The following is a 70,649-nucleotide window of genomic DNA, read 5'->3' as shown; positions in this document are numbered from 1 at the left end:
GTTAACCAAGATTTTTCATGTGATATATTCCAAGAGTAAAAAGTCCTTTGATTTTCATGATCAAGTAATTAACATTTTTATCTAGTTAGTGATTTCTTTCATCCAAACAGTAGGACACCAGATATCAAAGGGCAACGTAGGCTATAGTTCAAGGGTCAATTAATGAAATTATTATGGGAATCATCAAAATTTTCTAAAACCTAGAATCTCATTTTTATTCAACTGGATTTTCAGTTTTGGATCTAATGATTTATTTTATTAACATGTGATTTCAATAATTATTGGTTTAAAGTCTAAGAACACCAAATGCGAAAAAAAGTTCCTAAATTAGGACCCCACTTAGAACGCGCTCCACGCGCTGGAAGCCTAGAGAACGCCATCGTTTGCCGCTATCCCTGTCCGGCTGCACATTGGCCCTAGTGATGGCCTCTGGCCTTGCCGGCGCTCCATGGGTGCGGTCGGACGGGTGTTCTGTTTGATGGGTAGATCTCGATCTAGGGAGCAAGGTTCAGGAGGGGGCTTTTTCAGTCGTTTTTGGTCGAAGGGCGTGGCTGTTTTGTGGCTGTGTGCTGGGATCGGAGCGGGATCTGAACTGGAATGGGTCGGAGAGGCTTTTGGCGGCTATCGGTGGTCGGCAAGCTGGGTGCGATGGCTGGCTGGAGGAGATCGAAGGCTGGTTCAAATCGGCCGTTTGACGGCGACGCTTGAGGCTGGATGCAGCGCTTACGGTTTTTCTTTGATACCAGGTGGGGATCGAGGTGTCGCAGACCTCCGGTGGCCGGACTACAATGGTGAGGCGGTTGTGGCCCGACGCTAGTAGAGGGAATGCATGATTGGTAGCGTGACGAGGCAACAAATGCTTTGGGCCGGGAGGATTGAAATCGGCCCTCTTGCTGGCTTGGTTTCTTGGGTTAGGAATCTACCTTTGTGCCCCTACTGGTGGGCTGCTGTTTCTAGTTGTTTAATTTATGTTTGTTCTTTTTTCACAATGGTTGTTTTCTTGAAAATTAGTTCCTACAGTAGTGGTGTAGGGCTAGTCGGCCTTAGTGTCGGGTTGTGCACTTTTTGTGCCCTGTCTGCTCTATGTAGGTGGCGAGTTCCTTGCATTTGCAAATGGTCGCAACCTCATAGTGGCAGTAACTTGTCTGCTCTGGTAGGTGGCGAGTTCCTTGTTTGGTCAAATGGTCGCCGTCTCCTACTAGCAAGATGAAACTAAGTGTCACTGGATGTATTTTCCAGTGGCATCATGATGGGAAAGCTGTGCGTAGGGTAATTATGTTTTGTTGTAATCGGGTTGCAGATCAAGTTATCTTTCCGTCGTGTTACCGCTACTTTCAAGTAGTTAAAGCAAATAGAGTCGCCAGTAGTGCGCTCTTTGCTAGTTGGTGCTTTGTTAAGTACGAGTTTTTAGTAGAGACTCATGATAGTATTTCAGGATGTTCTCTAGCTACTTTTTGTAATCAGGGGTTCAGGCTCAATGTCCCCTCCCCCCCCTTGTATTCGACAGTTTCTTTAATCAAGGCTATCAGGGCTTAAGGGCTGCCCCACCTCCCTTTATTCAAAAAAAAAAAAAAACACCAAATGCAGAAATTCATATATCTAGAAGACAAATTGAAGCAGAAAATTAAGAGAAGTTACCTGCAACAGAGGAAAGTATCCAGGAATGGTTTGACAATCTTTGGTGTGATGTCAGTTGTGTTGCAGGTTCTGAAAAGAGAGCTGAAATTCGATATTTCTGCTGGCCAATAATAAATCATTAGCTTATTCAACTCAGAATCAGGTTATATTTGTTATTGATTTCTGGTATTGACATGTTATTAGCTAGGTTTGAATAAGGTTTCATGAAAGGGGAAAGCTAACCTGCATATTACTCACAGCCATCAGAGCTTGATACAGCAGGAAAAAAATAAAAAATCAAAGTAGGGCAAAACCGTCATTTCACTGTCCTATGAACAGTACCCAAGTGAATAGCCTACAGAAAAAGGAGGACAGAACTGTCACTTTACTGTCCTATGAACATTACCCTTGTGAACAGTGAACTCATCTTTGGTATATAGTAAATAGTAAGCCATAGGAAACAGTGATTGAATGATTCAAAATATTGGTATAAAAATATACATGTACCTATGCTATACAATAAAAAGGGAAAAAATGGGACTAGAAAATCAAAGATATAATTAGTAGATTACAACTCTGGTGGTATCCTAAAATTAAAAAATAAATAAAGTTCAATTTCAATCATCAAAAAATTAAAAAAAAAGTTTAAGGGTTTCAATTTTTAGAGCGCCGTCCATGGCCAAGAGTCTCTGCACCTGCCTCCATCTTCGATGGAGGAAAATTCCGGCCCTTCCCATGGGGTCGCAGATATCGAGCACGGCTCAGTCCGTCCCACTTGTCTCTTTGTTTCTCTCATTAACGTCGAGATCGGGGGCTCTTTCTCCTTCTGTATTTGGTTCGCTTCGAGGTTTGAGGCCGAACTCCGTTCGGCTGCTAACTGAACTGGTGGCTGTTGGTGGTTGGAAGATTTGGGATCCAGGGCAGTTCACGGATTCGACTGAGCCAGGATTGGATCGGGTTCGGCTGGAGTTCATCCCCCACGGATAGCGGCGAGGGCGCTTTCAAATGGACCAGGTTGTTGGGACGGCGCTGAGGTGGTTGGGCGAGGAACTCGTGTTCGCCCATCGTGGTGGCGTGGATCTGCTGGCATGGGGCTGGTCGGGTTCAGGCTTGGCTAGTCAGAGCCCCTTCGATCTGAGAGGGAGTTGGGTATGGCGGCGCATCTCCACAATCCTGCTTCAAAACAAGATTAAGGCCATGGAGGGCAGGTGTTTGGCGTCGTGGTGACGAGGGTGGGATCGGCCTTCTCTGGTGGATTTCGGGTGGGGATATCGAAGCTGCCCCTCAGATCAGTGGTGTTTGGGTGCGGAGGCTCTCGGGTGCCCGGAGAGGAGCTGTTGCTAGGGTGCCCATGTGCTTGGGTGCCCTTATCAGATTCACATGGGCTTGGGCCTTTGTCAATGGTGCTTTGGCAGACTTGACTTTGGGCTCGGGCCGGATTTGGATCCGTATTTGGGATCATGGTCGCTTACAAATCCGGATCTTGGATCTGAGACAGTTGCTCATATTGATATGGTATTGGTTCTGGTTTTTAGGAGTTCGTTTGCTAATTTTTGAGTTTCTGACACCCTCGGTTACTTTTGTACTCCTGGTGGGCGAATCACCTCTTCTAGGTGATCATATCATCGGTTACGTTTACTATTACATTTACACTGCTTTTGTGACATGTGCAGTGCAGCGATGTCGTTCAACATCAAGTCACATCCTAGTTACCTTTCACTCTAGATGCGTCTGTGCATCTTATTATCATTTATTGTTTTTTCTTTATTATAGATGCGTCTGTGCATCTCGTTTTTCTTTATTGTTTTATTTCGATGCTTTTGCATCGCTCCATGTAACCTTCTGTTATAATTTAATATAGTCTGTCGTCTTTCCTTAAAAAAAAAAAACTCCAGTTTTATTTGACCTCTTTCTGAATATGACTTCAAAAAAATCTAGAAATAAATATATACTATAAAGAATATAACAATGAGTAGCTTGGCATGAATATATGCACGGAAATTCTAATAGAACTAGAACGTGCATACGTACTACATACTTAGGAAACATGACCTTCGATTTTGATAGAAGCTCTCGTCCATACAGAGTGAAGCACTCCAAAAGTATCACGATTCATGACTAAGGTCTGTGCGTTACTCCTTTGGTTTCACCACACCCCATTATAGATGAAGGCAAGTTTCCCAACCTGTTTATTCCTTCTGCAAACACCACACCCATTCCCATATAGAAATGAGACTCTATATGGCAATGGAAAGCCCACACACCTGGATTATCTGCCCTGAACCTCAAAGCTGTCCAACCGTATGGATGAACAGGCACAGTGTTCTTCATGATAGGATTCACCAAATTGTACTTCTTTGGGTCATTGTTGATGTCAAACTTTCCTTTCCCATATCCGAGTACCCAAAAATCGTGACCATGCAAATGCCACGGATGCGTCTCGCTGTTGTTCGGAGTCATGGTGTTTGCATTTTGCAGGATTATGTCCACTGTTGTGTTGAACTGGAGCCTATAAATCCCATCACTTGTTGTAGCATTGCTGTTGTTTGCCTTTTTGTAGATGTCATAGTTCACAAAGTCATACCCTTCCGGCGGAGGTGTTTGATCAAATGCATCAGTGAGGTTTTGTTGAAGTGCAATGAGGTAAGGTGTGTGAGGAAGAGTGAATGAGACATTATTCACCGACCAGCGAGTATTGCCATTTATCTTGTTTTGGGTGTTAAGGAAAACAATGACTCTGTCTGGGCTTTGGGGAGGGGTGTGAATGAAATCTCGGTGTGCCTTAATGGCGAGGCTTTGATTTAGTCGGGGCTGAACATCATTCCAAGCCGGCCCTGCTGGTGGTACTGTAGGAGGAGATCTTCGAGGATGGTTAGGATAGTAATTCAGAAAGGCTAAACCAGGTGCGGTGGTGGTGGTGACATTAAGGGTGTTGGTGGTGGTGGCATTTCGGCTAACAATGTTGGTTGTCATCCAATAATTTCTTGAAGGGTCTTGGTCTGCTTTTATTAGAACCGAATATGTCTCACCGGAATATATGAACAGGTTCTTTACAACAAATGGCTCTACATAATGCCCATCTGCTTCAACCACTGTCAAATTATGACCCTGCATCATAGAGTTTCAATGTTTATTGTATGCTTCTGGTAAACAATTTGCAAACAGAAAATTTTCTACAATATCGTGTTATGTTATGTTGTCAAATTGTACATGTTGTTAATAAGTCCTTTTATATAAACTTCGTATCTATATTGATAATGTGACAGCATAACAAATTAGCATTAGCGGATCAACTTATACCGCATAATATGTATGGTTGGAAATACATGAACATATATGATTTACCTCTATTTGGAAACTGAGGGCTGATAGAGCAGTCAAACTAGCAATCCTTAGTCGATAAGTTTTGCCAGGGACTACAGTCACTGCATAAGGAGAGCAGTCAGGACTAGTTGTGTTACAAACAGCAGGTTCTAAGGTTGGAGTGGCGATGCTAGAGCAGTTGAATCTTCCTTTGCCTTGTATCAAAAGTGACTGAAATTTACAAGAAAGGAAAACTGATTAGCAACCAGAGTTACAATGGGAAATAGTGGTTAAATTTATTACCAAAACTGTTGATGGAAGTTACCTGAGGTTCCCCAACCCAGACAAAAGGATTGGAAGATAGTCCGACCGCATGTTCATAAGTGCTTTTGTGGTACCAATCATTGAGTATGATGCTTCGATCATAATCGTAGAGGAAGGGCTCGGATTCTCCTTCAGGAAGCGCTACTCGAATTGATCCATATAAGCCAGCTTCTCTTTGCATTCCATAGTGAGCATGGTACAGATAAGTTCCAGGCTATAAAAAGGTAAATCATATAAAGATCAGTATAACTTGAACTTGATTTATGAATAGAGTGCTTAATTTTGATAGTTTCAAAAAGGGTCATCGACTCAAAGCACTAAAATGAGCAAAAATTATCCCTCACTTACTCCAACAATAGATTTTTGGGGAAATGATCATTTACCCGATTTTAGGCTAAAAATTGCCCACTTGCTCCACCAACTGTTTTTTACCCAAAACATTATAAGGGATTATTTCCCCTTTACCCAATTAATTCTTTTTTATTTTTTTTTAGACTTTTTTGCCCTCTCCTTCTTTTTCACTTAGAGGGAGAAGTCATCCTCCACCTTGCCGGCCTCCGGTGACCAGTGGCAGGGCGCCGGCGACAGGTGACCGGAATCCGGCGAACGGTGACCGGAATCCGACGACCGGTGACTGGAATCCGGCGACCGGTCCCTAATAATATCCAGTAACCATATTATTGCCCCCCAGTAATCATATTATTGCCTCCCAAAAATCATATTATTGCCGTCCAGTGAATTGTATGAACTCCCAAAACCAAAATAAATACACTACAGGCACAATTGATCAATTTATAATCATATTATTGGCTCCCAATAATCATATTATTGCGCCCCAATACAAAGTCCAATGTTTCTACTGTCTCCCAATAGACCACCAAAAATGCACCTTTTTGTAGGATTCACAGATAATTTGACTTTAATACACAGAAAACAACAGGTAACTTATCAAAACACCACACTATAGTGATCCCTGTCCCTCATATCAAAGTCTACTGGGGACCAATAATGTGTCTACTGCCCCCAGTAGACCATCAAACAAACCCCACAGTTACATTGCAATTCCTTCCTCATTCTCAGGGTTCACAGTGTACAAAAAAAAAAAAAAGTGCTATGGACACCCAAAAATTGCTCTGGGCACCCAAGAGTGTGAAGCCGGCCCCTCCTCCTCCTCTGCCGGACGATGACGACGAGCGCGCCAAGAAGAAGCACAAGCTCATCCTCGGAATCAAACACCAACAACAAAATCGCAAACCTGGGATTGAGGATCTTAGGTTGGCTCCCTTTCAAGGTGGTCTCGGCGTCTCGGGCTGTCTAATCGGATTTGGAATTGGGTCAAGGTCGGGCTTTCGTGTTTGAGGTCGACGTTGATCTCCAGATTTGTGGTTTGTCTTAGTGATTGGCACGGTGGTCCGGTGCTGCTTCTGATGGGGACAGGAATGGTTGCCTGTGCTCGATGATGGAGTAGCCAGCGGTGATGGCCGAGATGCCGCAAAGGAGGCTGTTGCCAGATCGACGACGGTGGTCTGGGTGAGGAGTCGGATGAGAGAGAGAGAGAGAGAGAGAGAGAGAGAGAGAGAGAGAGAGAGATATATATATATATATATATATATATATATATCGTTGACAGTGGTCTGGGTGAGGAGGGGATGAGAGAGCGAGAGAGAGAGAGAGAGAGGGGGGGAGTGTAATTTATGAATTAAAATAAGGGCGAAATTGTCAATAGCTGTTAGATTGGGTAAATGGGGTTAAAAAACTCTTAGTGGAGTAAGTGGGCAATTTTAAAGCTGAAATTGGATAAGTGGTCACAACCCCTAGATTTTTATTCTTACTAACCCAATTTAAATTGAAATGACAGTTTTGCCTTCAATCTAATTAATAAACTACAACCACACCTCACTCTCATCTCTATCTCTCATCCCGAACTCTCTCCTCTCTCTCGCTCTCTTCCGTGCGCGCCGTTGAGGCTCGGTGCTGACTCTCTCTGCCCTCTGCGCCATTATAGAGGCTCCACGCCGTCTCTGTCTCTCTCCTATCTCTCTCCTCCGCGCCGTTGTCGAGGCTCCACGCGGCGCCGTCTCTCTAGAGTACTGCGTTACTAGTAACTCACGAATCAAGAAGACAGATAGCAAAGTTGGATAGGCCTTCATCATTTTGGTACTAAGATTCAGTTTTGAGCGGGGCAGCGGGCGATGATCAGATCAGAACTTATTGCCGGTTTTATAGCCAATACGTATTCGGTTTTCTCTTCTATTCAATCCAATGTTCTAGAGCTTTAGTATAATTAATTATAGATGGTACCATGTTTGTTGACTTGTTCGGCGCCGATGCATAAAGTCCAGCTTTGCATTGTTAACTTATACCAAAAAAAAAAAAAAAAAGGCCAGCTTTGGATTAACAACTTTCCTTTTGTTTTTTGTATCAACAAAAACTTTCCTTTTATTTTAAAATCTAGAGCCTCTAATAAAAATAAATAAATTAAAAAAACTGAAATGATTCTTTGCTAGTTGGAAAAAAAAAAACAAAAAAACACCATGTCCTTGCTCTTTCTTTTATTTTCTTTTTGATAAAATAGGGCAGAAGGCCCATAAGGAAAGGGAAAAAAAGAAGAAAAAAAAGTTTTATTGGGTGCAATAGACATTTTGAATTAATGTAATTTTCTCGTTTTTTTTAATCAAATTTTTATTTATCTAAATTTATTAAGATTAGTTCATATTCCGACAACTGAAAATTCTATTGAGGGGCAATAGAGGTTCAATATTGCCCCTCTATTGCCCCCAATAGACTTCTATTGGAGGCAATAAACATTTCTGGTGGGCAGTGACCGAATTCTGGCGAAAGTTGGCCGGAATTCGGCGAAGTCTCTTATGGTTTCTCTCTCTCTCTCTCTCTCTCTCTCTCTCTCTCTCTCTCTTTAAGTAACAAAGGGGTGAGGGTAAAAAAAAAAAAAATTTAATGGGGTATTGGGGAAGACTTCCTTAGAGTGTTTTAGGTAAAGGGAAATTAAAAAAACTTAAGGGAGTTTCTATCCATACCTCCAAGATTGGTATTTGGACCTCTCTCTTTTTCCAAGTAATAGTTGACTTTGTCAACTCATATCAAATTACCAACAAGGACACAAGAGATGGGAGAAAAAAAAAATAATAAGAAGAACAACTTGGACAAAACTTTCTCCTCCAACATAAACCCTAAAATCATTAGCAACAGTTATTCTTTATCTCTCAAACGTCAATCTTGGTGGTGGGATTCTACTCCCCGACTCAGTGGTGAGATAGAATCTATCAAGCTTGATACCTAGTTAGAAAGTTATACCTAGTTTTAGCTTCTTTTCTGTCAGTTTTTTACTTAGAAATTTATACCTAGTTATCTAATAGAAATTTGAATATTTATGTTTGACCATTGAACAATCATATAATTTTCTACTTAGAAATTTATGCCTAGTTATCTAGTAGAAATTTGAATATTTTTGTTGACCTTTGAACAATCATATGATGATTATGCACATTCATATGTTCTACAGTACCTAGCTAACTTTTGAACTTTTGATATAACTCGTCAACGTCACATGCACAAGTTCATGGAAGAAACACTAAAATACATATGGAATTAAAGAAATAAAATAGTAGCGACAAAATTACGTGAGAGAGAGAGAGAGAGGCTACCAACTGGAGAATTTTTTTAATTTTTTTTAAGGTAAAATAGGATTGTGAATTGTTCAAAAATTGAAGGAGGTCCATTTACTGATTTTGGAGGTATGAATAGAATCTCAAAAAAAAAAAAAGACTTTTATTGATTTTATTGGGCAATGGGCATTTTGAGAAAATTAGGGAGGTGTAGATAGCATATTGGTTATTTTTAAAAGTAAGTTGGAGGTCTATTAAATGGAGAGGTCCAAATACCAATTTTGGAGCTATAAATAGAAGCTCCCAAAACTTAATGGGGTAAGTGGGAAAAAAAAAATCCCTACAAATGAGGTAAATGGACAAATACCCTTTCAAAAAAGTAGTCTCTATATATATATTTGTTCTGCTTATGTACCCATAAGGAAAAATGTGTTTTTGAGAACCACTTTAAATTGCTTATTGGAGAAGAAGCACCTGATTTCTAATGAATCTCTTCAATGTAAGTGTACATACTACTAGATCGTTCACTAGGTTTAGCAGTCAATTGGGGCCAGTAGGAAAGACCCAGGTACAAGACCACGGGCCGGGTTCGCATCCCATCGGGATGGTTCGCGTCAGGGAAGGCACCCTGGGCACAGAGGGGTCCGGACCTGATCAACGCAGTCTATCTAAATATACACCAAAAGGCTGATATAGCTGCAAGGGGACAACATGCGTCCCACATCGAAGATAGGACAAACCCATTTCCCTTGCTTGAGTATTAAAGCATCAGCACAACCATCTTTTACGGGTAATAACTCCTTCATCCACTATTTGTATAGTTCAATATATATATTAGTATCTTACTCAGGCATCGGAGGGATATAAACCGTCAGGTACGGTTTATCCCTCTAACGCTGTGTTCCTGGTACATGATCAAAGAGTTGGATCGGTACCCCACGCTGTATAGCATTCTGAGTGAGGTACCCAGAAAAAGCCACCAGAAACAGTAAGGGGTCTATTTGAGAATTCCTTTTCAGAATTGCTTTCGTTAAAAGCCAAAAAAAGAAAAGAAAATAAATAGAAATGCTTTAGAGGAAGGGCTACAAGCTTTTCTGTCCACAGTCCCTATCAAGCAGTTTTAACGTAAATAACTCATAAACAGAGCTCCTAAAGTTCATTGCAGAAAGTTCCAAACTTACCCTCTCAACAACAAACTGATATTTGAAAGTGTCTCCAGGCAATATTGGACATTGAGTCACTCCTTCGGTTCCATCACTCCATGGAGTTCCAATCTGCAACATGTAACAAAAACAAATTAGATACAAAACACTGGTTCGAAACACGAAATACTCGAGGTAATCAAATATAATGATAGAAATTTGGAGTATTGACGTACCTGTCTGATACCATGCCAATGTATGGCTACATTTTCTGTTAACAAACTATTCTTTAGCTCGACGACGACAGTGTCTCCCCGCTGAGCAAGTATGGTTGGTCCCGGAGTTTTGCCGTTGGTGGTGATAACAAGTTTCTTAAAGCAATCAGGGGACTTGTACTCATACTTCACCTCCCATTTGTAATGCCTAATCCTAGCCTCCACTGCTGGAATCTCAACCAGACAGCAGAAGAGTAAACACAAACCCAATAACTTAAAAATACAGCTATTTCTCTGTAAAAGCGCAACCATTTCTTAAAACTTTGGAGGACACTGATATTATATTTTGATGAAAGGGCTTTGGAGCTGCGCGCCATTTATAGTAGTCTTGGTCAATTTTGGTGGCTAAGCAACTTTGTCTTTTTTGTTCTTTTGCATGTGTAATAATTTGATGGAAATTCCTTTTGGATAAAGACGTCTTTGTTGTTTTTCCAAGTCAGACAGAAAATTTTTCTGTTCATAGCCAACTCTTGGCTGTTGAACAATTGGGTCCTTGACCCAAACCACTAAAATAAGTAAAAATTATCTCATCTATCCTAGCAAGAGATTTTTATTCTCACTTACCAATTTTAAAATAAAATGAATTTTGCCCTTCATATAATTAAAAAATTGCATCTATGCCACTCTTCTCTCTCTCTCTCTCTCTCTCTCTCTCTCTCTCTCTCCGATCTGCAATCTCCACGCCTGACGACGACGAAGAAACTCCGGTCGGAGCTACCTCGCCGGAGTCAAACTGCATCGAGAATGCAGAACTCAAACTCTGATCGAAGCTATCTCGTCAGAGTCCTCGAAGCCGTCCGATTGATCTGATCACCAATCCCGAGGGCCTTCTCCTCCTCTCGAAGTAGCGACGAACAATCTCAGCCGGTGCTCTCTCTCTCTCTCTCTCTCTCTCTCTCTGAGTTCAACGACTACGTCGGCGGCGTGCTTCGGCTTCCTTGCGATGTGCTCTCTCTCTCTCTCTCTATCTCTCTCTCTCTCTCTCTCTCTCTCTCTCTCTCTCTCTCTCTCTCTCTCTCTCTCTCTCTCTCTCTTTCCACGTCTCCGACTTCAAACTTGGTGACAAATTTCGATCCAGAAAGGATTGGCAAAGGTGAGGACCAAGGAGTTGGGGCCGACGTCGTTGTTGGATGGCTTCTTGGGTGCCCAAATCAAGTTTTTTTTTTTTTAATTTTTTTAAGTAATGGGGTAGAAGGAAAGAAAAAATATATTTTGAATGTCTATTGGAGGGAAATAGACGTTTTGAATTGATATAGTCTCTTCATTATTTTCTTTAATCAAAGTTTATTTGTCAAATTTTAAGAAGATTAGTTCTCATTCCAGCTATCGAAAATTCTATTGGGGGGCAATAGATGTCTATTGCCCCTCTATTGGGGGGTAATAGACGCCTATTATGGGGCAATAGACGTCTATTAGGGCAATAAACCTTTCTGACGACCTCTTTAGGGACCTCCGGAGAGGTTTTCAGAAAAGTTTAGTGGGCGGCGGCCGGATTCCGGCGAAAGTTGGCTGAATCTGGCGGTCTGTGACTGGGCTCCGACAAAGTCTCCTATGGTTTCTCTCTCTCTCTCTCTCTCTCTCTCTCTCTCTCTCTCTCTCTCTCTCTCTCTCTCTCTCTCTCTCTCTCTCTCTCTAAGTAACAAAGGGGTGAGGGTAAAATAGTCTTAAAAATAAACAAAAAACGAAAAAAAAAACTTAATGGGATATTAGGGAAGACTTCCTTAAAGTGTTTTGGGTAAGGAGGAATTAAAAAAAATTAATAGGGTAAGTGGGAAAAAAACCCCTAGAAATGGGGTAAATGGGCAAAAACACTAAATAATTTCTAGAAAAATAAAAGGCTCATAAACCTAGACACAAAAAAAAAAAAAAATCTTCACAGACAACTTCAAACTCGGTTTAAGATTCTCAAAATTAATAAACGTTGAGTCTTAAAACCCTAATTAATTTCATAAAGTAATAAAAGTTGTTCCAGGTAGGAATCAAAGATTGAGCCTTAGCTGAGCATAGTAACAGATATATGACATGTTAGTCTCTGGGTTATATGTTAAACAACGTTCTTACATTAATTCAAAGAAAAGAAAAGACTCATGTTAAAAATTAATTGACTTGACTTAAGCCTGGAGGGTCTCTTATTTATGGTCTTTTCAGTCAATGATCTACGTTTAATAAAAATATATAAACATATAGTTCTAAAAAGTTATGAGTGTTCAAGTAAATCCAGAATATGTGTCTGACCCAAACTCTACGTTACTTGACCTAGTGGTAATAAGGTTAGAATTAGAGATAATATCGGAGAATCTTAGAGATATCCAATTAATGTAATATTACGTTTCCTTGTACAACTCTGATTCTATGCCTTGTAACCCTCTATATAAAGAGACCTCTATTATCAATGAAAGTACGACTTAATTTTCTCCTAATTTCAGTTTTCCTTAAGCACATTATCAGCACGAAACCCTAACCCTGAAACCCTAAAATCATAGCCTTTAAACCTTAGCAACCACCGACACCCACCTTGAAGCTCTTGATCCCAAGAGCCCAGAACGGAAAGCTACTGAACCGGTCCTATGAATCATAAAATAATCCCATCCCGGTTCTCCGCCTTAATGATCATCATCTACCACCAAATTTGGCCTGAAGTAGCGCCTAGATTCCATAAATCAGGAACCAGAAACAAAAGCCCAAGAACTGGGAGGAAAAATGCTGAACCGGCCTTCGAGAGCCCATGAACCAGTCAGGTTAGCCTTGCTCCAGCCCTGCGCACAGCCCCCGTGCAACCTTTGCTCACCCTCCGAGCATCTTGCCTGCAGTTCTTGCTAGCTAGCCTCGCTAGCCCTAGACAGCAGCGTGCAAGCACTCGCCTGTTAGCCTCGCAGCAGGCCTCGCGCTAGCCCCGCACACGCCTCGATAGATACTCGATAGCTCAGCTCAGGCCCCTGCCGACATTTGCCAACAACCCCACAAGCACCTCGCAGGCCCCCGCCGACATTTGCCGACAGCCCCCGCAAACACCTCGCAGGCCCCTACCGACATCTGCCAACAGCCCTGCAACCGCCGTGCAGCAGCTCCGGCCAGCAACCACCACTAGCCACTACCTATTTCCGACCACCTCCAGCGACTTTTACAGCAACATTCCGACGACTTTTTCGACAAAATTTTGACACTTTTTAGGTATGTTTTCATGCTCTTTTAGTTCCCGTTTTTGAATTTTTTTTTTTTTTTTTAAATTGTTTTTCTCTTCTTTTCTCATGGACTTGCAAACTCATTTTCTTCTACCCCCCTTTCTTCTTCATAGGGGAGACCAAAAGCCGAACTGTGGGGGTTCGTGCTCACTCCAAGCTTGGAGCTTGTAAGAGTTCTCCAAACTTAGAATTTGTTGAGAAGTTATGATCGACCACAAATACATCATTGTTTTAATCTAATCTAATACCTCTTGAAATCAAATTTCTTAGAAGCGACTACGCTCAGAAATTCCTAATTTCTTGAGAGCGACTAAGCTCAGAAAATTTTATATGTTTTTCGTGGTAGCCTTTTATGCTCCTAAACTAATCTTAATATCTTGTTCTCTTTCAGGATGAGTAACCTGAATAAACTGGACTTCGCTCCATTGGGAACAACTAGCTTTGGATATCACATGTGGGTTCATGATATTTGCCAGCATCTCAAGGCCGATGGAATCCTGGATCGATTCTCCAGCTTAGCCAAGACGTGTTAACTATTGAGCAAACTCAAGCTTTGGAAGCAAATAGAACAGCCTTGGAGGCAAATATGGCGAAAGCCATCATCCTAATGACTCGTCATACGAATGATTTGCTCCAATATGAGTATATGAATGAAGAAGAGCCCAAAAGGTTGTGGGTCTCACTCGAAGAGAGATTTGGCAACGTCCGTGACTCCCTGCTTCCTGACCTAGAAGTGAGATGACATAGCTTCCGCTTATGTCATTTCAAGTCAGTTCTTGACTACAACTTATAAGCACTTCACATTAAATTCTTAATGGAATTCTGTGGTAAAAAGATCACAGATGCGATATTGACTTAGAAGACTCTCTCTACCTTCCCTGTCACTGCATTGATCGTTGCTAAGAATTATCGAATCAATGTTACTGCAGGACGAATCACAAGGTTTCATGAGCTCATTGGAGCTATGAATGTCGCTGAAAAGCATGACAACATCCTTGTGAAGAACTATAATTAGAGATATGTAGAAACAGAGCATATTCTGGAGTCCAATTATAGTCGCGCCCCTAAGAGATGGCGCCAAGAGAGAAACCCTAATCTTACGGATACTTCTGGACATTCTGGTTCATATAATCGCTCTACTAAGGAAGGTAACTGCCACAATAGGCAGACACGGAACTGAAGAGGTCAACGTGGAAAGAGATAGGGAGGCAACTCATCTGGCCATGTTGGTGGTGCCACCAACACTAAGAGCCATCCTTCTGACACTTTCAAAGCGCCTTAATCAATGGAGTCTAAGCACAGAGATGTATGTTTCTGATGTGGAGTGTCCCATCATTGGGCATACATTTGTAGAGCTCATGAAGAAATTATCACCGCCTACAAAGCATATTATGAAGCAAGAGAAACTCACTATATGGAACAAGAAGATCAAGAAGATGATCTAGAGTGAAGGGTTGAAGACTTCAAATCTGGCTGGGTCAATAGATCGTCAATTCTGTTAAGTCTTTATTTTTCCAAGAGATGTAATAGGCAATTGCCATATATTGTACTAAATGCCATTGGTTTAGTTTCTTTTCAAAGTAGGCTCATCCAAAGTGAGTATGATGTCTAGGAAGGTTTTGATATAAGTGGTACTTAAGCGAGATTTGCTCCACCAACATCTCTCTACTCACTTGGTCATATTTATTTTGAAGTTACTAAAAGAAGTCAAACGACTACCTTTATTTTGCATTCGCTAGCATTTGGATTAGATTCTCTTAATGGTTAAGAGACAATGATGTGCTCCATTGGCTTATGAATAAAATTTTGAGCTATTTTCATTACGACTCCATTTTAATTCTGAGCATATTACTTTGTGACTACGATGGTTGGGCCATCAGTATTAGTTCAAGGATATGGAATGGCCCAAATTCCGCTTGCCCAATGGCACCTTGATTACCGTCATAAAAACTCTCTACGCTCCTAGGGAGAATCGAACCCTATTTAGCTATTCGAGCCAACGGACTCCATGAGAAAACGCATGTAGAGAACGAAAATGAGTTCCTTTGCAATACCTCTAATGATTGCGAACAAAGGCGCATCTTAGAGAAGTTTATTTGTCTCTCTAGTGGACTCTATGTCACTATTCAAGATATTAAATCCAATAAAGTCATGAGATAAGATCTGTTGGATTTAGACATATATTGGCTTTGTCAAGACAAGATAGGTCATCCTGGTCATGATATGATGATCCGTCTACTAAAGACTTCATACGGACATCCATTCTTTCGAGCGAAACGAAGCATGAATCAAAGGTTGAATCCTGGACTAAGTATGATCGCCGCCGCTGCCTATGGCACCACCGCCGTCCACCACCAGCCTAGGACTGGTACAGTCCCTATCCGTAACGCCATGGATAAAGGCCATCATGGTGATGGAACCCCAGGTGATGCTGCAATCACCAACTTTGCTTCAAATTGCATTTCGGATGCTCAGGCCAGACCAAAATTCTCATTGGTTGCTTCTAAGGCCTCTCGTTCATTTTACAAAGCCCGTTCCTTAGGAAAATTAGGACTGAGACCATCCTATGCAAAAGATATGAACATACTCATTCTGTTCTTGCATAGAATCAGTGGGGATTTCGTGGACTGGTTCAACCAACTGATGTTGGTTGACACGCAAACACGTTGGTCACGTGTTGTGCCATGGTCCACTTGTAATGTTGCTTATGCTACAGTCCTAGCACATATCATATGACAACGGGCTCACTCCCTGGATCATCCTATTCGGTCAATTGGACATAACAATGCTATAGAGTTTACATCGAAGTCTTTCGATGGTTATTGCGATGGGACTGATGTTGGACATCATATTCCCATGTACACACCTAAATGGTCTCGCTAAAACGACTATGATGGTAGTTCGGATATTGGTAATGTGCACCAATCTCCTTATATCCCCTTGGGGTGATGTAATATCACATGCAGTTATGCTAATTTGTCTACGACCCACAGCCACGCAATGTCTCTCTATGTTACAGCTAGTGACTGGGTACAAGTATCTCATACTTATGCATATTTGAATGTACCATTTATGTGCCAATTGCGCCGCCACAGCGCACTATGATGGGTCCTTACAGACAAATAGGCAACTAAGTTAGATTTGAGACTTCAACAATCTTCCGCCACTTAATGCCCTTGCTAGGTGATCTCCTTCCCGCTAGATTTGAGGATTGTCACTTTGATGAGACAGTCTTCCCGTCGTTAAGGGGAGATAAGAACACAGATGTTTAACAGGAACGACAGGAATTGTCGTGGTTTGTCCCCACTATGTCTCATCTCAATCCCTGTTAAAGTGACGAGATCACACATATCTGCTGTAAACATGCCTGCAAGAATGGATGTCCATACGAGAGGACGTAGTGCCACCCTACACGGAGGTAGGCATGGCACCAATGCCATAGAGAGTCTAGCGTTACAGGCCATGGCCCCAGCTCGGATGCATGGGAGGCCAGTGGGTTAGAAGGATACTTTGGCACAACCCAATCCTTGGATCATCGACACTCAAAATCCGTCTCATGAGAATCTTCCAGATTATGGTTATCGTTAGAGGATGCTTCAATTTCAGAACCTATTCCTGAGAATATAGAGCTCTATGAAAATTACACTAGTATACATGAGATGTGGGATAGAAACTCTATCATGATTGATGATGTATTTGTGCATTTCATTGCGCATGAGTTTGTTGAGTCCGATGATATCAAACCAAACTCCGTTGATGAATGAATGCCAATGTAGAGAAAATTTAGCATAAATGGAAAGATGCGATCCAGGTTAAGTTGGATTCTCTGACAAAGAGGAAGGTTTTTGAGCCAATAATGCCAACACCTCCTAACATAAAACCTATTGACTAATGGGTCTTCATTAGAAAGTGTGATGAGAAAAAGATATAGTAATCTTGCCTTATAGTGCAGGGCTTCTCACAAAACGCCCTGAAATCGACTACGATGAGACATATTCTCTCATAATGGATGTCATTGCACTTTACTACCCTGTCAGTTTGGTAGTTTCCAAATAACTAAACATGCAGCTTACAAATGTGGTCACTACGTATCTCTATGGGGATCTAGATACATAATGTACATGAAGGTTCATGGTGAACTTCATTTACCCAAGTCAAGAGGCTCTAGACCACAGAGCGCGTTTACAATAAGTTGAAACGCTCACTAAAGTGACTACTTGATTGGGAAGGGATATGTCCGCGCGTTTCCATAACAAATTTCGGATTCTATTGCGGTTCATGTTGGACATGATCTTCATTGGAAGCCCTTAAAGAGTTAAGGGCGAACACTTGAAATCCGAGTTTGAGATGAAAAATCTTAGGAGAACACGATTATGTCTCGGTTTGGAACTTGAGCATCGTGTTGATAGATGCTTAGGCATTTTGACAAGGTCAAGCCTTCAAGCATCCTCATGATCGTCCGTAGTCTTGATCCTGAAAATGATCCTCTTCGTCCAAATGAAGATGACGAAGATGTGCTAGAGGCAGAAGTGCCTTACTTAAGTACAATAGGCGCATTATTGTACTTAGCTCAATACAAAATACCGGACATCTCATTTACCGTGAACTTGTTTGCTAGATATAGTTTTGCCCCAACGTGACGTCATTGGATTGGTGTAAAAGATATCTTTCGATACCTAAGTGGTACAATTGATATAGGCTTGTTCTATCCCTAAAGAGAGACGATGGATTCATGTTGAGTCACAAATTACTTATGCAATTGTGCCCCATGATTATGAAAATTGATTTGTCGTCCATGCTATTCTGCCCTTTTTAATTCATTTCCTTTTATTTGTAGGAAACCTTGCATTGAGAATAAAATGATTATTTGAGGCTTGAAATGCGGAGATTTGAAGCTAGGGGAAGAAGACTCGGAGATTGGAAGAAAATTGCCAATCGAGTTTTCCGGCGATTTTTCCTGCAAACTTTTCTGGCGAGCCGCCACTCATGGAGGGTCTTTTCTCTAGCAAAAGAGAGCCATGGTGGTGAGAATCTCCCATCACTTGAAATTCAAATATCTCCCTACACCTTGTCCTTTTGTCACCTTGCCAATTTGAGACCATTTGGGGGACAATGGTGTAAGTGCACTCTTGCACACTTTGGGACCATAGAGGACACACATAGCTGATCAAAGAGAGGCCAAAGACCAATTCTTCAGCAATTCTTGACTCCATTCAATCATCTTCATCCTATCCAAGATCCATTTTCTCTTTAGAGAAGACACCACCATTTCCACCACTAAAACCACCGATCTCCACCTCTAAAACCTCCATTTCCACCACTACAACCTCTATTTCCTCCACCATTCAACACCACAACTCACCTTAGAGATTCTAAATTTCACTTTTCTTACCAATATCAAGAGCTTGGAGCAAGGACAAGGAGGTGACTACCACCACATCATGTTCTTGGAGACCCATCACCACCACCTCTTCCGGCATCATCAATAGTCACCCTTACTCCCTATCTCTTTATGTATTTGATGTTAATAGAATGTTGAAGCTTGTGTATCTAGCTATGTGTGAGTAGTGAACTAGTTGGGGCTATGGTTGAAAGCCCTAGCCAAACTTGCTTGGATTGATGCTTTTGTTTATAAATTGATGCAAATTCATGTTGTCATTCTCACATGCTAAGTCAATAGTTGAATTCATTACTTAGACCTAATCAATTTGAGTTATGTGTTTGCCATGACATGAAGTTTTTCCTAGAGATTGATTACCTTTAGGCAAAAAGGGAGCATGAAAGCACACCATGTGTGCATGTGAGGGTACTGAGCTAAAATCAACTAGAGATAGGATTTGTTTGCTTGCTTGGTTACCTAAACTCTAAGCTTTATGTATTTAGGGGCAAAGGATTGAGACATATCCGGTAATTGAATTTGTCTCTAGGTAGTTAGCTCTAGACTTATCCGGTTAGAGCTAATAAAATGAATGGGGTTTAAGCCTTAGTAGTCCTATCCGGATGCTAAGAGGGTAGTTGGACAATTAGCTTTGCATCATTCCTATTCAATTGCTTTAATGCTTGCAAGGGAGGAAAAAGGTGAAACCCGATGCCCTAACTCCCATCCATTTGATAACAACTTTTTTAGTTTAGCTTAGTTTATTTTACTTGCTTTCATTGTTTCAATTTGAACATAAACCAATCTCAAAATCAAAATCAAATCTCTACACACCATCTTGCACATACTCACCATGAACTTTGGTTCACTAGTGAGCCTTTGTTTGTGATTGTACATTTGCATATTCTTCTAGTTTTTCCTTAGGTTTTCCCTAGCTAGGAAAGGATTTACGAATCCTCGTGGGTTCAACATCCTTACTTAATCCCTTATTCTATAACTTGTACCTCTTGCACTTGAGGGTGGCTTCAATGCTAACAATTCAGACCCATCATATGTCATGAACGCCACCAACAGTGGGATGCGTTCCCTCTCCCCATCCCAAAACGACATTAGTGTTTTGGAATGTTTTGCTGATGTTGGGTATCTCTCTGACCCACACAAAGGTCATTCCCAAATTGGTTAAATGTTCACCATGGGTAAGATCACAATATCTTGGAGGTCTGCAGAACAGACCATAGTCGCTATATCTTAGAACCATATAGAGATTATTGCTCTTCACGAACACACGAAGTGGTTCGTGAATGTATATGGATTGGATCCACAATTATGCATGTTTGAACAATTGTGGTTTGAAGTCTACCACAAATGAGCCTACGAGCATTTAGCTAGGATAATGCTGCTTGTTTTGAACAAATGAAGCAAAGCTACATCAAAAGCGACGAAATCAAGCATAATCAGCAACAATAGACTCTCCTCAAGATCAAAGTAAACTAGGTTCGATCTGAGGACAATGTGGCAAACTTACTCACTAAGTCATTGCCTAAATTTCACTTTCGAGAAACTTATTGGTAGCATCGTTCGCTGAAGTTATCTGAATGACCGTAGTCATCAGGGGGAGATGCAGACATTAGGGGGGGATGTCTACACGTATGGTCTAGAAACGTGAAGGGTGTGTTGTGCTCTTTTTCTCCTTCAACCGAGGTTATTTTTGTCCCACTAGGTTTTTGTTACTCGGCAAGGTTTTTAATGAGGCAACGAGAGGAGCATCACGTTTGGGCGACACAAGGGGGAGTGTTCAAGTAAATCCAGAATATGTGTCTGGCCCAAACTCTAGGTTACTTGACCTAGTGGTAATAGGGTTAGAATCAGAGATAATATCGGAGAATCTTGGAGATATCCAATCAATGTAATATTACGTTTCCTTGTACAACTCTGATTTTATACCTTGTAATCCTCTATATAAAGAGGCCCCCATTATCAATGAAAGTACGGCTCAATTCTCTCCCAATTTCAGTTTTCCTTAAACAATGAGAACGCAATTTATCCCAAAAAAAAAAAAAAAAACTATAACAACACCTAATTTTGTAAAGGCAATCCTTGAATAAGGAATTAGTTTGTGCGCGTGGTTTCGAACTTTCTCTCAAAAAAGAAAGTTTGAATGATTATTTGGTTGAAAATTCTAGCCAGACCATTTATGTCTCCAACTATCCATTTAATTTCAATTTTTGGTAACTTTATGCTCTATCCAAATACACACCCACTAGGCCACCACTACCACCTCTTCAACGTTCTTTCCCAAATCAGCAAAGGTTCAGAAACCGCCATTGCCATATAATGTTAAGAAGGAGATATGGAAGCCCTTTAGTTGAAAGGAAGAATGTGGAAAAGCCCATTTTCCTTCCACGGTGTTTATGAGCAACAAGGGGAAGTGATGGCATGATGGAGGATAGACGTGGTAGATGGTGTTAGGTCGAGCCTGCTCTACCACCAGATTGGTAATTTAGTAGGGACCTCACCAAAGAGAACATAAAAAAGTAGGATAAATATCTTTTGTGGTACATGAGGTATGACCAATTGGACACTTTGGTACCTAATCTTCAAAAGATGACAATTTGATACCTGAACTTAGTCTTCGCTTGACATTTTGGTATTTCTGTTAATTTTTCAGTTAAAAATAAAAATAAAATTGACATTTAGAATATATGTATAAAAAATAAAATAAAAAAATAATTTTGTGGGTGGATGGATGTTCTATTTTTATGGGTATGAATTAATGTTTTTGGCTTGTGTTGAAAATGAAATAATTGAATTTTATGTTTAAGATATATAATCATCGTGATTTAAACACTCACGAGGCCACGAGACTATTCCATCGAGGTATGTCTAATCCACTGAAAGTAGTCTTGTGGGTGTTCAGATCACATGGACTAAAATTTTTAAACATAAAATCCAATTAGATCATCTTCAGCATAACCCAAAAGCATTAATTCATGTTCATTTGCTCCTAAAGGACCCAGAAAATGATAAAGACCCAGGGTTGATGGTCGTCAACCTACAAAACTCATGTTTTTTATTTTATTATTATAAATATATTCTAAATGTCAATTTTATCCTCATATTTATTTAGAATATTAACAGAAGTACCAAAATGTCAAACGAAACCTAAGTTCAGGTATCAAATTATCCTCTTTTAAAAGTACCGTAGAAGGAATTTACCCTAAAATGTAAGAGAACGATGGTTTGGGATTCGACAAATGTAGGGGTTATTTAAGGTAGTACATTTGTTTCGAACAAAACAATTTTATTTTTTTGGTATGAAATGATTAAAGTCACCACCTCATAATGCCGGTGAGACTTCAATATATGACTACAGTTCATTGAAATTGGAAATGACTTTGTTAAAAGCACAAAATAGTTTTTTTTTTTATAAAAATTTCAACAGCACCTAAAATGCTTCTTTTTGGGAGCACATACCAAATTCTTGTTAAAGAAAAGGGTGAGTCTATTCAGACCTCCCAATTTACTATTTGGACCTGTCTAACTCTCTTCATTTTTTTTGCCACTAAACTTCCTGATTTAATCCTATTTTTATCTATTTACACCTCTGTTATACATGCGATGTTCCAATAATAAAAGGAAAAAAAAAAATTGCACCTCCAAACTCCAATAAGTTTTCATGATCAACTAGGAGCACACCCAAAAAAAAATTTCTTTTAAGATTAACGTTCTCTGTTTTTGATAATTACGATCGACTAAGTTGAACTCTCAATTTCAAACCCCATTTTGTGTTCTTCAAACAATTTGGCATTACTTGATGCAGTTGAAGTTGGATTTCCATTGGAGCAATTTAAAGAACCTTATAATTCTTGATTGCCCAACTAGGTTTGATAAATCTTGGTCAATCCTTTTTGGGTTGAGAGAAAAGTCAGTGAAAGAAGGTTTTGACCCTGTTTTTGTTTTCTGATTTCAAAGATATGTTGACATTGAAATTGCATAAATTTAAATTCAAAGATTTCAAATATCATCTAATGAATAATTTATAGAATCTAATAATAAACTTGAGATGAAACAATGAAGACTTCTCAAGTGACAGGACCCGATCCAAGTTTCACCCCGAAACCCGGATACAAGCATGTGGGGCCCACTTTAAGTGAAATCCTACCGAAAAATCGGCAGAACCTCCCCTAAAATAGGCAACCCAAAATCTCACAAAAAACCTGGACATGATTAATAATAAGTTCCTACTCAGATACACATCCCAATATTTACATTCTAAGTGTAAATGTGACATTCAGCAAGTACGAATTCCACCTTAACCTCCATACGATAACAGATTCTCACGCATTAACATTCTCCAAAATAAAAGGTTATCAGAGCAGTGCTACATAACTAAGCCGATATCATACAAGGTAGGTCAAGTATTAACCTACAGTCAAAACGGAAGCGCTGATTCCTATGCCTCAAGTTCCTAGACGCGATCTCGGCAAATCTGAAATCTGGGCATTTGAAATCGAAGGGCCCAAGGGGAAAACATATAAAATCCATTAGAGTGAGTGGACAAAACTATAATAAGTTATGAAACCAATAATTTGAATGCTTCCCCATTTTCTTATTAATAAAATCCGGCATGCAGCGAGATTTATAATATATTTCCAACTCAATCCTTTTTGAAATATCCTTTTTAAGAAACCTCGTTTGATGACTAGAAAGGACTGCTGTCTAGTCATCTCATGCCATCTGGAGGGGACTGCCGCCCAGATGACGCATCGGAAGGGACTGCCAACCGGATTTAGGAGGCAGTGGTTAGAAGGGACTGCCGACTAACTACCTCATGTCACCTGGAAGGGATTGCCAACCAGGTGACTCACCGGAAGGGACTGCCAACCGTGATGTAGTCTGGAAGGGACTGCTGACCAGACTATTACCTAGAAGGGACTGCCGACTAGGTAATGTACGCATGCGCCGAAGATAGCCTCCTTGCCAACTCCTTTCTTTAAATCCATTTCTTTCCATGATACCACATTTACTCAAATAGTATTCCATAATAAAAAAATAAAAAATAAAAAACTCAATACCATGCTTCATGCATTATATAAATAAAATAAAAGTCCACTCACAGGTGAGTCTCGCAACTAATCCTGTTGCCTGCCCATATCCTCCTCGCTCGAGGGCTCAGTACGTCCTGTAGTAAATGGATATAATATAATTAACCATAATGAGGAAACAATCTCAAAATCAAAACTTATTAATTAGTATTCGTTACTCATAAATTCTTATAAAAATCCCACACCTCAAATTGGGATTTAAATTCTTGAATACGGAATTTCCTAAACAATTCAACACCCTCACTTACTCTTTAATCTTCACAAGGATTGTTTCTATAACGTAGCCAATTAAATTCCAATTCCTTAACCATAATTAATCACCAAATTTCCTTTTCGAAATCTCCAAATTTTTTCTTAATTTTTCCTTTTCAATCCACAATCTCAACTCCAAATTTCTCAACAAAGTAAATCAATTCCGCAATATCATTAATAGCAATTTATCAAGAGATTTAACCCAAAAGATTCATAAACCAAAAGATTCAAAACATCCAAATCCAACATCAAATTTCCATGGAATTTCACTATCCAAACAACGTCAAATCTAAAACATAACTCAAAATCAAATTAATGGGTTTTGGAGGGGCTGGCAGAGCCTCCTCACCACCACCACCACCAGAGGCGAGTGGTTTCACGCGCCACCACTCCAACACCCAAATCCAACCACCAAATTTTACCTACACAATCTCCACAACAAGCCCAATAATTTATATACCTGAAACAACAACCAATTCTAGGAAGAAATAGTCAAAATTTCACTCCAAAATCAAGAAATCGGATGGTTACTGTTCATCACCAATCCCACTTCCTCCGTCCACAACAAGCTGCAACAAGGATAGGAGTAGGGCTGGGATTTTCAAACAGAAAACAGATGGAACCGGTCCGGACCGAGCCGAAATAGGCGGTTCGGTTTCGTTTGTAGTTTTGAAAGAAGTCATTTTCGTCTGCACCTAACCGTTTCCCCCTTATAGCAGTCGGTTTCGGTTCTTCTCTTCTGCAACACTCAAAACCGGCGAGAACCGAGTATATGTTATATATAATATATATATATATATATATATATATATATTATATACTAAAGCATGTGAGTCCAATAGCTTATATTATATATATATATATATGGACCCATTATACCGAACTACCAAAGCTGGCAAAGCATGTGAGTCCATTAGCTTTTGTATATAATTATATATATATATATATATATATATGTGGACCTATTTTACTGAAGCATGTGCAGGACTGCAGACCTACCTAGCATTTAGTCATTATCGATCAAACACACCCTCAGTTCTTCTTCTTCCCCAAATTCAAGTCTTCAGTTCTTCCCCAAATCCATCTTCATCACTTCAAGTCTTCAACGCCGATTCACTTCAAGTCTTCAGCCGAAACTCACTCACTTCCCCAATTTCCAATTCGAAGGACATGGCTTCGAATTCCAGTCCCCAATTCCCAATTTCTTCTCATTCAAGTAGCGAATCTCCTGGGAATGAGAAGAAGAAGTTCAGTCTCACAATCCTTCCACATCGAGTTTGGGAGTGTTTGCATTCATGTTTGAATTTGCTGTGTGGCTTGGTGTTTGACTATTTGCAGACTTGGTGGTGGTTTTAAAGTGTGCAGCTTGCTTTCAATTTTTAGGTTTGCTGTGTTTTTAGATTTGCTGTGTTCTTTGATGGAGAAACTGAGAAAATTGCAAAACATGATAGTGGTTGGGAAGGTGGGAGACGGGATAGCTTTGTTGCTGTTTTGCACTTTTGCTATGTGTATAGGAATCAGTTAGAAACCGTAACCGAACCGAACTAAACGGTTCCGGTTTCAAGTCGGTTCCGGCGAAAAAAAGTAACAACACCGAACCGGAAAAACATTGTCGGTTCCGGTTCCGGTTCCGGCAAAAAAATCCAAAAACAAAACCGATCCCAGCCCTAGATAGGAGTATGTTTAGCACTTCACCAACAACCAAAACTACAAGGATTTCCGGCCGAAAACCGCCAGAAATCGAAAACCCATTCGAAAATTCTCAAATCCCAATCGGAAATCTTCCAAAAATTATCTCAAACCAAGGCTACCCAACGCAAATCACTTACTGAGATGGAAGAGGAAGGAGAAAGGAAGCTTTCCGATCGGTGGGACGACCTGAGGTGGATTGACGGTGATGAAATTGCCGGATTACTTCCTCCTGTCACTGTGCGCACACGAAGAAGGGGAGGAGGAAGAATAGATCGGGTCTTCCCGATTTTGATCTGTTTTAACTCTCTCTCTCTTCCCAAAAGGGAAACCCCTTTTAAAAATATCTTCCAGGAATAGTAATTTCTATTTTTGGTTAAAACTCTCCTGTAAAAACTCCAATTAACACAAACTACATATCCACTAACTCGATTTTTCGTATTCTACGACATTCACAAGGAAATTTCCTAATTACCGGACTAAAGAAAAAGTCACTCTTCGGTCAATAACGGCAAAAAGTAACTAGTAAAAACTTTAAGGTACGGGGCATTACATCAAGCTCCTGGAGCCAGTGACAACCAATTAGGTGATGGGTACGAGAAGAGAGAGAGGGAATGAGAAGAAAGACATGAAGGAATAGTGGGGAAGCGGGAAAGGAGAATAGAAAGAGGATTACAATAGAGAGTTGGAGAGAAAGAGAGATGTCTACTGCTTAGATCATATGATACATGTTTTTCTTTTTCTGTTTTCCAGTTTTGATCAAAACGTGTTTCTTCCTCTTCTTAATCTTTGATTAGATGGTGATTTCAAATAAATAAGATGGAGTAGTTATTTCAAAGTTTGAATTTTAACTTTCTAAATTTTGTGGATAGGGATAGAATTGGAGAGAGAACTGCAAGATGTAAGAGGCGAGCTGCAGCTCCCACGATCTAGATGCAGGTTTTTATTATTATTTTTTTTTATATATTTGTAGAGAGGTAAAATTGGTTTTAAAATTGTGCAAAAAATGAAGGACGTCCAAATAGAAAATTTGGAGGTCTGAATAGAACCACCCTAAAGAAAATCACCAAAAAAATGTTTGTATAACTCAAAATGCAAATACTTCCAACTATTTTTGCCAAACGCTATTAAAAAGGCTTTTGACGGTCTAAATGTACTTTTACAAATTCTAAAAGCAATCCCAAATAAAGCCTACCTTATGTCCTTATCGCACTCTGTAAAAAATGAACTGCAAATTTTGATACGAATATTTTTCATTTAATTTGATTTTGCATACCAGTATTTGGAAATTGAAAAATGCCACATAATATCTAGAATTTTTGACCGATGACTTGAATGAGGAAATAAAACTTGAGAAATAGGTTAATTACATAGAAATGATCTTATACGGCAACATCTTCATTAATTCAACGCATATATATTGAACATTTCCTAAGCTATCGTTACAGCAATCAAGTGATATGTCATTATGTCATTATGGCTAGCATCAAGTGATATGTCAATTCGCTACCACGCTTGCTGGTCTCCAAGTTGGTGTCTGTAGTCTTTATTTGATGCCTCAAAGATCGAGTACAAGCTGTCTCTTTTGATGAAGCTTGATGTAGATGTGCACGAGCGGGCGTACTGGCACTAGTTGGTGCAAAGTTATTGCAGATAGACGGTACGGTGTAGGCTTTTGAGTTCTCTAGATGTCTATGTCCTAAAGAAATTGTATCTCTAAGCGAAAATCTCTTTTATGCCTTGTGTCCTTGTCAGTGGCGGAGACAGGAATGTATATAAAAGGGGGCAAAAAAATTTCTTTCCTTTCTGCCTCTCCTCTACCTGGCAGAGCAACTTCAGGCTGGTTTTGAACATGCAGAGTACCGGGACCTGTCTAAACACGAATCGAGACAATACGGTACTATTTCTCTAGGCTTTCGGTTCCTGGCAGTAGCAGCAAGGCTGCAAATAGTACCATTCTGCAATCTGCAGTAGCAGCAAGGCTACATCTGCAACAAGTAATGAAACAAATCAATTTTCTCCACTTGGTCGGTGCCGTTAGAAGCGTGGCTGATGTGGAGGAGATCAAGACGCGTTAGGGGAAGAAGGCGCTGTGCACTGAGGAATTGAGTGAGTGCCGAACTGAGGGAAGAAGAAGAAGATGAAGAAGAAAGAGAAAAAAGAAAAAAAAAACTGAAGAAGAATGAGATAAAGAGGAGACCGAGAGTTGAGAAAGATTGATTTAAAAAAAAAATAGCTAGCGTAAAGATGACAACGGGGAGAAGGTCAATCTTTAGATTTTGGAGGAGGAGCAAATTTGGGGTTGACTGGCTGAGGAAGAAGAAGAAGAACTGAAGAAGAGAGAGGAAGAAGAGAAAGAAGAAGAGAGAAGGTTAGCGAGCCAGCAATATCAGTCGGTTATAGACTTTGAGTGCTGGCTTTGGTAGTTAAGTTTGATTATATATGCTGAATGGGGTGCCCAAGAAGTTTCATCTCCCATTTTTCTTGTCTTGTCCGTTATTTTGTGGGAGTTGTTTAGTCCAGCCATCATATTTGTGTGCAGTGAATTGTGCCATTGTGGGAACACAATATATAATTGCTGGCTGATGGGGACAAATTGTATGATTGTGAGCCAAGTGTCATGATCTCAATGGGGCAGTGGCCCCCACTCGTCCTGAATTACCTCCACCCCTAGTACTCCTTGTGATATCCTTGTCATTCAAACAGATTGATACAACAAGATGTATGGCTTGATATTTAAATTTGGCTTCATCACATGAGGCTAGGAACTTCAGTTAAAGTTCATAAACGGCAAGTGACATGTCAAATGGAATTATTTCTTTAGTGTCCTTTGTATAGGATGGTCTTGATCCTAAAAAATCAGGCTTTATAGAACAAAAGATTGGCCTTATAATCAACCAATGAAGGTTTTGGTTGAGCCACAATGTCACAATTTACTTTGAGAAGTAGAGAGAGGAGCCAAGTCTCCATACATGGCATTAAAGCCATGATTTTGCCGCAGGGGGATCACGGCTCCGGCGTTGGCCGGCCGGTGGTGCATGACGGCGTCACCCCAAGGCGCGGCGGCGGTGCAATGCTCTCTTTGAATCGACTTTTTATTCTCACTTCTCTTCGTTCTGAAGAAGAGATGTCCCTGTGAAGTCTTTAGTATTATGGATCATCATATCATGACCTAGGTGTCCCAAACGGTCGTGTCAAAGCTTATATGTGTCAGAATCCCATAAGTCATCTCTCATGACATGGTTGGATTCAATGACTCTAATAGTGGTTGCATACAACCCACTAGAGCGACACATAAGTTTCTCTAATACTTGTTTATGTCTGTAGTCATTAGAGGTGATGCAAAGGAACTCTTGTCCATTCTCACAGTGTGTTTCCACATGAAAACCATTGGCTTTTATATCTTTCAAATAAAGTTCGAATTAAGGTATGTCCAAGACATTAAATAAAAGAATCGACACTTTATTAATAACCAATGATTACATCAAAGTTTCTTAACCAAAGTCTAATCCAAAATAAAAATCAAACTTAGACAAATCATAGTCACTCAATCCGTTTGGTAACTCCAATCAAATATGACCAGGGAAGTAGAGAGAAATGTCGGTGAAGCGAGGTTCTCTTAAGTACCACTAATCTCAATCACTTTCCTAGACATCATACGTCATTGGATGCGCCACTTGAGAAAGACTTAATACAAAATTGTCATTTATTGATTAAGGCATAATTGCCATTACATAATTCTTGGGAAAAAATAAAAGACTATTCAAAATAAAAATATGCTGCATTTTGTCTTCATCGCCAGATTTAAAGTCTTTTTGAACTCGATGTCTTGATCACCATTGATCAAGTACTCCATAAAACATAATGTAGAGGATGCTCTCTTGATTGAGGCATATTGACACAATATAAATGGTCCCTAGGACCATTGGCGTTGGAATAGTGTTACCATGGCAAAAAGTGGTGCCATGGTGTCCAACCCCCAACCCTCAACGTCATGACTCATTTGGTCATGTATTTGCAAACTTTGGTGATTACCTTCATGAGCATGTTGATCATATCATCCATGGCGACTTCTTCTAGCCATTGAACGGTGCTCATGGTAGCCATCTTGAGGCCTACCATGGTTTCCATTCACAAAGTTCGTGGCTGTGCCTTTCAACACATGCCATAGCTCCAATTAGTTGATGGAAATTTGTGATCCGTCTTGCATTTACATGAGTCCGGAATAAATCAAAGGACCTCATAGCATAGACAGGGAAGGTATTGAGGGTTTTCTCAACTAATTGTTCTTCTGTGATAGTTTTTCACAGGCATGCATCAATGTCTATGCGGAGAGCTTCCGAACAATATTCCATAACTTTGTCAAAGTTAGAGAAGCAGAGATAATTCCATCATGCTTCTAAGTTCGGAAAATTGTCAATGTTGTTAAAACATTCACGAAGCGCTACCCAAAGGTTTCTAGCGCTATCCTCATTCATGTACTCAAACTGGAGTGCCATCTCCATGTGGCGCTTCATCAGAGTAAGTGCCCTGGGATTATCTATCTCAGTTTGTGAGTCTTGAGCGGTTCCTTTAGAGTAGGGCTCTTGGATTGTAGGCAATAAATATCCCGTGCCCGTAGAATCCAATGGAGTAAAATCAAACTAGTTCAACTTTGATATCCAAAAAGGAGAAACAAGAACGGATTAGTTTCGGAGTCAATGCTTCCACGAAAACTAATATTAAGATTTCCGAGCCTTAATGCTACCAAGAAATCGATTTCCAAGAAATTTGGATTAGACCGAAACAATGATGTTTAATATGGTCAAAAATAGATGATTGTGGACGCTCTTAGTTCATTGATTACGAACGCTCTTAGTTCATTGATTACGAACGCTCTTAGTTCATTTAGCGTGAATCCCCACAATTAATAGAACCCATGTTCGTATATTGCAAATCCTGAAGAAAATAAAGAAATTTAAAAGACAGGAAAGCAGGAACTTTAATCACAAAAACTTACCTGTTGAAATTCGGAGCAGATTTGCTTCTGCACAGCTCCCACTTCGAATAGTGTACAGGTCTCAAAACGATTCCAATAGGGCTGAAATTTTGAAGTCAAATAGAAGATGCATAGACAAACAACTTTGATGAAGGAAGGATTTTGATCTGAGGTCCCGATAAAGAAGTTTCAGGGGGTGAAAACGAGCTGATCTGCACAGGAACGAGTGTGCTGCTGTGCTGCATGGGCAGCGGGCGTGCGATGATGATACAGGGGCAGTAGGTGGCACACGGGTGCTCAAGGGCTGCAGGGGCAGCGCACGGTATGGCTAGCTAGGGCTAGGAGCTTGCGAAAGTTGGTATTGGCTGAAACAGGAAAAACTAGGCCTGGGCTCGGGTCGGGCCGGGCCCAAAAATCACTAAAACCGAGACCGAGACCGAGAATATCGGTTCGGGCCGGTTCGGCTTTTTTCGAAATGAAAACCGACATAAACCGAACAGGTTCGGGCCAGTTCGGGCTTTCGGGCTTCTCGGGCTTTTTTCGGGCCCAATTTCCAGTTCAAGAATTTTGCCTGTTTTCCCCTGTTTTCCATATACAATTCTGCACCCTGTCATTTGCCACTCATTTTGGTACCCGGAAGACTAGAATGCATATCCAATTATCTCATTAACATAACAGTAATCATGCATTATTACAAATTTATATAGTTTGCAACACAAACTCACAAATACATTGTCCAATAATTATACTGGGGCAGTAATTATAACAGTAACCCCAGAAACTAATAATTATAACAGTAACTCTAAAAAAAACAAAGTAGAATGTACAATCCTAAGAGATAATACTTGGTGAAATTTAAACCCCGGCCTTTCTCTGATTTCTGCATAAAATCTGACTCCTGATTTCCATAACTCATCTGAGAACACAAACTGACCATCTCACTGAAAAGCAACCCACTCCCTGCTTAACAACCTATGGCAAAAGAAAAGAAAGCAACACAACATTCATAAAAAAAGAAGCTCTATGCTATTCTGAAACAAGGCTAATTTTCTCAGTCCTCATCTGTCTCTCTCTGTTTCCAGTTGAACAAGATGAGCATTTTCTTCTTGTTCTTGCTCCTCTTATCGACCTATCACTCTCATCCTCTGTTTCACTGGGCAGCTCAAGTAGCAGCAATCAAGCTACTTAATTAGATTTTTGGATTATCCAGAAAATCTAAACCCTAGCCTTTCTCTGATTTCTCATTAATTATTCGGAGTATCCTCATACAGCTATCAAGCAACAATTAAACTGGACCAGATTTATTTTAAAAAAAAATAATGATAATTACTGATGTTCTTTGAGAGTCAAAACCCAGGAAACAGATAACTGTCATGATCTGGGTGGAAAAGAATTCTCTCCTTCATTTTCATATCAACCAAGCAAGGATCATCAACAATCCAAAAGGAAAAAACCCAAAAGAGCAAACTATTCATCAGATGATCATCTTTAACTTGACAAATGAATCCAAAACTATTTCCATCTATTTGAATTCAGACTTTTATCCAGAAAATCTAAAGCAAGAAGCAAAACTATTTCCATCTATTTGATAAAAAAAATACTATCAGAATGAAAAGGCAAAGGTCTTGAAATCTCACCCCTCAAGCTAAGATTTGTCCCCTCAAGCCGCAGAGTGCAGACCATCAAGGCTCAGGGAGAATCGAGACTGGAGAGAGAGGTTGAGACTTGAGACTGGAGATCGAGACTGAGACTGGAGAGAGAGGTTGAGACTCGAGACTGGAGAGAGAGACTGGAGATAGAGGTTGAGACTGGAGAGAGAGTCACTGAGATTTGCCGATTTGGGTATCGAGTATCGACTGGAGAGCGACGATATCGAGTACTCGAGACTGGAGAGCTGGAGAGCGGAGAGCCGGAGAGTCGATACTGGAGAGCTGGAGAGCGGAGAGTGGAGAGCGACGCCGCGACGGTATCGAGTACTCGAGATTGGAGAGCTGGAGAGCGGAGAGCTGGAGAGTCGATACTAGAGAGCTGGAGAGCGGAGAGTGGAGAGCTGGAGACTGGAGAATGGAGAGTGGATAGGGCTGGACGGCTGGTCGGCTGGACTAAAGAGTAAAGGAGTAGGGTTGTTCAGTGTTCACTTGTTTATATATTTTTTTAATATTTAACTTATTATTATAACACCCAATCATGAACTGACATGTGGCAACTGCTACAGTATGCGGGTCGGTTCGGGCTTTCGGGCCCTGAAAATATCGAACCCGAGACCGAACTGAAAATTTCAATTCAAGTCGGGCTTTGGACCGAACTGAAAATTTATATTTTAAAACCGAACCGATTCGGGCTTTTATACTCAGTTCGGGTCGGGCCCTCGGTCTTTCGGGTCCGGACGCCCAGCCCTAGGAAAAACTGGGCAAAAAGTCGTTTCTGCCGGTTTTTCTGCAGGAGGACCAGTTGGTTTGATGGCCTGTTCAGGGGCTTCTGGACCGGTTCTTAGTGTTCCGCTTTAGGTTCCTGAATCCTAGGACAGAGACGGTGCTGCTGACAAAATTTGGTGTCAATTGGGTGTCCGGAAGGTTGTGACATTCTCTCTTATTACAACTCTAGAACTAAACCCTAGTTTGAAGAGGCACACTCAATGTCGATATCATTCAACAGTTATTGAGTATTACAAATTTACAATCACTAAAGAAACTAAAATGTCCATGATCCTTTGGTATAAAGTTTTAACTCTTGCAAGTGACAGATCTTGGACGCAAATGCATAGAAATGCTCCGACAATAAAAGAGATAGAAAAGATGTAAGGACTGAATCAAGAATGCATAAGCTGTGTAGTTAAAACATCTTTCTTTATGATCTCATATCTTATCCAAATCCATTTAATGAGCAACCATGGACAAGAACATCACCTTTTGATAGGCCTCTTCTGGCCAATCTGTCTGTCCAGTCTGAAATTAGAAAAAAGAATCAGAGAAAAGTAACTTACGAAAAGTTTCATGGGTGACGTGGGCAAACAAGGCAGCAATCTCCTGTTTAAAATCATCAAGGGAACCAATCTTACCAAACTGATCAAACATCTCGAGAGCATCAAGGAACGTAGCTCGAGAATAGAAGTCCTTCCTGGCATAGCTTGCATCCGCTTGATCAATTATGCCGTTGAAGAATGTCGGGGTCACGATGTCGGCCACCGGAACATCACTGGTACTGGGAGGTAGAGGCGCCGTGTTGCAAGGCCTCGCTTGGCATCCCGTCCCGCAGTAGTCGTCGCCTGTGCCGCAGTAGCAGTATCGGCTATAGCACAGGTCTGCAGCATAGCCACAGTTTTGACCCTCTACTACACGTACACTTAGGACTAGCACCAGAGCTATTCCAACCAGTCAGGCCCGGCCCTGAGACGTTCAAGGCCCTGGGCAAAGAATAAAATTGGGCCATTTATATAAAAAAATAAAAATAAAAAATAAAAAAAAATTTTCATCAGCCTGGTCAGTCCTGGCCCGGGTTTTGCCAGAATCGAGATTGAGCCCGAAGTAATCGGTCCCGACAGCCAAGTGATTGCTTCCGATCCAGATTTGTCGGTTACAACAGCTGGAGCTTCTCCAGCAACTTTTTCGAGCGGATCTCGACTGGTTTCGGCGATTGTACTCTCAGAAGGGTAGAGTCTCAAAGAGAAGACTTCATCTTCTTCATCCTCTTCGTCTTCTATGAACCCTTTTCTTTACTTTAATTCGGGCCCCTCGTTGCACTCTCTTTCTCCTTAGCTTTTTTCACTCTCTCTCTCTCTCTCACACGTTGCCATCCATGTGGTGCTCATCAATCAAGGGTGAGCATGACATATTTAGTCAACCGATCCTTTTACAAAAAGAGAAAGAGACAAGCTTTTTGCATTTTTGATGTACTATTAACCTCTCAAACAACAAATTTTTTTTTTGCTCCATCTACTTCAAAATTTGGGCCCTGGGCTATCGCCCTGCCTGCCAACCACAATGACAAGCTACTGCTGCTGCTTCCGTATGTTTTTCGGTATTTCACAAGAGAAAGCAGGTGAACCCATGTTGATTTTCGTGGTAGCCAAGAGCTGGATAGAATGAAGAAGAGGGGTGATTGGATATTGCAGATGAATTAAGGTGCAGAGTTGGTTGGTTATTTATAGTGGAATATTTTTATTTTTTTTAAATAAGGGCTAGTGCGGCCGCCCTTAGGCCTTGATTGATGAAACAGATGAATACAAAGGGGGGGACTTAAGGCCTAAACCCCAAATTACAATAAAGATCAAGGGGACCTCCAGAATAATAACAGGAGTCTCCACTATTATTATGTATTCAAACGTGCACCAAATAGCAAAGAGTGCCATATCGACTACTCCATTTGCTTTACAATAATGATGGCATATCGGAAAGTTAAAGCAATGCCATAAAACCAATAAAGTAGCTTTCCCAATATGCTGACGACTAGGAATAAATCCGCCAACACGACGTTTCATCCTGCCACTAGGAGGTTGCACCCAATTCATGATCTGCAGCCTCACTAGGGCAAACAAGACATACTGAGTATGCAACCTTGTAAGACCCCGGAAATTGGTTATTAATATCTTGGAATTTCCTTGAATTAACAAAGTGTTCGTTAATACGATTTCATGGTTCGAGGGTGGAGTGAAATTATTTTCGGGCGAACAATTATTCGAAATGCACATTTTAGGGGGATTACGAAGTCGACTTTTTATACGTATGGAATTTGGGAAAACTCCCTTCACGAAAGTCGTAGAGCCCGTCGATACGAGTTCGTACATATGCGGAACGCAAGAATCGGAGTTTGTATGAAGAAGTTATCGCGTTTGGAAAAGTTTCCATTTTGGGTATAAATACCTAACTATTTTTGGAAATTTTCCAAAAGTGTCAGTTTCCATTTTTGGCAGCCGGCCCTAATCTCTCTCTCTCCTCTCCCCAAGCCGAAAACAGAGCATTTCTTCTCTGGCGTCGTTCTTACTCCTCCGGCCACCAATACTCACATAACTTCTTCCCTTATCTTCGCCTTGACCTTGTTCGGCTGTCAATGGCAGCCTTGAGCCGCGGCACGGCCTGTAGCGGCGGTGGGAAGCTTGTTTTGGTTTTGGTCCGATTTGAGCTCGACTGCGATAACTCGAGTTTCTTGGCTTGTTGAACTCGCCTCAACCTCCTGATCAAGCTCCAAGAAGGACAGCACCTGAAGTGAAGGTTTTCGCGTTCGTCAGAGCATCGTCGGTTTCTGGAAAAAATTCCGGCCAGACATGACTGTTTTAGTAATTTTCAACCACTTCCTTTCGTTTTCAGACTTCATGCTAGTTAGGAAAGTTGTTCAATTCGATGAAACGAATAGGAACAGACTGGCCCCGACACCGTTGGCGGTGGTCGGCGGCGGCTCTGCCTCTAACTCCGGCGTCCATTTCTGGCCACTTCTGGGGGTCCCAAGGGCAATTTCTGCCCATTTTTATGTTCTACATGTCGATACGATCACTTCGATATATAGCATGTAAATTTTGGAGATCATATGATTAAGTTATGAATTTTACGATTTCAATCGATTTCGATCGTTCGATTTGTGATCTGTGAAGATCGAATTGTCCGATAGACTTGTAGTTTTGATATATTGATCATAGGACTGTCCCGATGACTTTGTGTGGTCACGGGTGAAGATCTGACCATTGGATCTTCGTATAAGTACGTTTTATGAGTTGTGCGCTAAGTTAATTATCGTATTTGGTTAGGTGATTGACGGTTTGAGTTGGCGGGCGATTGTGAATCGTATTTTGAGCTGTTAAGAAGACGCAGCGGGATTAGAGGTGAGTAAATCTCACATGGTTCATTTATGAACGGAATTTCATTAATTACATTTAATTGTTATGTTTGAAAAATGATTTTAAGAAAATGAGTTTTTAAGTATATAAAAAAATGAATTTCTCGGTTTTTACTACATGTGAACTATAGTTGGTATTAGTAGTCATTCCTGTGTGGGTGACTACGTATACACACACACACACACACACACACACACACACACACACACACACATATATATATATATATATTTACGTGGAATATATATTGGATGATATGGCATTGGGTGAAGTATTGATTTGATTGATTGATTTATCATTCCGAGCATTTCTCTTGAAGATATGAATTATCATATATTGTTGAGTTTATGTTGATAAAGAGTAATTGAGTAAAGTGTGATCCTTTCATTTATTGTCCATGAGGGACTTGAATCATTATTGATTGTGGTGTCGATTTGTATGACTTGATTGATTCATGATTTGGGGAAATTATTAAGCATGTGGGATTCGATTTTGATGATGGCTTGGAGATGAGAACATATTATTTGGAATTGGTTTTGCTATTGTTGAGATTGTGGGAGATGAGCAAACAATATTATGTGACGATCTGTGTGAGTATATGTGTGGTGATCTGTGTGAATACCTGTGTGGTGACTAGTGTGAGGGTATCGGATCGAACGTCATAATCTTAGGTGGATGACGGGCTACGATTGAGTAAGTGAATCGGACGCCATAATCTTGAGTGGATGACGGGCTACGATTGAGTAAGTGAGTCGGACGCCATAATCCTGGGTGGATGACGGGCTACAATTGAAACGCGTTATTTTGTGAGATCGTGTATGCGGAGTTGAAGGGTGAATTCTTGATTTTCGCGTGAGTTGGTTAATTTATTTATTTATATTTCTTTTTCATTTCTATCGTGTGATTTCTTTATCTACTTTCTTTTTCATTTCATTTGTTTGATTTTAATGTAATCTCCTGAACTAAACTATATGCAGGGATTACTATGATTTCTTTTGTTTGTTTTAATGTGATCTCCTGAACTAAGTTTCTATGCAAGGATTACTATGATTTTTATTGATTGTTTGAATGTGATCTCCTGAACTAAGTTCTATGCAGGGAGTACTGATTTTGTTTAATTCTTATTGTGTGTACGGTTGTGGGTTATGATCCGTAGCGATCGTGAAATGAGTTGAGATGTCATGATTTTGGCAAACGCTTTATGTTGAGGGGAGTGAGTGTGATTTTGTGGTTGTGCTGTTGGGGCAAATGATTGGTGATCTGATAGATTGTGGAGACGTAAAGTGTTTAACATATTTGGAGTTAATTGTGTAATTGGAGTTTGTGGGAAAAGAGATAAAATGAATTGAGAGACAGAGCGTATGGGTTTTAGTTGGGTTGAAATTATTGAGCATGATATTGATTGTTATGAACTCAATGTTTTTATTATGATAATTGCATATTGATTTTGTTAGACTGAGATGGTGAAAGTATGTTTTCGTGGAATTAAATGTTAATGTTTTAATTGTCTCATGAATTGAGGAATTATAAGCATGCGTGATGTGAGTCACTTTCATTGAGTTTACTCATACGGGCTTGAAGCTTACCGGGTTTGTGGTTTGCAATCCCGGTGCACTATTTCTATGGTGTAGGGTTATTGTGCAGGTTAGAATATCGAGTGATCGTTATCGAAGCTGAGGTAGACTTTCCGTCACGTGGGTGTAGAAGGGCGCTTATACTTGTAGTCTTCCGCTGTGTAGTGAGTTGGTGAGTGTGGTTACATGTTGAATTTATATTCAGTTTAATTTGTAAGCTTAGTTGTTTAGTTACTTAATTTAAATGAAAAATTTTCTATGTGTTTTCTTGTGTGTTTTTGCTTTTCGGATTTGAATTACTGTATTCAAAATTCGGGGTGTGACAAACCTGGTACAAAGCCCACATGACCCTACCAAGAGTTGGCAGGAATTTATTGGTAATAGAATACACCTAAACTTAATACAAATTATTAAAACTAAATAAAACATACTATCAGCCCACCAGCAGAGGCCCAAGGACTAAAGACAGGCCCACCAGTCTGGCCAGGCCCACGACCCATGCCAACCGTGACTGTCAACGAGTCTTTGTCAGAATTGCGACACAACATCTTAGAACCACCACACCATCGGACCGAAGCCGGAACCATTGGCCAGACCACGCCACCTTTGACTCTTGCCGCCGTCAAACCACATAAAAGTCCAATCAGGGTCGTTGAAACACTGCAATATTGTAGTGCTCCCAACAATTGTGGCAGAACTACCATTGTTGTCGGATTGCAGCCAGATCTGGAGCACCCCGTCGTTTTGGCATCATCTCGTACTAGCCCAGGCTTCCACATCCTCGGCCAAAGGCGAATAGCCTGCCTGGGTACGGTCCAAGTCGGCGGTGGCCAACTTTCTCTCAGGAATGGTGTCGCCGCAATTAGCAAAGCACAGTGCCAACAAATCGGATCGCCAATAATGTCGAGGAAGCATTCAATCAGCAATTGTTGCCAAATCGCCTTCGATTGAGTGATGCCGCCAGAGCGCCTTCTGGATTGACCATCCTGGTCTCCCCCGGGTTTCCTTGACAACGGCGGTAGCAGAACGTTCCTCGGTTGCAGACTGAAAAACATCCACCAACATTTGTCCTCGTCCAAGCTTGAACTCCACAGCGAGCCTTCACCGGCGGACTCTGAAATACTACCTACCCGTCCGACGACGACGTCCCGAAGACGTGCCGCCGGACGGAACATGGGAACAGAACGGTTTACTCTTCTTCGAATATGAAACTTCCTTTCCGACAAATGCGGAGCAAAACGAGTACGGATCTTATTCCTTCTTAGCTAGTCATATTATATAGTGGAATATTTATGATGGAATAGATGGGCTACTGTTAAAAACTCGAAATTAAGTGACCGCGGGGACGTACCTACATAGAACCAACTTTCTAGAAGTAGGGGATGGAAGTGGTCAAAGGGGAGACTTCTGACTTGACTTGTGCCAATTATTCATTTTCTCCATCCACTTACTCTGGACTTGTGATCCAGCCTCCATGGACATCAAACGCCAATAACGTAACGTGTGAAAATTACATAGTCAAGCATACATAGAAGGTCAAACATTGTAGCCTCCTTTGCAAATCGACACCCAAATGTGGAAAGTGACACAACTGAGACGACCATGAACGCACACCTAGAGGCAGAGGACTAACATACATAAACCTCATTCTAAATTACTCCTTTAGAAAAAGTGCCGCTTTGATTAGCCTACGCAAGTACTCGCGAAATTTCCCAACTTCCATCTTCTAGGATGTTGTTGACTAACGTATCATTCACACGTCGCAAACCCAGCAAAGATGCAAGTAATAAGACTACTCGAATTAAAATGCAAGTAATAAAACACAAACAAAAGCTGTTCTTGGTATCATATTCAGTCACCCACTAGAACACAAACATGGATTAGTGTCACTACCGTTTTCCTCCTTTAAAATCCTTCCTTGAAAAGTTTAATTGGTCAGGCATCTTTTTTTGAAAATCGTCACTTCCGTTTTCCTCCTTTAAAATCCTTCCTTGAAAAGTTTAATTGGTCAGGCATCTTTTTTGAGGATTTTCAATGATCAAACCACAAAATTCACCCCATCTAACTCTATCAGAGCAGAAACACCACAAATTCATGAAATCCAATAAAACATCCTAAGACTTTACATGGTCCCTGATGAACCGTTCCACCTCAGCCACCTCGCCTATAATACCCGCACCTTCTGCAACCGCAACTTTGTTCTGACACTGAGTGAATGAAAATGGTTCACCAAGTACTCCAAGAGTAAAGTCATTTGCAATATCAGCTGTTGATATTGCACTCCTTGATGCCCGTAATTTGTCACTGCAAAATGTTAGAAGACAAACATATTAGGCAACAATGTACAATTAAATAAATATATAATTCAAAAACAGAATAACGATATATCCACAGAGCAGTCTACAGTGAGCCAGGAGCAATTGACGACTTGAAAGAAATAAACAAAGCAAAATTCAATGCAAAATCTTGAATTGGACACGCCAAGGATCATAAATAGAAAACCACATAAACAAAGACACTGCTATTATCAGAAGAAATATCTTTCTCCAAAATATGAAATAACATATCTCTTCTCAAAAATTGAATATCACAATAAAACATCAAGTGGTAAGTGCATAAGTTTAACTAAGCATATCCCATCAAGTCATTCTCAAAAACTTTCCATAAAATTACAATAAGTTATCGCACAAGAGGTAACAATGCTTAATTTTTTCTTTTTTCTTTTTATAAGAATTCGAATCTTACATTTCCTTCTCCAATTGTTTGCGAATGAACTCCTTGCTATGTGCTGTCACTTTGTCTGTCTTGTTGCAGAGAATAAGAATGGGAATTTTCTTCTTCACCACACTTGCCTTGGTCAAAAGATCGTACAGGTACCTGTTGCAATTAAAGTAGCAAGAATTTTTCATCACTTGCTAGTTGCACAATCAGGCTGGCACACTTAATCATGGTAAAGTAGGTGCCAAAATAAGGCAAGAAGTATCTAAATATAGCGCAGATGGGAAGGAAGTAGGGAAATTTACTCTGAAGCAGCACGCAAGTTTGGTAAGAATTCCAAAGCATCCACCACAAAAACTATACCAGCTGCTTGAGGCAGGAACTCATCTAGTTTGGGTCTGAGACGAGAATGTCCAGGAACATCAACAAGATGCACAGGCTTTAACTTTCCATTCTGTCAGGAGAAGACAAACAAAAGCATAGAACATGTTAAAGTCCGCAACATCGATCACAAAAACAACATCAAAAACCGAAGGAATGAATGTTTCTTAAGAAGGCATAGAAGGTAATGATGCCGTACACAGAACTAAAGTGACTAGATAAGTTAGATCTGAAAAGGATACATATAAGCACATGAGGAATTTATATATCACCTTTGATTTTTCAGAATTGAGCACAAAAGTTCCCTCATTTGGTTCCATTGATGTCACAGTACCTTGGTGAGCAGACCCATCCCGAAGCTGGAACATGAACCCGATCATGTCAGAAACATCAAATCAACATTTTTCAATGAATAGTTTAAGAAAGCCAGAATAGAAAAGAAACATAAGTTAATAAAAAAGTCATTGAAACTTTTTACCCAGATATTGCTTATTTTTCAGTCATTGAAACATAAGTTACTGAAAACAGGCATGAAACTTGACTTGACGAGATGATAAAAATATGAAAGGCTGAAATATAAGATATATAAGCAATGGGTAAACATTGAAGATGAGAAATAAGACAAGACTGGTGCCCATATGACAACCAATTAGTAAAAAGCTTGGAGAATCTTTTTAACTTTCTTAATTCACCCAACCAAAATAACAAGAAAGCCATATAACATAAATGCATTTTGTTTACTTATCACGGGCTACACATGACATTAGCGACCAAAAAACAAAATGACATTAGCGGTTTAGAAAAGTCAAACAACTGGTGAGTCTAATATGGACCTATACAATATGTTTAAGAAGAAAAATAGCCAGTAAGTTCTGTGCTTACTTGATAGAAAAGAACAGTCTTTCCACTCCCGTTAAGCCCACTCAGCAATATGGTATTAGCTTTTTGCCGTTTGAACAACCTACCTACATCACAAAAGGTATAACGAATAAATATCAATCTTGGAAGTATTTGAAAAATAAGATAACAAAATTATGTGGATAAATACCTAATAAGAGTAAAACTGAGGTTACTAGCAAGATGGCAAGAGCAGCATAGATCTGAGTAGGTGGAACCTGCTGAATGTACTCATGTGCTTGAGACCATAATGGCTCTGCCTGTTTCTTCCATTGTTGCAATGCTTGAGATGACCATTGCTCTGCCTGTTTCTTCCATTCTTTGAATCCTTCCATGTTCTTATGGGAATTTAAGAGACTTCGAGTTTAATTTACAGTGAACCTTGGCCTCTTAACTGAAGTTGAGACCCTTTGGGATGTTTCAAGAACAAATGGAATTCAATTAGGAAACAATCACCCTGAGGAGAGACAGAGACAGGGTATTAGGAACTCAGATTGAAGATTTGGCATTTGAATATGAGAGATAAGATTAGGGCAGTTTATTCAGTAAACAGGAAAAATAGTGTGGAGCCATCCACAGGAAAAATAGGGCAGTTTATTCGTTTAATTCTGATAAGTAGAAAAGAAAATATGATCTTCCCAACTAATTTTCCTAAAGCCATCCACAGCATCTCCCTCACACAGTTTGCAGGACGTGGTTTAAGCATTAAGAATATCTATCTACCTCAATTTCGAATAAGAAAATAAACAACCTAATATAAGTGATTTCGGCAAAGAATAGAGGGTTTGTCTCCCATGATGATCAATCATGTAAAATCAACCTTAAAAAGCAATCTGCAAAACTCATTATTGTGATTTGTGACCACATCCTGTTCAGACTTCCATAGCCTAATTAATCAAAGAGATTTCCACTAAGACAAGCTGTTTTTCTTTTGAATCAAAAGAAGGCCAACCTTTGATATCTGATCCCTAAATGTTTTGAACCAAACCCAAGTCAATGAATACACCATAGATTTGATTCCAGAAAGAAAGAAAGAAAAAAATGCCACGAAATGAGATATATATAAAGTGACAAACCTTCTGAACAATCTAATATACATTAGCAAACAAAACAAACAAGACCAAATTCAAAGTTTTATAAAAAAGTTGACCTATCCATAGTTAAGTAAACCAAATCAAACCCACCTGATAATTCAGGTAGAATCAACAATAAGAATATCAGAGATGAATACCAAATGCTTAGAAGCACAAACCCTACTCATTCCAATCTCTATCTTAAGCAGGACAATTGCAGTAAATGAAAAATTGAAACTTTAAGCTTCGTATCCCAAATTAAGCAAGGAACAAGCTTCAATAATGCTTAAAAGTAAAAACCCAACTCACAGAAGAATACCATGAGTACGAATAAAAAAAAAATTGAATCCGAAAGAGTAAGGTAAAGAGAGCAAGCTGAACCTTTCAGTGACGAGAATCCACGAATTGAAGGAGGTCACCAGCGACGAGCTGAAGAAGAAGGCGCAGAGGAAGGCGGAGAGAGTCCACGACGAGCTGAAGAAGACGGCGCAGAGGAAGGCCCGGCGAGGATCCACGACGAGCTGAAGAAGATGGCGCAGAGGAAGGCGGCGACAATCCACGAATTGAAGGAGGTCGCGACGAGCTGAGGAAGAAGGCGATCTGAGAGTCCAAACACCGAAGAAGAAGGAGGAGGAGGAGATGTCTGCCTCGCGATAGAGAAAAGAGGAGGACAGAATTGGCAGTTAGATTAATTTCATTAAACTATTTACTGTTGTTGCTCCCTGTTTTCCCGAAGCAGTTTTTGAAAAGCTTCTCAAATTCAGCTTTACAGAGAAGCGCTATATTCTTGACCCAAAAGTAGAAGCAGCCTCAAAAACACCTCAAGAATCAATCCCAAACTAAGCCTAATACTTTGTCTCACTCCGTAAACATGAGACCTGCAAATTTGATACGAATGTTTCTCTTTTTTTTTTTTTGGAGCATTAATACGAATGTTTCTCATTTGATTTTGCATACATCTGGAAATTAAAAAATGCCACATAATATCTAGAATTTTTGACCGATGACTTGAAGGTATAGAAACTCTTAAACCTGCGAATTTTCATTTTTTAGTAACAAGCTGATGAGGAAATAAAACTTGACAAATAGGTTAATTAGGTAGAAATGATCTTATACGGCTCCATCTTCATTAATTCAACGCATATATATATTGAACATTTCCTAAGCTATAGTTATGGTAATCACGTACACACTACCTTAATCTGAAACTGTAAACATTATTATGTCTATCAGACTATCACCAAGAAAAGGTCCAATATTAGGGCTACGTACTGCATCTCTATATATGACTCTATCAAGTTGCACGCGTAGTTCTTACTATTTCTCTGCGAAAGAAGTGTCCGCAGTAATGTTACGTTTCCTTCTTCGCAGAAGCATGAGACGTGATGATGGATCCATGACATATAAAGGGAAATGATTAATGCCTGCATGTGAAGGTACGTAGTTGGATCCCCAGGACCATGTCTTGATTGGTTCCTTTAAAAGACCAACTTTGAACAAATCAAACTGAAAAATTTGACTGCAAAGGTACGTACGTAGTAGTTGATCGAAGTGCAGTTGGAGGATTAATATGCTTCTACATGAGATATGCATGTCTTCAATCCCTGGCTATCTTGTTGCCTAGCTTGTTAGTGGTTGTATCTTCTGAATAATAAAGTGATATGACGAGAAGTTTGTACAGGAAATACATGGCTTGATATTTTAGATTTGGGTTCATCTGTTCATCACATAAAGGCTAGCATTAAAGTTGAAGTCCATCAGCGGCAAATGATATGTCAATTCGCTACCACGCTTGCTGGTCTCTAAGTTTAGTGTCTGTAGTCTTTAGTTGATGCCTCAAAGATCGAGTACGTGCAAAGTGGAAACTGTCTCTTTTGATGAAGCTTGATGTAGATGTACGTGCACGCGCGGGCGTACTGGCACCAGTTGGTGCAAAGTTATTGCAGATAGACGGTGTAGGCTTATGAGTTCTCTCCAAACGTCCATGTCCTAAAGAAATTGTATCTCTAAGCGAAAGTCTCTTTTATGCCTTTGTGTCCTTGTGATATCCTTGTCATTCAAACAGATCGATACAACAAGATGTATGGCTTGATATTTAAATTTGGCTTCATCACATAAGGCTAGGAACTAAAGTTGAAGTTCATAAACGGCAAGTGACATGTCAAACGATATGTCAATTTGTCATGCATGTTGGTTGCTAAGATCGTGCTTATAGTAGTATTGAATTAGAAATTGAAAGAAAAGAAAAAAAGGGCAACGTACTCTTTTTCAACATTTCTCTTCTCTCGATCTCTCTACTCTAATATCTACCTTGTGCCCAACGAATTTTTGCTTCTTTTCAACCACGCGATATTTCTTTTGGGTGTGGGTTTCATCGACAGAGGTTTTGGTATGAAAAATATGAGAAACCGAGAAGTTGAACAAAAAATAATAATATATTCTTGGTTCCACACTTCCACAAGCTAAAAAGCTCTCAAAGTAACCGAGTCGATAGCGCCTGTCAGTTCCACTTCCACTTGTCAAAGGAGTATATCCAAATCAAGCCCAGCTGTATCTATTTCTCTTCGCGATCGTTTTGTTTGTGTTTGAGATAAAAGGAAGATTCATGTATTATCATAGCCAAAATAATACATATATATCCAATAACTTTCTTAAGCTCATACCCACAATACATGGTCAAGCAACCTAAGGAAATTATAACTAAAAACGCACTTAAGACCCCCACAAAAAGATTGCTCCGCGTTATTTGGAGAAGACGAAGAATTAGGGCTGGCAAATTCTACCGATCCAAACCAACCAACCGATTACCACCCGAACCAACAATGTTGGTAACCAACTATGTTGGTTACCGAGACTTTGGTACGGTAGTACCGAACCGATTTCCAGATAATGGTACGGTACTGGTACTGATTTTCAGATAAATACGGTATACCGTACCGTACCGTATATTATATATATTATTTATTTATTTAAATATATTTTACATCTTTCGATCTGAACCGTTGATCATTAATAGTTTGATTTCAAATCTTATTATAACCGTTGATTAGAGTACAGAACCTATTAACCTAATCCAGTTCACTCACTCTTCCCCTCAGCCACTCTTTCCCTCGAGGCCTCGAAGGCTCGAACCCAGACATCTCCCGATCTCCGCCTCTCCGCGGCTCCGCCCTCTCTCTGCTTCTCGTTTCGATTCAAACCCAGAAATCTCCGCCTCTTCGCCCTCTTGACCTCTCCTTTGAAGTTCTTTCGATTCAAACCCAGAAATCTCCGCCTCTCCGCCCTCTCGACCTCTCCTTTGAAGTTCTTTCGATTCAAACCCAGAACTCTCCGCCTCTGGACCTCTCCTTTGAAGTTCGATTCGAATCAAACCCAGAAAATCTCGTATCAATTCATTCGATTCATGTCCTCTACTCTCTTTTTGGTCAGTGCTGCTGCTCAGATCTTTGTTTGACTCATGAAGATGCTAGTAATAAGTTTCTTTTTTCTGGGTTTTTGTATTTTTTGTCCCCTTTATACCAGTTTGATATCCAAAGACTCAATCTTTTTTATTCAATTCTAGATTCAGGATTTGTTTTTCTTGATTCTGCTTGCCTGCTTGGTGGGTGTTGTGAATTGGAATACCCTTTTGGATTTTTGCGTGAGCACCCGGTTGTTTATGGATTCTCTAATAGTTTTACTAATTTTATGTGCTCTTTTTGCTGTTGGTTGTTTTAGGCTGATGGAGAAGGAGAGACGTGAGGAGCTCTCAGATGAGTGAAGCCTCAGCTCTGGGTATGTGCTTTTTTTTGTTGGTAAAGCTTGTTCTTTTATTTTTTTCGTTTCCTGCTTTGTAATGCATCAAAATTTTTGAATTTGTGAGAAAGGTTGTGGATTTTTTAGTTTTATGATAGACCTGTGTTGTGGTTTTCTAAGATATTTGATGTTTTGAACTTTTGTAGAAGAAGTTGAAGTTGGTTTGTGTCTGTTGCCAAATGTGTGCTTAGGAAAAAGCATGAAATACAGTGAAAGATTCCATTTTTATGAAATGGTAGGAATAATATCCTCGTTAGGTTGATGATAGGTGCATTTGACAGAAACTGAAAGCTATTGTGAACTGTTATATTTATGTTTGATGTTTGTATGTTTTGTTTCTATCTTCTTCTTTTTTGCAGCTATAGGTACTCAACTGAATTTGCAGAATCAACTAATCAAGGCCTCGTTTGGGTGAATTGTGAACTATGAATTATTGACTTAAAAATTGTATGAACTATGGAGTGATGAAGGGAGTTGATGTATGAGTGAATAAGTGATGAACTCAAGTAGTGAAGTTGATGTATGAGAGTTTTTAGTTTATTTTTCATTTCCAGGTTGGCCCTTCAAATTGATGTGAGGATTGCATTTTTTTCATTTGTTGACAGGTTTGGGCTTTTAAAATTTTAGTTGGGACTTAGCTGAAATCTGGCCCAATTTTAAACTCGGTACTAGGCCCAACCAACCGAAACCGAACCGAGATATCGGTATACCGAAAAGTTGGTATACCGACTTCTGTGGCCGGTAATGGTAGGCTTTTTTGTGTACCAACTTAGTTTGGTACGGTACGTGGTATTGGGCTTCAAGATCCGGTACCGTACCGAACCCACCCCTACGAAGAATAGTTTCTTTTGCGAAGAAGAGTAGAACCGCTATGTTTCCATGTTCTATCTGGCGACATGTCTTCGGAACGTCATGCTCAGACACAGTGGCAGATCTAGGATTTGAAAATTGGGTGGGCTACATATTCAAGTTTTTTTTTTTCCGGTACAAATGTAAGAACAATGTATTGACGTCGATGGATGGTGGGAAGCGAGAGTATTTAAAAGAGAACAAGCAGTGACTGATAGGCTATAGAAACGAGAGTGAGAAACCTGAGAGAATAAGAAAACGAGGGCTCAATTTCTAATGAGTAATGGAATGGACGAAGAGGAGACTAGAGATTGGTCCCTAATTATTTTTGAGTGGGCTTCAACATCAAGACGACAACATTTTGATGATACTATATATAGAAAATGTTTTTTCTTCAAAACTTTCGAGCGGTCTTGAGCCTTCCCCATCAACTATGTGGATCCGCCAGTGGTCAGACAGGTAGGTGTAGAATCTCCGTCCACTAGTGGAGATCTGAGGCAGTGTTGAGGCTGACGTGGGAATGAATGATAGAGGAATTACGGCATTCTATGGGACTTTCTGATTCAGGCTTTCAAAGACAGGACCCAACTTCGGCCTCAGTTGTGGAAGCCGGGTGGAGGGCGATGGCACTCTAAGTCCAGTTCTAGTTGGAATATAGGAGCAATGGAGATCTGGCCACTAATGCTGGACCTGTGTCCACAGTAGGAGGCTTCGACGGGCTTGACTCGAAGTCAATGTGGTTCGGCGATGGAAGGTTTCAACAATGGCGTGGTTTGGCCACTGGTGCCAACCGTGGTTCGCTGGCAGAATTGTTTGACAATGGAGGTGTTGCACGCCCGTGGAATACCCGTGGTGCTGCATGCGGCAGAGGGTGATGGGATGATTGTGTTGTGGGCCTGTCTTGTCTTGATGAGCCTTTGCTGGTGGGCTGGGTATCTAGTTTTAGTAGTTTATTAAAAGTTTAGGGGTATTTTATGTACAATAATTTCCTACCACCTCTTGGTACGGACATGTGGGCTTTGTCCAGGTCTGCATACTCAGTATGCCTTGTCTGCCCTAGCGAGGTAGCGGATCATGTATTGGTTGGAACATCCTGGTGGCAGGATGAAACAACGTGTAGTCGGATTTCTTTCTAGTCTTCAGTATATTGGAAAGAGTTCCGTTCCCCTGGTCAGCTATTGACCAGAGATTATTTGCTCAACTACCGTTCGATTGAAATCAAACGATTGACAGGTATCTAGATTTTTAAAAGATGAGATCTGTCAACCGTCCGATTGAAATCAGACGGTAGTTGATCAAATAATCCCTGGTCAGTAGTTGACCAGGGGAACATCTCTGATATTGAGAAAGCTACTTTATTGGTTTTACAACACTGCTTTACTTTTCGATGTGCCACCATTATTGTAAAGCAAATGGAGTAGTTGATATGACACTCTTTGCTATTTGGTGCATGTATGAATACATTGTAGTTGTAGAGACTCCTGTTATTATTCGGGAGGCCCTCTTGAGGCATTGTATTAAGGGGTTTAGGCACTATGTCCCCCATGTGTATTCATCAGTTTCATAAATGAAGGCTTGAGGGCAGCTGCATAACCCTTATTTCAAAAAAAAAAAAGGCACTTTATTCAAAAATGAGTCTACAAACTTAGAAAATTACTTTATTGTTGTTTATATACAGTTACTAGCAGAGCAAAACAAAAGACTATGGTTGATGATACCCTTAAAAGACGTTTGTATGGTCGTTTGAGTACGCAATTATGATATGAACCAAATGCCACATCTTAAATTTGCTTAATAGTATGTCTCATTGCTTGTAAGCTACTAAAAAGACACCGATCTAAACAAATCTTTGATAATTACCAAATGCCTTGATAGCAAAATGAAAATTTCGGACTGATGCTCAAACCATAAAGCGGTTGAAGCTTGGTCATTCCTTATTTATGAATGTTCAGCAAGATGACAAAACTTCCGCAAAGCAGGCTGTACACCTTTAGGATTGGAACTCCATGTCTCACATGTACACCTTGCTAGGCACAAGATGTCGCCAACCCTTCATCAAAAACCATTGGTGTTAAGTGTTGTTCTTTTTTGGAGGTGGTTTAGGGGGTTGAGGCGAATATCGGTGAGAGATTTAGCATTCTTTAGTGGGATCTTGCTATAGAAGCTCTTAATATTGGTAGAGGATTAAGGTGATTTGATCATAGGCACGATGTTAATAGAAGTCTTGTTTGTTTATGTTGACCAACCATTGGATAGTTTCAACATTTGTTAAGAATTCGCTAAATGTTTTTAGCTGTTTCAAACACAAACTTAACCTATAATTCGGTAGCACATGATCAAACATAATACAATGCCTCACTCATTCCCAACCGAAATGTTGCTCAGCTGAAGATGGTCAGAGGACTTCACTAAATTCGGAGAGTAATTTCGCCGACCTTAGTGAAGTCGCCGGAATGTGGCGGCACCGGCGGGAAAGTGCAACTGCGAGTGTGTTAAAAAAAGAAAAGAAAAAAAAAGGGAGGGGTTACAAATCCACTGCCACGTGTTGACTTCAAACTGACTTCTCCATTCGCTTTTCCTACTCATTTACGCACCCAAAGGCCAAAACCACCATCTCCGATCTCAAATTCTCCGACGAGTCAAAACCCAAATGGACCCAGCCGCACCCGAATCCCAATCCCTAACCCTCTCGACCGATCCCCTAAGCGACCAGTTCTCCTCCCTCAACGACCTCGCCCACGAGCTCGCCTCCCTCCAGGACCTCGCCACCCGCGGCTCCTGGCGCTCCATTCTCGACAAGGTCGCCGTCGCCCGAGCCCAGTCCCTCCTCAACAAGCCCCACGACCACCTCGTCTACTTCACCTACAACGTCCTCGCCTTGACCAAACTGCGTCGTTTCACCGAAGCCGCGTCCGAGATCGACTCCCTAGAAGACCTCAACAGCTCCCGGTACCGTTACGAGGGGTATCCGAATGTGTACCCCAACCGGGTCGGGTCTCTGGTGCCGTTCTCGCTGCGGTGGCTTTATGCGTTAATGCCGATCAAGTTGGGCCGGCGGCAGGATGGGCTGGACCGGCTGTACGTGCTCTTGGACTTTGTGAGGAGTAAGGTGAAGGAGAAAGGAGAGATTGGGAGTGTGAGTGTGAGTGTGTGGAAGAGGAGGGAGGTGTTTGTGATGAATGGGATAATTGGGGTTCATTTGAATCAGAAGGAGTTGGCTGCTTGCTTCAGCTTGATTAAGGACTTGTTGAACCGGGATTACACGGACCCGGTTCTGGTTTCGAAGCTCGGGTACATTCAGATGCAAATGGGGGACCTAGAGGGAGCGAAGAGCTCGTTCAATGTGGTGCAGGGGTTGGTGGATAAGGAAGGTGAAGTGGGAAGTGAGTTGAGGAACTTAGTGAGCAGGAACAAGGCGTTGATTTACATGGTGGGGAAGGACTATGTGTCGGCGGTGAGGGAGTATGAGGAGTGCATTGAGAGGGATGGGAGTGACGTCGTGGCGATTAATAACAAGTCTCTTTGCTTGATGTACTTGAGGGACTTGTCGGATTCGATCAAGGTGTTGGAGAATGCGCTGGAGAGAGTGCCTACGGTGGCGTTGAACGAGACGCTTGTGGTGAATTTGTGTAGTATGTATGAGCTGGCTTATGTTAATCATGGGGATATTAAGAGGACGCTCAGTAGCTGGATTGCCAGGGTCGCTCCTGATGATTTTGATTCGGCTTCTACAAGGATTTGATATCAGGTAGCTTCGTGCCTTTCTAATTTGGGCTTATGCATATTGTATGTCTCACATTGTTGAAGAAATGAGTGAGCTTTTGAGGGTAGGACTGAGCTTTGATACGTGTAATTTGGTGCGAAGTGAATAACCCACTTCCTTGGATGTTTTATGAATTTGGAAATTAGTAATGATCAAGTAATTCGTGCATATTCTTGTGAAATTCTAATTCATCTTTCAATTTGAAACTTGAAAATTGTTAATTTAATTCCATAAATCTTCTGGCACATTTTAATACTATGATTGTGTTCTTACAAGCTCTGATAGCTTTGCTAAACATATTAGGATATGTAACAACTAGGTGAAGCTTATGCAGCTTTGAAGAAAACGTGAGCGTTTGCTGATGAGGTTAATGGTCTGCTCAACTTTTTTGTTAGTCTCAGTATCATTGTTCTTATCTAGTACCAGACTTCCTCTAGGAACATAATATGATGCCTACAACACAAGGTGGATGACATCTAGGATTATGGTGGGTTTAGAAGGAGATTTTTAGAAATAGAGTAGTGATCAAAGACAGGAAATTTATAGTTGCTGTATAGTTCCTGAGAAGTTTGTGAAAGAGAGGACAAGAGAGAGAACAAGGTAGGAGAGGACTTATCAAGGCGCCAAACCTTCAACAGCGCTTGGTTTTCATTCATTCTGAAATATGATTTTCTGCATAAGTGATAGCTTCAGTACTGGTGGTGGTGATTTTCGTTTTTACTCAGATCATGTATTTTAGTATAACACAATAAAACTTGATATACAATCAGTTTTTTGCTAGAAACACGAAGATTGTCTTTATAACTATTGCTGTGCTAGAAGCTTTCTTCTCCCTAGTTATGATTAGGTGTGCTGTTTACATTCATTGTTTCATGTTAAAGGTGGATTGTTCATCTATGGCATCCCTTGAGAATAAATGCATTGTGCAATCCTGTGCACTTTTTCAACCAAATAGGCGTCGTTTGGCTTATTTTAATTGTTTTGAATGCACTACTGATCAGGATTTTGGTGTTAATGAATTGGCATCTACTTACGTTTGAACAAAAATTATAGTTTCTTTGATGAAGTTAATGGTATTTATCTAGAATGAGGCTTCTCTTTGTAACTGAAAGCCATATTTGATGTACTTATCTACACAAAATCCTGTATTTGAAGTTTTAAACTACTAATTCTCAAGTTGGTCGAAAGAGATGGCTGGTTTTTGTTTCAGTGCATGTTTATGAGAAATCTTAAAGTTTTTCTTTTCCTGACAAACTACCATATAATAAGGAAGTAAAGTAAAGACAAACTTCCATATATAGTTATATGCCTGAATTATATTAACTATAGTGCTAATGCAGTCAATCATCACAGGCATTTGATTACTTGGTTACAGTAAAAAGTGGGGGTGGAGTTCGGTTACAGGGTTGCCCATTGATAAGTGGATTGGAAATATTCATTGGCGAAACGCTAATGTTCATAGTGAAACACCCAAGGAGAGCTAAAGTAGGAAAAAATACAATAGAAGTTTTTGTTTTTGTTTTGAAGGAAGTATGACACTCCTAAAAGCTTTCTTTGCTTTTGGTTTTGCTTGTTTTCGTTGTTTGTTTCATTATGAGCATGGGTGGTGAGCCCTGTGAATATGTTTTAGTTGTTCAGCAATAGCTGACTGCTCGGCTCTGGTCAACTCCAGGACCAAATTCCAAATTCTGCCACTTTCTCCAACCATAGCTTTTATCCCAGCAGTTTCAAATGCTTGAGTTACTGATTGCATTGGTACAAAAATTAACCTTGCACCACTCAACAATCTTGTCCTTCATTGCAAGATGAAGTCTTGGACAACTAGTGATTCAGGTTCATATATTGAAAAAAGTTGTCATCTCTTTGGATTCCAATAGGAGTCCAGTCAACTCTTTTTCCAGACCAAATTGCTTATCTGAGACTATATTGTATATACTAAATCCTAGACTTGTAGATGTACAAACGGATAACTGTTCCATTTGTATATAGCATTTTACCTTATATATGTATGACTATGAGCAGTTAGCACACCTAGTAGGGTGCTTCTGTCAATAGTTAACTGTTGAGCAAATGATAAACCATGTTGAGAAGCTAAACACAAATGGTTGTGGCCTTGTATTCTCTAAACCATACGTTATGCCAGAAACTCTAATAAATTAGGCTCTGGTAAAACATATGGTTGGAATTGCTACCCTTGACTAGCTTATGCTTTCATTTCAAAGAATGCATCTGTACTCCCTTGTCCATTCCCTGTATTGATTCGGAATATAATGCAGGGGAGGTATGCTCTTCCATTATTACAATGATATGATGTCAGTATTGATAATTGCAATACCTGAAGATGAAAATTATTTGAGTAGGCTCGTATTTGGTTATCCAGATTTCAGGGATTTCTTGAATATGTTGTGCTATTGTAGAGTCTGGTCATGATCTAGTGCTAGCTCCGGAGCACTCTTATTGGTCTATACGTCCAAGTAAATTCATGGTTAATGTAGTCCTTATAATGATGCTGATCAATTACTAACTGTAATGGCCTTGATTATTCAGTTCTGTTTGTCATCTTTGATTTGTTTTGTCCCACCTTCCTTCTAAGCTCCATATGGATTTGTATTATTCAGTATCTGTAAACCCTCATTTGTACTTATCTTGCTGTTAAATTATCATCACAATACATTTTCTGTTTCTTAGCTCAATTCCTTTCACCTATCCCGCCGCACCAGTGAGATTGCTTAAATGTAAAGCTACATGTCCATAACCCATTCTTGTTCCTTCTGAAGTTGTCTCTTGCGTAGTCCTACTGAAAAAGCATGTTCTGTATATGTCTACTACTTTACTTAGTCAAGTGGAATGGTTTTGTTGAATGACTATGATTATTTCGAAGAAAAAAGGCTGAGTGAATAGTTAGAATTTGGTAGCAACAACTCTTATTTGAAATTTAAAAGAAACAAAAAAGAGGTTTCTTCATAAAGCAGAGGAATTCTGGAGCAGAGGTTAGTTGGGGAGAAATGACCATAAGAAGTGTTCAAAGGAGGTACGATAACCAAAGAGGGTTGTTTAATTTTTGACTAGTAATTGGCCAAAAGAACATCTTGAAAAAAGAAAATTTGAAGTCTTGACTGGTCGCACATGAAGCAGTCATTGCATAAAGTTGAAGTTGCAATGTACTTGTCACGTTCACCCACTCTCCAAAGTAGGTGAGCATGCGCTGTTGAATGTTAACTATGTTTATCATTCAATAGCAAGCTCTCCTATTTGTTTCGATTTTGAGAGTGTAGGAATTCGAATTTGGAACTTCACTTGAATAATAGTAAATAAAATATTGAATTCAAAATTTTACGAATTCAAACTCCTAAAATAAGCACTTGCAAGATATAAAAGTGCATATATAGTGTATCATCCCGCTTACGGAAAATTTTCAAACATTTAGAATGTCCAAGAATTGGAATTCGACTTGAACTGCAAATGTTTGAGCGTAATCTGCCTTATGTTTTACAAAAAAATAGGTCTCTCTTCAAAATAGTTGATGAAAATATATTGAACTGTTGGATAAGAACATGAGACCTCATTAGTATTGGAAAGATACGTTGGTTCGACATATCTCCGTAGCTACGTAAAATTTGACGTAAATGGATAAATTCTACAACACATTGATGTATCAATACGTCATATATATTAAATTTAATATACGGGTAGATTGACTTTATGCATAAGTAGACTAGCTTGACTTGATTTCAAATTAGTTTACCACTGCATCGAGCTACTTCACCCTTGTATTGAACTAATTTACTTAATGTATCAATACATTAATATACCATACACGAACCCATATCTTCATATTGAAGATTTTTTTTTATAGCATGCAACAACTAATAAACGAACGAACTAGGACAGTACGACCCGTAAACGGTATTGGTAGACATCCATTTCCACAAACGTAACCTAACCTTAAAGATTTCAATTTGCTTCAATTTTCCCACCAACCCCCGAAAATGGCCAAGCACAATCTCTTCTTAAATAATCTTCACTCACAGCGAAAACAATCCCCTGCTAACTCCCGTCCTCCTCCTCCAACTTCCCATGGCCACTTCCTCCTCCTCCTCCACCATCGCACGCCTCAGCTTCTCCACAACCCGATTCCCGGGACCCGAACCCGGCCCCGACCCGAAATCCCTATCTTTCCATTCTCGCCCCCGCACGTGTCTTCCTCTCAAGCACAGCTCGGAACGACCGTCAAGATCTGTTGTGAGGGCAGTCGCGGTTACTGGGAGTGACCAAGCAATGGAGATCGATATTTCTCTCAGCCCGAGAGTCAACTCCATCAAGCCGTCGAAGACCGTCGCGATCACCGACCAGGCCACCGCTCTCGTCCAGGCCGGCGTCCCCGTGATCCGATTAGCCGCCGGCGAGCCCGATTTCGATACTCCTTCTGCCGTGGCTGAGGTACTTGCTGGCTCCAATACTATGTGAATTCGAGTGTGAAATTACGGTTTTAAGATTATTGCGTTTTGAAATAGGCGGGGATCAATGCGATTCGGGAGGGGTATACCCGGTACACACCAAATGCAGGGACTTTGGAGCTGCGCCAGGCGATTTGTCATAAGCTGCAAGGTTGGAGTTTTTTCGAATTTTTTGTTTTTCGATTTTCGTTGAGTTTTGGAGTTTGTGAGTGATGATTGGGTTTGTGCAGAGGAGAACGGGATATCTTACGCACCGGATCAGGTTTTGGTTAGTAATGGAGCCAAGCAGTGTATTGATCAAGCAGTGCAGGCAGTTTGTGCACCAGGAGATGAGGTTAAATGGCTCAATACCCAAGCCTGAATTATCATTTTCGTCTTTATTTACTTAAAGTTTGGAACTTTGCACGAAAACAGAACTTCAGTGTCTGATTGAATGATGAAGAAATGCCTTTTTGCTTATCTGTTTTTCGGTCTGTGGCTCTGTATGGTAGTGGTTGTCAGTCGGTTGTATTGAATAACTGTTGTGATTGTGGCTCATATTTGCGCAAAAACATGTAACTCACAGGTTATAATTCCAGCTCCATTTTGGGTGAGTTACCCGGAAATTGCAAGGAAGGCTGATGCAACTCCTGTGATTCTTCAAACGAGCATATCTGAGAATTTTCTATTGGATCCCAAGGTTCTCGAGTCCAAGCTCACTGAAAGGTCAAGAGTGCTGATTCTTTGTTCTCCATCCAACCCAACAGGATCTGTTTACCCCAAGAAATTGCTTGAGGATATTGCTCAAATTGTAGCAAGGCATCCCAGGCTTCTGGTACATTCACTCTACCTAAACTGAAAAACCTGCATTTTGATACCTCTTATTTGACATTTGAATCCTGAAATTCTAACCTGTTTCGTTCAGGTCCTGTCTGATGAAATTTATGAGCACATAATATATGCACCAGCAACTCACACGAGCTTTGCATCTTTGCCAGGCATGTGGGAGAGGACTTTGACAGTCAATGGGTTTTCTAAGGTAGTTATATACTCAAGACCATGACGATTTCATATTGTTCTTTGTTCAGCATCTCTTCTATGATAAGTTTCAGATATACTGTAGAAAAAATTAGGTTTGAATCTGAAGCTGACATTTAGAAGGTGGTACCTTGTAGGCCTTTGCAATGACTGGTTGGCGACTTGGATATATTGCTGGTCCTAAACACTTTATCGCAGCATGTAATAAGATCCAGAGTCAGGTATTTTGACCTTCACTAATCCTGTTTTCCCTTATATATATATATATATGTGTGTATATTTATATATTGTTTTCATACAAATTTCATTTTTTCTTGTTATGTTCCTCTCATTTAACCTGTGGTGATGGAGAAACTGCATTTCTATGCATTCTTAGCTTTTACCTGTTTATACATTTCTGCAATTTGGACTTTTCTGTTTACATTTTTTTGCTGCGTAGTTGTATCGAGAGAGTGAAAAAGTTAGGTAGGTTCCCGCTTTACTTCTGTTGATTCTGTATTGCAAAATGTTGAAAAATTGATAATATCATAGCTATGCAAGAGGCAAAGTATCCAACTGCATATGTGCTTTGATTTTAGTGTTATTTTTTCAGCGGTTCAGAATATATGTTCCTTGATATTTAAACCCACTACTTATTCCTAGAGTGAAATTTATCATAGGAATAAATAGTGGGTCTAGATAGTGGGGAGGAGAGCCTCAAGAAATAGGTAGTATCATGTATTAATGTATTAATGTATATGGTTAAGACTGAGAAAAGCATAGTAATGGGGAGGAGAGCCTCAATAAATAGGTAGTATGTTGGAACTCATTTGGGACTCTTAACTAAAGCCTCATGATTCTTGGCCATTGCTCATCTTCTCATTAACTGACTCAATTGTGTTCTGAATTGTGTGTGCTCTGTTCGGGCTCTAGATTTAGCATGAGAACAACTGATGGGACTAAATAACATCACAACCGAGAATGGGTGATGGACTGGTAAATGAAATCAAAGTTGATTTGTTGATCCAGGGATTAGAACAGTGTTATACAGAGAATCCCATAGTTGCTATCATATAGTGGATTGGCCATATGGCTTACAACTATTCCCAAAGCTTAAGGTATTTGAATGTGAGACACCGGTTCTATATTGGTAGTTGCAGGTATTTGTACTCAGGGGCTTCCATTCATGGTAAATTTTGTTAGTTAGCCATTGGAATGTCCAAGTATTACCGCTTTTTGCTAATTAATTCCATCCAATTGAACATTTGTTTCGTCGAGTCTTCTTGTTTTCTCTTGTTGTTCTTTGGTCAGACCAATGAGTATCATTGATGCTGTTAAGCTCTAGGTATGCACTATGCAGCAGGATTTTGGTCTTTCTGTTGGACACCTTGATCCTCATTTTGAGTCTTCTACTCCTTGTTGTCTTCTTCCTTTTCAGTTCATTATCATCTTATATGTCTCGTGTGCCCCCGGTGGTGTTCCTCCTAATTTCTCAATCAGTCTGTAGATTGTGGTTTGAGGGTCGTGACCGGTTACAGTTTGAGGGGAAATTGAAGGAATGTACACCGTTTATTGGCTCCAAGGACTATCTTCAAGGTTCCTGCCAACGATTATTCCATATTCTAAAACGTACAGGATTAACGCCCATTTAGTAGTCCCGTACACATAGTTATAGTTAGAGTACAAACCTAGGAAACAATTAGCTGTACTTGTGTATGTGTTTGTGCTGGTGTGTGTGATTGTTTGCATGAAAATATCTTAATATATGCCACTATGTGTGTGGGTTTGGGTGTGTGACCAATCCTGGACACTGCTCAATTATAACCAGTCCTACTAAACTTGCCCTTTGCCATCCTTAGTTTAAACTAAAACCTAATGAATGTATGTACAAGCAGAAATATCGGAGCAGAGGTTCATTGTTACATACCATCGATAACTAGATGATAGATGGCTAATTTCTATATTTGTCATTGGAAATAAGGAATTATTAGTTAATTTCTGCCTACATTAGAGGTCAACATTTGAATAAGTATGCAAGTGAAGTTTTGGGATTATCTATCATTACGCATTTGTATGTAGATGTAGTGTGTTTGTGTTCGTAGACAGCTAATCCCAATGCAACATGTCATAGTCCACCTCAGGTGCTAGTAGCATATCACAGAAAGCAGGAGTTGCAGCCTTGGGTCTTGGCTATGCTGGTGGAGAGGCAGTTTCTATCATGGTGAAAGCATTCAGAGAGCGACGGGATTTCTTGGTGAAAAGCTTAGGTGAACTTGCTGGTGTTAAGATTTCAGAACCCAAGGTGCCTACTTTGGTTTTCTTGTTTTCTCTTTCTTATTTTCTTTTGCCCCTTGTTTGGTGAATATAAATTTTGCATGGGATTCAATTTCTGTCTTCACTTGATTTTTACTCTTTCTATTTCTTTGATATTATCTTATTTCTGACTTTCAGGGAGCTTTCTATCTCTTCCTCGATTTCAGCTGTTACTATGGAACAGAGGCTGATGGGTTTGGTAAAATAGAGGATTCTGAGTCCTTATGCAAATACCTGCTTGACAAGGGTCAGGTATGTTTTACTCTGCTGCTTTCGGATTACTTTTCCAGAAAAGCAATAATGGTGCCAATAGTTTGTGAATCTCTCGATGAATGGCATAGCGAGTTTCAGTTCTCATACTTGGGTTATTGCTGTTGTTGATTTGCAGGTTGCACTAGTGCCGGGGGATGCATTTGGAGATGACACCTGTATACGAATCTCCTATGCAGCATCCCTCTCAACCGTACAGGCAGCTGTGGAAAGAATTAAGAAGGCACTCATAGTGCTGAAGCCTGCTGCCCGTAGTTGACCTAAACAAAATGCCACTGGCCGGTAATGTTGTAATTGCTCCAATTGTGCCTTCAAATTCTGTATTCTAGCATTTGCGTTTTGAAATTTGCCCTTAGTAAACATGAAGACATCCACAATAACGAATCCAGTCCTGTATCTTTAGTTATGCATGTAATTAAAGGTGTGTACATTTTGCTGAATCTGATTTTTGGACTTCTACCATTTTTTGGAATGGGGTGTCATAGAATCCCATTATGGGCAACATCATTCTTATGGTTTTTTCATATAAAAGTTGAAACCATGAAGTGAGGTTTCTTGATTGATTATTATATGTGAAGTATCTGCAAATTGTTCTTGTAGTCCTATTCACATTCACTCCGTCTTACCTGAAAAGTAAATCAATTGTGAAAGGCTTATAAGTTGTCATGATTCCATCCTTAAATATGATGAGAAAGGGGAGAAGGCATCATGTTATTTGAATTTTTCTAATTTTTTGACATTTTAACTTGGACAAATTTAAGATTAATTCAAGCTGAGGCTAGCTCGAGCTCATCCCACAATTGACCCGATCTGACCTTTGAAAAAGTACTTCAAACTTGAGCCGAGCTCGAACGTGTTAAAACTTAAAAAACATATCAGCCGAGCTTGATCATATTGGTATATCCTTGGCTCAGCTTGGCTCATTTACAATGTGAGTTTAATTCCTGCACATTATCCCTTCCACTTTTAAGTTATATGTTCCGTGTAATATTGCATTAATCGTTTGGTGATGATCAGGTTTGATAAAGAGAATGAAAATGATGGTTGACGAAATCTGTTTATGATACGAATCACTAACTTGAATTCACTTCACATCTGCATCTAGCCAAAGCAATAAGTGAATCAATGAATCATGTGATAAGGCTTGTAAGTTTCTATTCGTTAATAGGAGAAGGAGCTAGATCTCCTCTGGAGAGGGGAAAAGAGGAGAGACAGGAAAGAGAGAAAGCATATTCAAAAAATATATAGGGAGCATACTCCAGCCTCAGAGACGTTGCTTCTCATGTTCCAACATATTCAGCTACATATTCTTCAAAACCTCTCAGAAAGTAAAGGTTCCCAAAAAGCAGAGGATTAGAAAGAGGAACAGCAATTTTCGTCCACCTGGAAGTGCTTTTTGTATGACATCTTTAACAAGCTAAGCACTAAACGACTCCTCAAGCTATTAGCCTAAAATCCTGACTTAAACTACAAGTCAATCAAATCTCAAATAGGAGGAGTTCCCTTTCTTCTCCTCTCTCCTTTCTCTTTTCCCCTTCTTCCTCGACCCTTTATATAACCTGCACATAATAATGGTTATGAAAATTACCAAAATCCTGACAAACCCAATTGAAATAATAGCTAGCTATAGCCTCAAATGGACTACCCTTCTACATCATCATGCAAAGAAAGCACATCAACAGAGATTGTGTTCTTTGACATAGAAACAAATGTACCCAATAGAGTTGGACAACGGTTCTGGGTATTAGAATTTGGGGCAATTGTTGTTTGCCCTCGAAAGCTTGTCGAGCTAGACAGCTATAGCAGCCTCATTAGGCCAGCAGACTTGTCTGCAGTACCCTCAAGGTCCGGTCGATGTGACGGGATCACTAAGGATGTTGTTGCAAATGCACCTACGTTTGAGCAAGTTGCTGATAAGATATTCAGCATTTTGAATGGCAGAATTTGGGCAGGTCATAACATCCAGCGGTTCGATTGTGCTCGCATTAAGGAGGCGTTTTCGGACATTGGTAGGCCTGCGCCTACCCCTGTTGGGATGATAGACTCTCTAGGGGTACTAACTGAGAAGTTTGGCAGAAGAGCTGGCAATATGAAGGTATGTTGCAAGAAAAATTTGAACTATATAGGTATTTTGAGGTTTAGTTATATCATGCATGCACTCAATTTTTATTTGCTTTTGGCTTCGAGAATGTTCTAAACTAATATTAACTTGATCTGTATATGTTTAGATGGCATCATTGGCAACTTACTTCAAGCTTGGGCAGCAAAAGCACAGGTGAGGAATCACATTTTGGTTTTTAGTAATCTCAAATCGTTATCTGAATACTCCCATGTGATATCAGAATTCAGATATACAATATTAACGTTTTATTGTGTATCAATGAAACAGGAGCCTTGAAGATGTTAGGATGAACCTGGAGGTCCTCAAGAACTGTGCAACTGTGCTGTTTCTGGTATTTTTATTGGACCTTATATTTTCATTTTTCTTCTTATGAGTAAGTGAAGATTTAATTACGCTGTGATATTTACTAGGAAGCAACCCTTCCTAGCGTGTTAGATGGCAACTGGCATGGCTCTCCAACAGTTACAACTCGCAGTAGAAGTAATGGGAAATTGCCATGCCGAGATGAAACAACAAGCCGGAAGTCTCCCCCAACAACTGCTTTTATCGGATATCAAAGAGCAGTTCCATATACTCCAAGGGGGAGTTTGGGAAAGGTTATTCAAATCCTCTATTCATTAGTTATTTTGTAGACTAGCTGTTTAACAATATCAACATCAGAAATGATTTAGAAGACAATGTAAGTGGTAACTACGTATGTGAGACTGTTTGGCAAGAGACTTGATAGCATGCATTTATTTTGAATACAGGTGACAGAAAGGGTAAAGAATCTATTGTGTAGAGCACAAGGAAACCAGCCTCTTAGTAACATATTGAAGCATTCTCATTCACTACTCCGGTGACGAACTGACGATTTACTAATCAAAGGATGGAGAGAAACTAATGAGATGATTCCCAAACCAATGCAATGCCATGGACAGCAATACATGCTTGTGTAGACAGATGCCTAGTCGAACTTGTTAGCACTAACTGTCTACAGAATTAGCTGTTCGATTAAATTTATTGATTTGTTATTCATTTATTCGAGCCTTGGAAATGTCCCACAAGTTAGATAGCACAATGCCAATGCAAAACAATAGTGCAGCTGTGCTGTTACTCTTGCAAATCACTGCCAAATCCAATTTCAGGAGCCATTTATTTGAAAAGAAAATTCACAGTCTCAAAGTACGGATTTTGCAATTACATATAAACATTTCTAGGAGTAGTAGGCAACCAATTTATTCCGTCTCACCTTGCTGGTTGTCTACTACTATAAGTGAGAAGATTGAAACTATTCTCATCACACTAGTTACGTCCCATCTTCATGTATTTACAAAAGTAGGATGGGACTATAGATCGTAGTATCACACAAACGTTAAGCAAAGCAACAAGTAATGCAAACAAGATTGATCGATACAGATCAACACACATTTTCGAAGAAATTGATTAACAAGTGGTAGCAATTTTTCCAGAGAAAGTTGCAGCCACAGCTTCTGCAACAGTCACAAAAACCCTTCCTCCGATTTTTCCCACAAAGTTGGAGAGCTTCAGTTTGTGAATCACTTGCCACCGAGGGTTTGCAATTGCTAACTGAGAAAGAGAGAGAATGGACACTGGTTTTTAAACGAAGGAGAATGGAAATAAAATGGGGTAACCAAAAGTGTGAAAGAATGAAAAAGCTACCTAGCTCATTTACCTCAATTCCTTCTGATAACAAATTCCTCTGCAGGTCATCTAGGGTAGCTATTCCAGATGTATCAATGTTGATCAAATCTGCACAAAAGTAACAATTAGTGAGACATATACAGTAACAGGAAAATGTGATTTTCTTGAGAGTTAATTCCACGTACTTTTAATTTTCTTAATTAACCACTTACTAGACATGTCAAGAATGACTATTTGAATGGCATCTTTGGTGTTATTTCCTTTCAGGCCTTTTGCTTTGTTTGCAGTTATCCACCTCACAATTCTTGCATTTACAAATACAGATATAATTAAGAAAACATATTCTGCTTTCTGATTAGATTTTTGAGTACTAAATAATAGCAGTACCTTTCTCTAACGAAGTTGGCATTTGCAAAACAAAACAAAGCAGACTTGACACGAACTATCATGATCCCAGGAACCGTGACAGCCATAGGATATTGTTCGGTGTCACAAAACATATCAGTTCCAGGAAGTTTTCCAAGAGTTTCTGTCCCAGGTCGAATCGAGATGAGAATTATCTTTGTGAATGAGATTGCTACCTGCAACGACATACTCACATTATCTTTGGATAATTAAATGTAATACTCTATCATTGGAACTATAAACCCCTCAGACTATAGATCTATGTTCTTAGTTGCACACAAAGTAAGAGTGATTAGTTCATATGTTACCGCGACTAGAAGGCCTATCTCCACTGATGCAAACAGCACTCCAAAGAAGGCTCCTATAGAAGCTAGGAAGTCAAGCTTATCCACCTTCCAGATATTGTAGATTTCATTGACATTGATCAGTCCAGGAAGAGCAGACAGAATTATTGAAGCAAGGATTGCTATTGGAGTGAAATACAAGAGCCTTGTCAAAAATTGCAGTGATATGATCACCGTAATGGCCATGACAATGTTTGACACCGGAGTTTCACAACCGGCACTGAAGTTTACGGCAGTACGTGAGAATGAACCTGTTCACATGACAAGGAATTCAACTATATTTTGTATCTTGGTGTAAGCTATCATTGGTATATAATATAAGGCTAAATTTTCCACATATATGGCAAAATATGAGGAGTAGAACATATGGAATGAAGTAAGACTTCAAGCCTTTTGACCAAAAACAAAAGTTTAAGCTAGCGCAGATAGGTGCATACTTTTACTTGTCTAAATTGGTGAAAATGTTGCTCAAAGCTCCTATAAATAATAGGAAAAGATAGAAGTGATTAAATCGAACTTACCAGTTGCAACATAGCAAGAAGTAAGAGATCCAACTATGTTCATGAAACCCATTGACATCATTTCTTTGTTCCCATTGATATGGTACCCTTTTATGGATGAAAAGGATTTTCCAACCGCAATTGCTTCCTGAATTTTGACAAATTCACTCATATATTAATGAAAATGCATTAAGTCAAGACAAACTAATTTGGTACTTCAATTTTAAGGAACGATTATAACCAACCGTGAGTGCAACAAGTGCGACTATGAGTCCAACTTTAGCCACATCTCCAATATAGGGGCTATTGAGCTGTAATAGATGAACTGAGCTAGGATTCAAGCCCTCTTTGATATGTTTTACAATCTTAATCCCATGCTTATCTGCCCTCGTGAGATAAACAATAAGAGTTGACAGTATAACAGATAGGAGAGGAGCCATGGCTGGCAACCAGAAAAGTTTCCTGTTCTTTCTTCCCTGCCAGGATCACCAAGAGTCATGAAAAAAAAGCCAATAAGGAACAAGTAGAATGCACATGAGGTTAAGACTTCAGAGTGTTACCACAAATCTTGAGATTAGGATGAAGCACAGGAATGAGCACCCAAGCATAAAATTATGAGGATTCCACTGTTAAGAAACACAAACAAAAGAAAGAGCATATTATGGAATAATCAATATATAGTCTATGTATAATTGTATACTAATTAATAGGGAGTAATATTTATAAGTTAAATGCTCTCGTGATAGACAATCTGACACGAACTTTTACCAACGGCACAATGTAATTTTTATTTATTTATTTATTTTTTAGTGCATGATAAAGGGACTCTTGTTTGAATGTGTGGTATAACATGTAAGATATTCGGAAAAAGAACACTAGATAATCCTTTAGATCATAAAGAAGGCAAAAGGGACTGTACAGGATGATGAAACGAGGACCAAACAGCTTCCATGACAGAGATAACATCAGTACTGTTTGGAAAGTGAGTGATTCCAAGTAATCCTTTCAGTTGTTGAAGGCCAATTATAATGGCTGCTCCTGCCACGAACCCTATGATTGCAGCATGGGAAAGAAAATCCACAAGAAATCCCAATCTGATGAAAAACCAAAAGAGAATTTCATTTTATGATTAAAAAGTACTAAGCATGCTATATTCACTATTCGGATCGAGCTAGTAATGATACGTGAACCACATTTTGGACTATAGACCACGGGTAGAAGTACTACCTGAAGATTCCGAAGGAAGCTTGAAAGATACCCGTGAAGAAAGTGGCAGTCAAAACAAGCTTGGTGTAAGCAATTGGATCAGCACCAGGATCTTGTAATTTCTGAAGCATTGAGGGCAGGAGCAGTGAAACCACAGCTACAGGTCCAATTGCTATCTCTCTTGAAGTCCCCATTATAGCATATATGAGAGGTGGTACAACACTAGTATCTGATAAGATCACAAGCAAAGGACTGATGAATATGGTTCAGCCCCATATAAATTCCAAAAAAAAAAAAAAAGGTAACAATTACAAGACTAGTTAAGTAATTATATTACTTACAAAGGCCATATTGAGGATCAAGCTTTGCTAAGGTTGCATATCCTATGCTCTGCACAAAATTCACAATAATTAAGACGTACAGCAGTATAATTAACTCAATTCTAATGTACATGAATGTTTTCATTTGTTGAAGTCCACTATGTCACACCATCTGCCATATTATGTAGTCAGACTATAATTTGAAGGAAAAATTCTACATTATGTTAACAATATGCATGATATATATATACACACACACACACACACAGCCGTTCGAGAGCGGATGTCCGCAACCCAGAAAAAATGCGGACGTCCCTCCTCTTGCGTCGGGAAGGCGGCGATCGCTGCGCTGCGGGTGCCGGACGCACCCTCTGGACATCCCAGACGGCCTCAATCAAGCAGCAAAGGCGAAGGTGATCGGAAACTCAGTGGTGTGTGGCGAGCTCGCCGAAAACCATGGAAGCCCATCGAGCTCGACTTCGAACCCTTCGTCGACGAGTCCAGCCGCTTCTGAACTGCTCCAAGTCGTGCCCTGGTTTCATCTGGCAACAGAAACTCCGCCGTCGCTGCCCGATTGAGGTCGGAGGAGCGACGTTCACACTTTTTCTGGGTTGCAGACGTCCACTTCAGAACCCACCCCTACACACACACACACACACACACATATAATTACAACTTTTAAGACTTAATTACTCACGCAAGAACCTGCTTTATCTAATGAGGAATTTATTTACCTTAATTAGGACTTTTTTTCTAGTTAAAACGTGCGTTGTCAAAGTGTATTATGAGTCCTCAAAGTGGTAATATTACGTGAAATAGGACATATATGTATGAGAAAAGTACTTGGCCGGAACATTAGCATGTAAAAGAACATTACCTTTATGTGCCAGTTTAATTATATGCATGGTCATAAGTTTTGCTTACCTGGGGAATGCAGAGACTTGCTATGGTTAGACCTGCCATTAAATCATGCTTGAACTTCGAAATGCTATAGTTACGACCCCAAACAAGGATAGGAAATATCTCTCGCTGGACTGAAACTACGCTTTTCAGCATCGGCTGGCTCTTGAGGGACGAGTACTTGCTTCCACAGTAAGAAATGGTTTCCCTCACAGAGTCCATGAGCTCATGCCATAGACCTGGGGGTTCTGGACCATTCAGTACCCATTGAGACCTATCAACACTACTACTGTTTTTTTCAAGGTCAAGCATATGCTCCTCAGATGAGGCATCAGTAGTGGTTGATTGTTTGAAGTGTTTGGGGGAACCGTGAAGCATGACAATATCTTTTTGGCTCTCTTCACCTGAAAACTCTACAGACTCACGCCACGGACCCGACAGCCGGGGGGCGTTAAGCACCCAATTAGCCTTTTCATCGTCGCTGCAGGCAGCTGCTGAAGAGGCCATTGTTGAGTGAAATTTTCAGGGAAACCTGAAAAGGTGTAATGTATATATGCCTTTCAAAAGATGAAAGACAGGCACTAGAAGTGCAAAGTTTTTGATGCCAAAGTGCATATTGAGTTGAAGGACCTTATTAATTCAATGGTTCAGAACTTAATATTTATTTTAGGCACTACTGAGCTCATAAAGTTCCCCCACTCACCCAATTCTTCTGAAAACAATGACCCTTACATTTACTCAAATTTGGAACCATTTTCTTTATTTTTCCCATAACAGCACATAATATGCATTAAACGTCGGAAATAGGGTCATGTTATTGGTGCCTTCTTTGTTAATCTTGAAATTTCTAGCTCAGTTCACTAGGTCAAAAAATAAATTAGACGAAAGTTTTTCACTGTCGTCTGATAAGGCATGTTGCTGTTGTCTATCTCAATGTCGTCTGATGGGTGAATCAGACAATAGGCGGTAACTGTCGTCTGAGGAAATTTTGCACAACAGCAACGACTTACATGACTATTGTCTGAACACCAGAAAGAACAACAACGATGAGTATCTTAAACCTTGTGCAAATCAATTTCAGACAACAGATGCTAGAAGAGAGAAACTTGTGAAGAACAATCAGAAAACATTAGCTTGTAAATAAACTGTTGTCTAAATGAAGGTTGTACATCATCTGACTAGCTGTTTACTATTGATTGAATTCAAACAAGACGATAGAATAAGCGTGTAGCCATTGTATATCATTGTTTCATAATATAGCATCTTGTAATAAACTGTTGTCTGAAATCAAGTCAAACAATAATAGCTTTCCTATTCTCTGTGGTCTTCCTCAACTTCAGACAACAAATTATTTTAATTTTTTGTTGTGTTATATCTAGTTGGACAATTGAATAGGTTTGAAAACTATTGTAGATGGATAGTTCACACAATAGTTTTTTGTTTCTCTTTTTGTTATGTTCATTTGTTAGACAATGGTTTGCTATTGATATTAAATTGTCAGCTATAGAAGAGAAAAACATACATTCTGCACAATAAAAACAACACATCCACAAACACATCCTTGATTCCAGAAACTCATCCATTAATTCCAAAAACTATTTCATTCCAACACAGGAATTAACATATCCCTTGTTTAGATAGTTTCATATCTACATTTAAGTGCTACAGACTAGTCTAACAAAAAGTGAAAGTACCTGTACAAAACTTGATTGAAGCTTGAGCATCTTTGATCTTCCTAAGTTTTTGGGTAGTCTTGCATCATATACTAACCGAGTTGAGGACTTGAATGAAGTCTTACTAGCATCTTTGTATCTACAGTAAGATGAAAAATACTAGGTCAGGTGATGTATAATAAAAGGCAAAGGAAATCCCAAGCCCATTATCTCATCTACCACCAATCTAGCATGCACTAAGAATAAAAGAATGAAGAGTAGGTAGCACAAGTACTCTGAGTCAACATTATAGACTAAAGTGATTAAATGATTTGGAGAAGCAAATGAGAAAAAAACTGAAATAAGCAGGAATTTTAAGTTACAGAATCCCTAATTTCTTGATAGCATGCAAATAAACCAAATTTAATAAACCAAAATACATGCCCCAATAGCTGAAAATATTTAAGGTTGTAATAAAGAGAATATTTACTTTGGGTTAACAAATTCCTTTATGGCACCTCCTGTTTTTGTTTGCGACAACACACTTCAATCACGCGACAAGTTACAAATGTAGCTGATTACAATTTCCACCTCTTGCCAACTGTTATCATGTAGAAGAGATGTAATAGTTGCAAATATATATGCACTAGTTTATAACAGTTCTAAGCGTACAAATGCAGCAGATACAATTTGATGTACCAATTCACTTGACCAAGTTCTTTACATTTCAATATATAGCAAAAATACCATCAAAACCATTGCTAAATTCCTAGAAAATCTCTTTTACAATGTACAAACTCCCATCACTAGGTTAGCTAACAGTCATTGCAGTAGCCTTTGACATCCTCCAAATGACAACCAAATCAAATGACCATTTAGCTAGAGAACTAAGAAATCAAAGGTTGGATCCTAGGCACGCTGACAGAAATAGATATGATATAATCTTTAGACCATGACTGATTTGATTGCAAAAAGTTCAAACCAAATTTCCTTTAGAGTGTGCATAAAGCTATTAAAAGTTGCCTTCTCCAGTTCAGGCTAATAAAAGGACCTAATTCCCTAGTATGAATTTTTGGCTGATATACAAGAAAAGACAGCACTTCCATGCAGAATGACTAATAGGAAAGTCAAATGTTGCAAATGTAAAGGGCAGGTCAGCATTGATTATAGCATCAAAATAAGAATGTCAAATATCCAAGTGCAAGAGCCACTTTTGTACTAATCTAATTGCAAACTGAACTTGCTAAAATGCCATCCCATAAACAACTCTAGTACACCTAATAATTTAATGATCAGGATACTTTGCATTAATTAGTAGATCAAGTCCAACCATATCCAACACTCTGTACCCATGAAAGGCCATTTACTCCTCTTCATTTACAAGTAAACAATAATTTCAACAAATGTAATAGCACGATTCCAATTTATTCAGAGAAGTTATTTCATTTATGGAGTTTAAGCTATTTGAAAGCTTAAACTGTTGACTTATGTACTTATAAGCAGTTTCTGAAATAACCTAAGCAAGCAATCATTTTAGTTACTGGCAATTAAAGCGTTCAATCAATAAAGGCATTCAATTGATACAACCAAGTAAACAATAATAGTGAAAGATACCTTGAGCTCAACAATTCATTGTGAACTTCACTAAACGAAATAGTTATGTGGATTTTCTGCATCAATTTCTGATTTCAAATTGACCCAGCAACTTTTATTTCTCCAACTTCTATTTTCCAGATTCCTGAAGCCTTAACACCTCCAAATTAAACAACTAAACAA

At 39.8% G+C, this 70,649-nt stretch overlaps 6 protein-coding genes across 6 annotated transcripts; 3 read left to right on the top strand and 3 right to left on the bottom strand.

Annotated features, from left to right (window-relative positions):
* Positions 1–3,551: 3,551 nt before the first annotated feature.
* On the bottom strand, positions 3,552–10,564 carry LOC112188807 (L-ascorbate oxidase). Its single transcript, XM_024328013.2, has 5 exons — positions 10,246–10,564; positions 10,049–10,141; positions 5,246–5,458; positions 4,963–5,151; positions 3,552–4,725 (listed from the first exon to the last, which is right to left on the bottom strand). Exons 1-5 carry the CDS (start codon positions 10,534–10,536, stop codon positions 3,736–3,738), a joined length of 1,776 nt encoding a protein of 591 aa, XP_024183781.1. The 5' UTR covers positions 10,537–10,564; the 3' UTR covers positions 3,552–3,735.
* Positions 10,565–40,046: 29,482 nt separating this feature from the next.
* On the bottom strand, positions 40,047–44,234 carry LOC112189094 (signal recognition particle receptor subunit beta). The gene is made up of 7 exons (XM_024328371.2): positions 43,719–44,234; positions 42,416–42,721; positions 42,250–42,332; positions 41,640–41,726; positions 41,292–41,440; positions 41,014–41,145; positions 40,047–40,572 (listed from the first exon to the last, which is right to left on the bottom strand). Exons 2-7 carry the CDS (start codon positions 42,597–42,599, stop codon positions 40,383–40,385), a joined length of 825 nt encoding a protein of 274 aa, XP_024184139.1. The 5' UTR covers positions 42,600–42,721; positions 43,719–44,234; the 3' UTR covers positions 40,047–40,382.
* A 6,118-nt stretch (positions 44,235–50,352) lies between these two features.
* LOC112188739 (trafficking protein particle complex subunit 12) lies at positions 50,353–51,925 on the top strand. The gene has a single exon (XM_024327915.2). The coding sequence runs from the start codon at positions 50,632–50,634 to the stop codon at positions 51,721–51,723; it is 1,092 nt and encodes a 363-aa protein (XP_024183683.1). The 5' UTR covers positions 50,353–50,631; the 3' UTR covers positions 51,724–51,925.
* Positions 51,926–55,739: 3,814 nt separating this feature from the next.
* LOC112186138 (bifunctional aspartate aminotransferase and glutamate/aspartate-prephenate aminotransferase) lies at positions 55,740–60,252 on the top strand. Its single transcript, XM_024324492.2, has 9 exons — positions 55,740–56,184; positions 56,259–56,352; positions 56,432–56,535; positions 56,767–57,015; positions 57,106–57,219; positions 57,356–57,439; positions 59,329–59,499; positions 59,649–59,762; positions 59,899–60,252. The coding sequence occupies exons 1-9, from the start codon at positions 55,822–55,824 to the stop codon at positions 60,037–60,039; spliced, it is 1,434 nt and encodes a 477-aa protein (XP_024180260.1). The 5' UTR covers positions 55,740–55,821; the 3' UTR covers positions 60,040–60,252.
* A 233-nt stretch (positions 60,253–60,485) lies between these two features.
* On the top strand, positions 60,486–63,007 carry LOC112186139 (protein NEN4). The gene is made up of 5 exons (XM_024324494.2): positions 60,486–61,875; positions 62,009–62,055; positions 62,170–62,233; positions 62,313–62,498; positions 62,652–63,007. The coding sequence occupies exons 1-5, from the start codon at positions 61,417–61,419 to the stop codon at positions 62,742–62,744; spliced, it is 849 nt and encodes a 282-aa protein (XP_024180262.1). The 5' UTR covers positions 60,486–61,416; the 3' UTR covers positions 62,745–63,007.
* Positions 63,008–63,300: 293 nt separating this feature from the next.
* LOC112186137 (sulfate transporter 2.1) lies at positions 63,301–67,760 on the bottom strand. The gene is made up of 12 exons (XM_024324491.2): positions 67,246–67,760; positions 66,343–66,391; positions 66,023–66,230; positions 65,715–65,889; positions 65,356–65,421; positions 65,041–65,271; positions 64,817–64,943; positions 64,260–64,546; positions 63,934–64,127; positions 63,759–63,850; positions 63,578–63,654; positions 63,301–63,471 (listed from the first exon to the last, which is right to left on the bottom strand). Exons 1-12 carry the CDS (start codon positions 67,726–67,728, stop codon positions 63,328–63,330), a joined length of 2,133 nt encoding a protein of 710 aa, XP_024180259.1. The 5' UTR covers positions 67,729–67,760; the 3' UTR covers positions 63,301–63,327.
* Positions 67,761–70,649: the final 2,889 nt, after the last annotated feature.

Source organism: Rosa chinensis, chromosome 2 (genome assembly GCF_002994745.2).
Source record: "Rosa chinensis cultivar Old Blush chromosome 2, RchiOBHm-V2, whole genome shotgun sequence".
NCBI lineage: Eukaryota > Viridiplantae > Streptophyta > Magnoliopsida > Rosales > Rosaceae > Rosa > Rosa chinensis.
This window is presented reverse-complemented; position numbering and strand designations above follow the sequence as displayed.

Bases quoted from the DNA above. Each gene is read 5' to 3' on its own strand.
- LOC112186137 (XM_024324491.2), bottom strand. From the start codon at position 67,728: ATGGCCTCTTCAGCAGCTGCCTGCAGCGACGATGAAAAGGCTAATTGG. The intron at 65,272-65,355 runs GTAACACTCTGA...TGATCCTGGCAG, and splicing joins TCCTAATCTCAAGATTTGTG to GGAAGAAAGAACAGGAAACT. The intron at 64,128-64,259 runs GTAACATATGAA...ATGTCGTTGCAG, and splicing joins AGATAGGCCTTCTAGTCGCG to GTAGCAATCTCATTCACAAA.
- LOC112186139 (XM_024324494.2), top strand. From the start codon at position 61,417: ATGGACTACCCTTCTACATCATCATGCAAAGAAAGCACATCAACAGAG. The intron at 62,056-62,169 runs GTGAGGAATCAC...TCAATGAAACAG, and splicing joins CTTGGGCAGCAAAAGCACAG to GAGCCTTGAAGATGTTAGGA. The intron at 62,499-62,651 runs GTTATTCAAATC...TTTTGAATACAG, and splicing joins CAAGGGGGAGTTTGGGAAAG to GTGACAGAAAGGGTAAAGAA.
- LOC112188807 (XM_024328013.2), bottom strand. From the start codon at position 10,536: ATGGTTGCGCTTTTACAGAGAAATAGCTGTATTTTTAAGTTATTGGGT. The intron at 5,152-5,245 runs GTAACTTCCATC...TGTAAATTTCAG, and splicing joins TCTGGGTTGGGGAACCTCAG to TCACTTTTGATACAAGGCAA. The intron at 4,726-4,962 runs GTAAATCATATA...TCTATGATGCAG, and splicing joins CCCTCAGTTTCCAAATAGAG to GGTCATAATTTGACAGTGGT.
- LOC112189094 (XM_024328371.2), bottom strand. From the start codon at position 42,599: ATGGAAGGATTCAAAGAATGGAAGAAACAGGCAGAGCAATGGTCATCT. The intron at 41,727-42,249 runs GTAAGCACAGAA...TTCATGTTCCAG, and splicing joins AGACTGTTCTTTTCTATCAA to CTTCGGGATGGGTCTGCTCA. The intron at 41,146-41,291 runs GTAAATTTCCCT...TAATTGCAACAG, and splicing joins AACTTGCGTGCTGCTTCAGA to GTACCTGTACGATCTTTTGA.
- LOC112186138 (XM_024324492.2), top strand. From the start codon at position 55,822: ATGGCCACTTCCTCCTCCTCCTCCACCATCGCACGCCTCAGCTTCTCC. The intron at 57,440-59,328 runs GTATTTTGACCT...AACATGTCATAG, and splicing joins GTAATAAGATCCAGAGTCAG to TCCACCTCAGGTGCTAGTAG. The intron at 59,763-59,898 runs GTATGTTTTACT...GTTGATTTGCAG, and splicing joins ACCTGCTTGACAAGGGTCAG to GTTGCACTAGTGCCGGGGGA.
- LOC112188739 (XM_024327915.2), top strand. From the start codon at position 50,632: ATGGACCCAGCCGCACCCGAATCCCAATCCCTAACCCTCTCGACCGAT.